The 56109-nt window shown below is 56.2% G+C and overlaps 3 protein-coding genes across 3 annotated transcripts in view; 2 read left to right on the top strand and 1 right to left on the bottom strand.

The window, feature by feature from the left end:
- Positions 1-2081: 2081 nt before the first annotated feature.
- On the top strand, positions 2082-26397 carry LOC131567725 (adenosine receptor A1). The gene is made up of 3 exons (XM_058819446.1): positions 2082-2310; positions 2800-3182; positions 25435-26397. The coding sequence occupies exons 2-3, from the start codon at positions 2842-2844 to the stop codon at positions 26069-26071; spliced, it is 978 nt and encodes a 325-aa protein (XP_058675429.1). The 5' UTR covers positions 2082-2310; positions 2800-2841; the 3' UTR covers positions 26072-26397.
- A 3347-nt stretch (positions 26398-29744) lies between these two features.
- On the bottom strand, positions 29745-40670 carry MYBPH (myosin binding protein H). Its single transcript, XM_058819485.1, has 11 exons — positions 40147-40670; positions 39794-39928; positions 37833-38000; positions 35273-35361; positions 34173-34368; positions 33702-33841; positions 33399-33558; positions 32518-32654; positions 31921-32107; positions 30256-30297; positions 29745-29982 (listed from the first exon to the last, which is right to left on the bottom strand). Exons 1-10 carry the CDS (start codon positions 40493-40495, stop codon positions 30287-30289), a joined length of 1572 nt encoding a protein of 523 aa, XP_058675468.1. The 5' UTR covers positions 40496-40670; the 3' UTR covers positions 29745-29982; positions 30256-30286.
- A 13987-nt stretch (positions 40671-54657) lies between these two features.
- DENND2D (DENN domain containing 2D) overlaps positions 54658-56109 on the top strand; it is a 12136-nt gene continuing 10684 nt past the window's right edge. The window contains exon 1 of the mRNA XM_058819414.1: positions 54658-54768. Coding sequence (XP_058675397.1) covers positions 54711-54768 — 58 coding nt within the window. The 5' untranslated portion in view covers positions 54658-54710. The remainder of the gene's footprint in view (positions 54769-56109) is intronic.

Below are 56109 nucleotides of genomic sequence, written 5' to 3'. Positions count from 1 at the left end.
TCCTGCCACAGCCACAGACTGCTCCTGTCCCCAGCTCACAGCAGCTGCTGCAGGAAGTCACACCATGGCCCTTGTTTGTCTCACTTCATCCCATCTCTCCCTGTGTGCCAAAGGTATTTATCCATGGCAGCATCATCCAGCACTGGGATCTTCACAACCCACTGCAGCTCTCAGGACATTTTTCTCCTTAAAACCCCCAGAAAGAGTCTGGAAGACCTGAATAACTTTCCCAGTGTTTGATGCTCACCAGATTTTTTTTTTTGTCATGGGTTTTTCAGGAATCCCTGACACTCTTTGGACACATCCCCAGCTTGGTGTCAGGAGAACGAGCTGATGATCCCTCTCTGTCAGGAATGGGCTCTGTATCCATTTGGTCATCCCATCCCTGCAGCCTTTGCCCATGCCCTGGGCTGGTGAGAGAACTCAGACCCCTCTGGCAGGTTCACAGCCAAAATATGGGGGGTTTTAGGGGTGCTGCTAAAATTGTGCATTCAGGGAAACGAATCCAGGGAGGGAGAACAAACTGCAAATCCACAAAGGAAAAGGAATGGTTTTAATCTCTGTTTGGGCAATTTGCATACAATTAGGCCGGGCCCTGCCTGTGTTTGCTTCCGCATTGCACTCCCGTGAGGAACCTGCTGCCTTTCCTGCCCTGCTCCCAGCCAGAGGTTGATTGCAAAGACACTCCTCCTGGGAAGGTGGTGGGCGAGGGGCTTTGGGCTCTCTGGGAATGCCCTTTCCACTCTCAAAGCCCATACTGAGCACCCCCATGCCTCTGGATTTATGCTCAGCCATAGGGGGCATCACTTTCCCCTGTAGTGGAGGATGTGTGAGGAGATGCTGCAGGATGCCAATGCTCCATAAATAGTGCTGTGTTTACAGGAGCCCACGAGCCTCCGTTGATTTTTCTCTCTGCACAACAAACACATCATCCGGACCAATCTGAGCTCACCTCGCCCTGCTGCTGGCACAGCACAATGCCCAGAGGTGGCACAATGCCACAGTCCCCAGGCAGCCCTGGGAGGCTGGGACCCCCAGCTCTTTGCCGGCCACTTGCCCAAGGGGGAGAGCAGCCATGGGACAGCAGCTGATGGAAAATCAGCCCTGGATTGGGATGGTCCCACAGCTGATCCCATCCCTGCTGTGGGGGGGCAAACTCCGGTGAAGAGAGGGATGAGGGGTAGCCACAAGGGGCAGATCCAAGGGTTGGGACATCTCTCACGAGGCAGAGCACAGCAGGGGACAACTCCAGCCCGAGTCTCACTAGAGGAGGGAGAAAGGACTGGGAGAGGTGCAGGTGGGGGTCGGAAGAGTCCCCTTGTCCCACGTCTGAGGTGCCGTTCCTTGCAGCATTTGGATAAGCCAGACGCACTCCTGGAAAATGATTTATGTACGATGAGCTTTGCAGCTGCCTGGTGCACATCTGGAGCTCCCTGGCGGGATTGGGGGGTTCAACTCCATCAGTGAGATCGACCCCCAGACCCATTTTCTCTGTTCTGCCTGGCCCGGAGAGGGGAACTGGGGGGTGACCACATTCCAGCAGCATTTCGGGGCCACCGTTCCTCCAGACGCCGTGTGTGGACAGAGCCTTGCCCTGTCCCGGGCACGCAGCCCCTCCGCAGCCCCGCGGCGCAGTTCGGAGGATGAAGAGCGCTCTCGGGGTCCCACCCCCGCCCACCCCAGCCGTGATTTTAGATGAGGCAGTGCCAGCCACAGCCCAGGTGAGCACCAGAGCTCCTTGGGGCCGTTCGGGTGTGACTTGGGGCCCCGATGCCGTCCCGGGGCACAGTCCCGAACAGCGCTGCCCGTGCCGGGGACAGGCCGGGTCCTCGCCCACCCCAGCTCAGGCTCTGCCTCCCCTCCCCATCCCGATCCTCTGCGCACACCCGACCTCAAAACCCGGTTTTAGCGTCAAATCCGGAGCCCGACTGGTGGCGGCAGCGTTGGGGCTGGGGCTGGCTCGGCTGCTCCCCCCGCTGCCGCCTCTCCCCGCTCCGCCCGGTCCCGCCGCCCCCGCCCGGCCCCCGCCCGGTCCTGCTCGGTGCCGCGGCGAGCCCCGAATCGGGTCAGTCGCTCTTTAAAGGCTGGAAGGCGGCACCATGTGATGCCTCTGCTCCGGCGGGGAGGCGGCAGCGCCTGCGGGAGCCGAGCGGTGTCGGGCACCGGGGACCGAGCGCAGCCCCGGCCAGCCCGGCCCCCGGCGGCCGCACGGTCCCCCCGGCATGAGCCCCGCCTTGCCCTGCGGGGGGACAGCGCCGGCTCTCCGCGGGTGAGAGCACCCCGAAACAAGCCCTGGATTTGCAGGACAAGGTGAGAGGGGTCGGCTGCCGGGGCTCGGGACTCGGGTGGCTGCAGGAAGCGGCGCAGAGCAGGGAGGGGATCCAGCGGGGGAGCAGAGGGAGCCCCGAAAGGCTCCGACAGCGGCCCCGGGGCGGCCCCAGGGGCGGGGGGCTCTGCCGCTCCCCCGGGACTGACCGGCGGCTCCCGGTGCCTCTTCACCGCCGGGAGCGGTCGCGCTGCGGGATGGAGGTGGCTGCGGGACGGAAAGGGGTGCGGGACAGAGAAGGGTGCGGGATGGAGGTGGCGGAGAGGGGTGCGGGATGGAGAGGGGTGCGGGAATGAGGTGGGTGCGGCATGGAGGTGGGTGCAGGATGAGCTCGGTGGGGGCGGGGGGGCCCGGAGCCCCGGGGGACGGCACAGACAGGAGAGGAGTTTTTCCCACCCCCTCGCCCAGGCTCCATCCCGCTCGCAGCTCTGGCAGCGATGCCACTCTCTCACCGTCTCCCTGTGCGTTTGCAGGTGGCCCAGGACCCCCACGGGAGCGGGGCGGACCGGAGCATCATGGCACACCCCATCTCAGCCTTCCAGGCTGCCTACATCTCCATCGAAGTGCTCATCGCTTTGGTGTCCGTGCCGGGCAATATCCTGGTCATCTGGGCTGTGAAGATGAACCAGGCGCTGCGGGATGCCACCTTCTGCTTCATCGTCTCGCTGGCGGTGGCCGACGTGGCCGTGGGGGCTCTGGTCATCCCCCTGGCCATCATCATCGACATCGGACTCCAGACGGAGTTTTACACCTGCCTCATGGTGGCCTGTCCCGTCCTCATCCTCACGGAGAGCTCCATCCTGGCGCTTCTGGCCATTGCCGTGGATCGGTACCTGCGGGTGAAGATCCCTGTCAGGTAGGAAAAGGCGTCGGAACCAGCTCTGCTGTGGAGGTTAAAAGGAATTGAGGAAACTCCAAAATCTTGGAGAAACACTGGGAGAAAAGACTTTCCTCCACGCTGCCATCCCAGACACATCTGGCTGCAGCAGCAACCGGGGCAGGCTGGGCAGGGGGGTGTGGGGGGTATCCTGGAGCCTCCGGCAGCTTCTTTTGGGGACTCAGGGGGTGCTGGGTGTGCAGGCACAGATCACACTGTGGCAGCTAGCAGGCAGTGAGGGACAGCCACGGGATGCCCATGGCCAGGACAAGGTGTGACCCCACACATGGGACAGCCCCAGCGGGTGCTCCGGGAGGAAAGCAGGTGACAGCTTTGCCTTTCACCCCAGCTTTTACCTTGCCATGGGGAGCAGCGGGGTGGCTTGCTGTGGGACACAGCTTTGACAGTTTGAGGAACCAGAGGTGACAGCCTGACACGTTTCATGGGGCAGCCTCACCCAGGAGAGACCCTGGCTATGGGGGTGCCCCACAAATAACTCCTTTCCCCGTTTTGTCCCTTCTGTGTATATGTTGCCATTCCAAGCCCAGAGCCAGTGCCTCGTGACAAAGGAGGGGAACACTTTATTTGAGCACTTTATTCAAACTCTGCCGCTCCAGGAGGGCAGAGTTAACCCTTTATGCTCCACTCCCTCCCCATGCTGGGGCCATGCTGGTTTGGGGAAGCATTTCTGGGGTGCCACGGTGGGACCGGTGACTGTGAGCGGAGCTAGAAGGAGACAGGACACCCAAGCTCGGTGCTCCTGAGCAGAGCCAGGCCCAGCCCCTCACTGTGAGTCCCCCTCACTCTGTGGGGATGCCTTTGCCAGCCTCATCTGCCCTGCAAGGCTCTGGATGTGGAAGCATTGCTGGAAAACAGCCCAGGCCAGCTGAGCACTCATGTTCCCCCATTACCCCTCAGCAGTTGAGGCAGTTGGCTGAAGGGGTCCCAGACCCTCCATCAGCACAAACACCCCACAAAGGCACCCCTTGTGTTGGTGCTGCCCAGACCCCAGCGGGTGTAGGACCCTTCCTGGGGCAGGGAGACAGGGACAGGAGGCACCCCAGGTGTTGGGGATTCCCTGGCTACTCTAGAGTGCTCGGTGTTCCCAGATCCATGGGGTCAGGCCAGAGATGGGCTCCTTTGGGCTTTTGCTGCAGCCACCACCAGCAGAGTTGGAGAGGAGAAGGAGTGTAAGAGAGGGGAGGGGGCCAAGGATAAATGCACAATCCCAGCCCACCCCTCCCTGCCACACACGATTTTCACAGACTGTTCCTGACTTCCTCCCTAGGTGTGATTTTCCCAGTCACTGTCTCCCAGCCTGCCGGTGGCACCAGAGTGATTCCCACCCTGTCACTGCTCTTGGAGCTTTTTTGGGCTTCGCACATCCCCTGCCCGTGGGGAAGGCTCTGCTGTGGGAGTTCTGCGGCTCCACAGGAGCAGCACAGCCTGTCAGGCATTTTCCTAACAAACCAGTCCATTTTTAACTCCTTGTCTGCCTCTGAGCATCAGATGGGCCTTTCAGGGGAGATTCCTGCCCTGATCCCAGGAGCTTTCCTGGGAGTAATATTAGTATTAATATTAATATTATGCTGTACACAGTTTGAATGGGTTTTTCTTATGAAATTTCCACCCTGAATTTTGTGATCCCATTGTGTGCCCAAGCACTCAGCAGCAAGACATTTTCCTCTGTCTTTTCAGAGCCTATTTTAATATTGAAAAGCTTTGTAACCTCATCAACTTAATAGATGCACTCAAGTATCTCAGAGGTCTTTCCCAACCTTAAAGATCCTACAACTTCATTAATTCCTGGTAGTTGGTACATGTGGAGATTTTAGGAGATGTAGTGCCCTGAATGGAGTACACAGCACAGGAAACACCACTAAGGAATATTTTCTGAATCTGAAATACCTCAAGTTTCTCCCAGTCTGTTGGAGGATGCTAAGGATGACAGGGATGGCATTTCTGCAGTGCTCATGGCTCTTGTGGTGTCATTCCTGACTGTGACACTGAAGCCAGCAATGGCAAAGTGAGAGCCCAAAGCACCTGGCAGGACTCAGGGCCCTGGGGAAACACGTGTGGCCACTGTGCTGGGAGAGCTCTGGGAGAGCTCCAAGCATCCCTGGAGGGCTGCAGGCAATGATGGCAGCCAGACCTGAGCAGAGATTTGCAGGCAGGGGTGGGGAATATCTGCCTCAGGCTCATCCCTAGGGCAGCCCCTCCAGCCCAGGCATGGACAGTGTGCTCACTGCAGCCCATTCCTGTGCCAGGATTCCTCAGACAAGCCTGGCACAGGCTGGATCCTCACCAGTGTGACCTGCACGAGGCTGAGGGGGGCATCCCCTAAGTTCCAGCCTTGCCCCCCACCCACAGGCAGCCCTGCTGCTGCCGAGGCTCAGGGAGAGGGAAATGCATTTCACAGAGCCACAGAATCCCTGGAAGGTTTGTTTGTGAAGGGACCCTACCCTGCCAGGGGCTGGGACACCTTCTACTACCCCAGGATGCTCCAAGCCCCTTCCAGCCTGGCCTCGGGCTCTTTCAGGGGTGGGGCAGCCACGGCTGCTCTGGGCACCCTGTGCCTTCCTCACAGGGAAGAATGGCAGGGAATGGGAACATGGCAGCTGGTTCCAGCTCCAGGCTCCCCATGGACACCCTGGCCCTTGGGCTGTGAGTTTGGGAACTTGGTGTCCCCAGGGGTGGATATCTCCTGGAAGAAATTGTGCCCTGAGACATTTGGGGTGTCTCTACATGGCAGTGGGAGATGCCAAAGCAGCATCCAATGCTGCATTGCTCCAGTGGCCACTTCCCATGGACACAGAAGCACAGAGGGATGTGGGCCACCCCTGCAAGGCAGATTGTATCAGATGGAGAGGGGTCTTGCTTGGATTTGAGTTGGCACCTCTTGTTCTTCCTTCTTCACCCAGCATGGGCAAGGGACTGGGATATCCCACCAAACCCTCTCCATTTGCTCCTGGGGATCCCTCCTGGCTGCTGGGCCCTGAGGGATGCTGCCTTCACCCCTGCCTTGACTTTGGAGGGATGCAGGAGCATCACATGGGCTGAGCAGGCTAGAGCAGAGGGTCCCCCACTTCCCAGCCCCCACAGGAACAGCTGGAAACAACCTAAAATAGATTTGCTGGTGGAAAACTCCCCCTCCCCTGTCACATCCTTCCTCTCTGCCCGGCACCAGGCAGGACCCCCAGTCTGTGATCCCCCCGTCCAGGCTCAGCAGGGTCCCTGAGCCCAGCCCAAACTTCCCTCTCACAGCCGTGCCTTGGAGAATGAAAGGAGTTCAAAGGGAGGGGAAGCAGCAGCTGGGGGTGTCTGGCCGGAACCGGCCCCTCAGCATCCCGGGGCAGGCAGGATGCTGGAGGAGACGGGGCTGGGGGGATGTTTGGGGAGGATGGTGCTGAAGGAGTGTTTGAGGGGATGGTGCTGAAGGAGTGTTTGAGGGGATGGGTGCTGCAGGATTGTTTGGGGAGGATGGTGCTAAAGGGATGTTTAGGGGGATGCAGCTCCTTCAGCACCAGCCTCTGCTGCCCTGGGGGCCTTGTCTCTGCTCTGTGTTTTGGGCCTTTTGGAAAGGGCCATAGCAAAAGGAGCTGCTGTCCTTGGGATGTGCCAAACCAGCCCTTGGCTGGGGATGCTGAATGTGTGGATGCAGCCCAAGCCTATCTTGGAATGTCCCTGGGGGTCCTCACCTCGTGACCTCACCCTAAACACTTTGAAACGTGCCAGGAAGGGAAAACCTGCAGGAATCTGATGTTTGCAGGAGCCCTCGTGTTGGAGTCTCTCTGTCCACAGCCAGGACCTCCCCGCTCAGCACTGGGGTCTCCTCCCAGCCCTGCCCTTCCCAGCCTGCAGCATCCCAAGGGACATCCCACCAGGGAGAGCTGCCTTTGGTGCTGCTGAAGGTTTGGAATGCACCCCTGGGAGGCTGCAGAGCCATGGAAGTTAGATCAGAATGGTTGGAACTCTCTAGGAAATGGGGACCAGGAGGCTGGAGCACAGCAGGGGAAGAGCCCAGGGTAAAATCAGTGTCAGGGGTGGCTCTGTGAACATTGTCTGGTGGTTCAAGAGTGCCTGTCTGGAATGAGATTAAACAGCTCAGGGATGGCAGGAACAATCCTCAGCCTTGGAGTGCAGTGCCTGCAAGGCAGGAAGTGAGGGAGATGTGCAGGGGACTTGTGAGCTCCTGGATGGACATGGAGGGGGAAACTTCCCCCTGGACTCCCTGTTTTCCAGGCTCCTGCCTGAGCTCAGGCTCTTCCTGGGACTGTAGCGCTCTTTGCCCTTCTCTCCAGTCCTGCCAAGGGCCACAGGCATGGGGCCAGCTAGGACTGGGTCATGGTAAGCCTGGGAAGTCTTTTTGCCCTCAGCCAGCTGGGTGCTGGAGCAGGACACATCTGAAGGGCTTTTCCCCATTCTAGGTTGTCCAGAGAAGCTGTGGAGTGGCTGCACCACCCCTGGCAGTGTCCAAGGCCAGGTTGGACAGGGCTTGGAGCAACCGGGATAGTGAAAGGTGTCCCTGCCCATGAGTGGAATGAGATGGGCTTTAAGGTCTCCTCCAACCAAACCATTCCATGATTCCTCCACCAAGGGCTCATGGAGGGGAGTGATGGGCACCTGCTGCCATGGGATGGGTGAGGAGGAGAACACTGGAATGCAAATTCCCAGCTCCCAAAACATCAAAGGGCCCATGGGACATCTTTCCAGCACTCTCAACACTTAGTGCCAGGAAACCTTCGTGTCCAGCCAGGCCAGTGAACAAGCCAAACCACAGCTCTTCCAAGGCCTGTTTTACATTCAGAGGAATTTCAAAGCATCCAGGTGACTCAGAGCTCTCACCCTGGAGCTCATCTATTTTCTTTCACCCTTCACTAGTCAGTGAAAAGATGCCATCCATCCATACAGGCCCAGCCCCCAAGAAAGCACATTTCATTTCCAAGGAGAATACTTCCATTTTCCCTAACCTGGAGGAATTTTGGGGACTGGTAGGTCTTTGCAGCCTCTTTTGTTGCCTCTCTTGCTGCCCTCCTCCAGGTATATTTTTAGCAAGTGAGAGTGATCTGTAGATACCTTCATTCCATGGAACAGGCAGCTCTGAACAAGGATGGAGATTAAAATGCAAGAATTACAGTCCAGGGAGGTTTCTGCAGACTGGAGGCTGTTTCCAAGCCACAGTTTCCAGCACACTGCACCAGCTCAGCATGTGGGTGCTACATCAGAGCCAGCATTTCCCACCGAGCTCTGCTCCAGCCAGATCCGGCTGCAGGGACGAGCTGTGCCAGGGCAGCACCAGGAGATCAATTCCAGCATCACCAAAATCCCAGAGCCCTTGAGGTGGGCAGGGATTTACCAGCAGGTTATGTTGGTTTGAGATCCTGGTAAAGACCTGTAAATACCCAGGTGAGCTGGTTTTCAGCCCTACTCTGTGATGCACAGAATGATTTTCAGCCATGAACAGGCTAAGTCAGGGATCAAAGCCATGAGGGCTCTTCCCTCAGTGAGGGGATGCCTGGATTAGGCTCACTGGGAGCTCACACAGCTGCTGCAGCAGCGCCACGAGATCTTGGCTGGCAGACGCAAAATCAGGTCACTCCCCAAAGCTCCAGACACTGCCGTGAGTCTGCAGGGAGGCAAGTGGGGCTGTCTGCAGCATTCCCAGCTCCTGGAATGGCAGGAAAAATTCTGGGGCTTGGAGGTGTCAGCTGGGGATGCAGTGAGGGGCTGAGTGTGGGATGCTCCATGGCCAGGAGAGCAGAGGGAAGGGGAGGAGAGCCCTGAATCCTGTGCAGGGATGCTCAGAGCCTGATATTCGGAGTTATTCACAAATTCTCTGAATTAAAAGGCAAGGGGAAGTGAATGGCCTCAAGAGACCCTGAGTGGGCTCCCTGAGCAGCAGGACCCTGTCCCCTCCTGGTCCTTGTGTCTCCCAGGAGGGTGAGGTGTGGTCCCTGTGCCGGGTAATCACTCTGACCCCAATAGCAGTGTCACATCTGTCCCTTCACAGAGCTCACATCTGCCAGGGCTGTGTTGCAGGGCCATGAATCAAAACCTGCTCCTTCCTGGCGCTGCACCCCAAACCCCTGCTCTGGGAATGTTTTTATTGGGTTTTTTACTGATTTCTATTGATTTTCAGTGTAAGGAATTGACCCTTGGCAATGTCTCACCAGTAAATCTGAGGGCGTGTTCCCACCAAGGGCACATCTGTAGATGGGGAAATTGAGGCACTGAGCTGCACCATGGCTGGCTCAGGGTGGTCTCACGGGTGAGGGATGGAGGCTGGAACAGGGAAGCTGTGGAAGCTGAGATTTCTGGGACAGTGTGGCCTCTCTGTTCCTGCACTGGAGTGCTGCCATGACTGTGCCCAGGGCTCTGGAGCCAGGATCCAGTCCCAGCCTTGCTGATCACTGCAGTAGTAACCCCATGAAATTAAATTGTTTCTCTTTCACAGCCCAGGGAGCACTACAAGGGTTTGTAGCCTTTTGTGGTAATAAAACAGACTGAATGTGTCTTCAATGGGCCAGGTTGGCTCAACCCTAGGACAGGACAAGGAGCAATGGGGTCAAACTGAAAAACCAGAAATTTAGGTTCAATACTGGAAAGGAATTCTTCCCTGTCAGGGTGGGCAGGCCCTGGCACAGGGTGCCCAGAGCAGCTGTGGCTGCCCCATCCCTGGAAGTGTCCAAGGCCAGGCTGGACAGAGCTTGGGGCACCTTGGGCTAGTGGAAGGTGTCCCTGCCCAAGGCAGGCATGGGGCTGGATGAGCTTTAAGGTCTCTTCCCACCCAAACCACTCTGGGATTCTGGGATTCTGTGGCTCCCCATGAACTCATCCTACAGGGAGCAGACACCAGACCAGGTGGGGATGTGTGGATGGAACCCAGCAAGGCTCTGGTGCCTCCATGGCCATGGTTCAGGTGTGATTCATGGTTCATCAATCCAAGAGGATCTACTCTGCCAAGCCAGTGGGACACAGCCAGACTGTGTTCCCTCATCCCGTGGCAGCAGAGAGGGTCCATGAGCAGAAAGTGAGGAGCAACCACAGCCAGCACCACCCAGGCCCTCACTGGAGCTGAGAGACGCTCCTGTGTCCAGGGCACAGGCCTGTGGATGAGCTGCAGGGCCCAGAACTGCCTGTAACACCCAGCCATGCTGTCACACTTCCAGGAGATGGGTGACATCTGACATTTCCCTTTCCTGGAGTGGCTGGGCTGTGTCCCAGGGCGCTGGGCTGGCGGAGGTAGCAGCGCTGTCCCTCGGGGCTGCGTGTCTGAGGGCCCAGTGCAGCTGCTGGCACACAGGCAGGGCACACACCCGCCAAGGAGGCTCTGCCACAGCCAGAGCTGCTGACTCAGCTGCCCTGGGCCTGCGGGCTGGGTGTGGGGCTGAGTCAGGCCCAGCTCACCCGGCTCTGTGCTGAGCTGCCTCAGGCAATCAGGAGCCCTTTGATGGGCTCCCGGGTCTTCCCCCACCCCTGTGGGAAGGTGACTCCATCCAGAGGAGGGGCCATTATCGTCTGACCTTCACCAGGCCAGTCTCACCTCTGGTGTCACCTTCGCTCCACGTCAGCCAGAGCAGGTGACAGGGCAGGAATGGATGACTCACAGGGGGTGCAGAGAAGCTCAGACACACTCTGGGATGCAGGCTGGGGGTGCACAGGGGCTCAGATGCTCCTCTTGATCTGGAGCCTTTCCCACTGAGTGGCTACAGCCTCTGGGCTGGTCTCCGTGCCCTTGGCTCAGGTGTGTGGCCTCTGTCTTGTTCTTGTTGGACATCTCCCATGTGGTCACCAACAGCCAAAGCACCCTCAGCTCCTCTTACACCTCCAAGTCAGTCACACCAGGGTTTTTTAGTCTATTTGTGGTTTCAGAATAAGCTTAACTGTGTCGTAAAAGGGCCAGACTGGCTCTGTTTACCAGGAAGGGGATTTTGGCCATGAGCTCAGGTGCGAGACATCTGGGACAAAGCCCACCAGCCTCCAGTTCCAAACTCGGATCTGGAGGGACCCCTGTGAGGCCAGACCCAGTGAAATCTCCTGTCTGGCACACCTCAGAGCAACTCGTACCCAACACCAGCCACTGCTGGCCGTGGGGATCTGCCTGAGGGGACCTGTCTGGGGGGCCTGGGACGTGCAGGCCCATGGGTGTCCAAGGCAGAACAGGCAGGGCTGGACAGAGGATCAGGGATGGGCACAATGGAGCTCCTGCTTCCCAATGACTGTACTTGAAATCAGCCTGACAGCAGGAATGGCTCATGCAAGGGGTCACAGTGCTGCACTGGCAGGTCTGTGTCCTGGGGTGGAGGCAGGGGGGAGAAAAAGGTCATAGCCACACAAAGAAGGAAGGAAAAAAGAGGAAAATGTGTGGGAGGTACCACAGTGAAAGAACCTGGGAGGTGAGTTTCATTGTGACACACACCAGAGTCATTTCAGACTGGACAGGAACTGATGGGCTGGAAGAAAATCTCTGTCTAGAAGGACAGGGAAAAGCCCTGAAGGATCTTGCCCACAGGGGTGTGAGGAGAGCCCACACACAGCTTGGGGAGGGTTGTGGTCCTGAAGACAGCAGGACATGGAGCATGGAGGGGATCACAGGAGCAAGAGATTTCTGGGAGGGATGGGGACAGCTTGAGAGGCTCATCCCCTTTGGGACAACTGTAGTGCTCACCCTGGGGAAATGACAGCCAGCACAGCTGAGCTGACAGGAACAGCATTAGATTGTCCTGGAGACAAATGAATGATTTTTCACAGTGATCCTGCCAAAGCAGCAGGGATGGGCACAGCAGCAGAGCCCACCTCTGGGGCTGCCAGGGGGCTGGAGGAGTGTCCCAAGGGGCTGGTCCTTGTCATGGGCATGGAATAGGAAAGGTGCTGTCCCAGAGGCTGCCTGGGCTCTAGCAGGGAGTTCTGCTCTGGAAGTGCAGCCACCCAGCTGCTGGGGCTGGCTGCTGCATTGGGTGCCCAGTGGCAAGAAAGAACAATTGATGCTCTCTCAGGCAGCCACAAAAAACCCAAAGAGGCAGCAGGGTGGCTTGCAGCATAGCAATGAGCTGAGCACACAGGCACCCCCACTGCCCCTCTGGCATGGAGATGCTGTTCCCAAGGGTGGCTGGATGGGCAGGGCAGGGGAAGGGGAGACAGCACTGGTGATGCCACCAGTGAGAGAGGATGAAATAACCCTGAAAGACTGAGATCCTCCTCCTCACAGAGTCCTGTGGGCTTAGGGCTGGTGGGCAGTGGGGACAGATAGGGGAGGAAGGGCTGCATTTGGTGATGTAGGGAGGAGCAGAGCAGGATCAGACACTGGAAAGATTTGGAGCATCTGGCTTTGCCCTTCTCTGTGCTGTGGGACCCAACACCTCCCCTGTGCACCCTTACCCTCCCTCTCAGTGCATTTTCCATTGTTCTCTCATCCCTTCCTTGCTTGGGCTTTGCCCCCCAGAACTGAGCAGGCAACTCTGACCAGCAGCTGTCCCAGTCTTGGGTGGTTTGGTTGGGTTTTTGTCAGGTACCAAAGCCTCTGATCACAAAAAAGAGCTGGAGGAGGACAAGAGATTTCTTCCCCAGCCTCTTTCCTGTGTGTCCCTTGCCAGCCTCCCTCTGTGCTGTCCCTGGTCCTCTTGCACACAGATCCCAGGTACCAGCCAAGCCGAGCAGGACTGTGGGGACACAGAAGTGACATCCTCCTATCCCACCCCCTGCCTGGGGTGGCAATATCACCTCTCCATCATTCCTCCAAGGAAAGCACAGAAGGCTGGGATGTTGCTGCCACGACAGTTTATCCACCTTCTACAGGCCATTTCTCTCCCTGCAGCCAGGGATGGGGATGATTTTCTTTGGCCTCCTTAAAGGAAGGGAAGTGCCAGCTCCTGGCACCAGGGATGTTTTCTCATTCAGATTGGTCCATCTTGGCAGATCACAGCTCCCCTCTGCGACTCAGTCTCCCCATCTGTTCACAGAGGGAGTGATGCTCTCTCTCTGACAGCAGCGAGGGGCCGATGCTGAGAAATGCTGTCTCAGACATGCCAGAATTAGCACAGTCCTACAGATTAAATTATTCCTCTTTTTTTTTTTTTTCTGCTCTGGTAACAACACTCAGTGCCTTTACCCATGGAATACACAAATGAAACACTCATCTCTGTCAGTGTGAAGGCTCTATTCTCCACTGAGTGCTCCTGACTGGGAGAGCCAAGGGCTCAGCCTGGGTCCAGATGGACCTGGCAAAGCCTGAGCAGAGCCAGCATGGGAGCAGCTCAGATGGGTCTAATCTCAGGGAGCTCATTCCCCACATTCAGCACTGCTGGGACACAGGCTCCTTATGGGCTCAATGAGGTTTGTCTGCTCTGAGGAGCTGAAAGTGCTCCAATAGCAGAAAACCTGGAATCCCAGAATCCAAGAGATGCTGCAGTTAAATTTTCTTGGGTTGAGGATGGAGCAGTCACTGATACCCCTTTTCTCCAGGGGACCATGTAATCCTAGAATGGTTTGGATTGGAAGGGTCCTTAAAGATCATTCCCCCCTCTGCGTGACCCATACATGAGGGGGTCTTGTGGGGATCCCCCACATTCCAGCCCTGCTCCCCACCCCACAGGCAGCCCTGGCTCTGCTGAGGCTCAGGGAGAGGGAAATGCATTTCCTAGAGTGCCAGAACCCCCAGACAGGTTTGGGTGGGAAGGGACCTCAAAGCTCACCCAGTCCTACCCTGTGCCATGACACCTTCCACTATCCCAGGTTGCTCCAAGTCCCATCCAAGCTCTGTCTTGGACACTCAGAGGCATGGGGCAGCCACAGCTTCTCTGGGCAACCTGTGCCAGGGCCTGCCCACCCTCACAGGGAACAATTCTTTCCCAGTATCCCATCTATCCCTGCCCTCTGGCTGGGAGAAGCCATTCTGCCTTGTCCTGTCCCTCCATTCCTTGTCCCAAGTCCCTCTTCAGTTCTCTTGGGGCCCCTTTAGGCATTGGAAGGGGCTCTAAATTCTCCCCAGAGCTTTTTCCTCTCCAGGTGAGCACCCCCAGCCCTCCCAGTCCCTCCAGAGCAGAGGACTCCAGCCCTTGGGGCACATCCATGACCTCCAACCCTGCCTGGTCCATGTGTCCCTCATCTCCATGAGCCAGCCGGGCTGCCTTGGCAGCCTCTGGCTGTGTCTGCCCATTGTTCCTTGCTGGAATTAAGACCAGAGTCATTAGGAACATGCAGAGGCTGTAATTTAGGCCCAGCTGAGATATTTTACTGCAATACCTGATCTTGGGTCTCAGATCTCTCCATCGTCCTGATGGAAATTCTGAGCTGCTTCCTCCCAGGGAACAAGGCCCCTCGGTTTTCTTCCAAGTGAATAAATAATCTTTTAATCTAAATGAGAAAACAGAGTGAAAATAAACTTCAGGTTTGATTTGCATTTGCACTTTTTATTTGTTTTCCTGTTTTCTCAGAGGTGAGGGAACATTTAATTGTGGTGTTAACTGGAGTCTTCACTTCCAAATTGGTATTTCATTTGACTGACTGAGATATGGATTTGCTGTTCAGACTCATTCCAGGATAAACAACTCAATGGCTTTACACTCATGTCCTCTGCTCGTTACTTCTTCCATCTTTATGGTGTGTGGAGGGGGTAATTACACAGGTTTTACTTAAACTTTGTGGGGAGTTGTATTTGAACAGAGGTTGGAAGCCAAATTGGTACCTCCAAAATTATTTCCCCCTGTTGAACTACATATAACCAACTCATTAAAAAAACCTTAAATGAATCCAGCTGCTTTTGCATTTGAAATTGATCTTTTAATCAGGGGAAATATGCATTGGACAGAAGGTGTTGGACTGGTTGTTTTGGGTTACTGTGTCCTCTGAGGTTTAGAAACAGTAGATCTCATCAGCACTGCTAATTGTCCTCTAGGCATTGGGTGGAGAAAACAACCTCCCTCGCTTTGGGAACCTCCAGCCAATTTTTCAGTCTTGAATGTCCTAATCTTTGAACTGGGTTAAGTGCAAGAAAGGAAATGTTCCCTTTGCAGTGACAAATTCTGCTATGAGGATCCTGATCCAGTGACAAGTTGCAGCATTAGGAAATCAGGAATTTAGATGTTGACTTCAAAATCAGGAGTCAGGTTAGCAAGAGAAGTGTAAAACTCAAGAAATTAAAAGGCAGCCAATACCAATCTCTTGTTCCAACTGTAATTTAGGATATCTCTTTTTTTCTGATGAGTCCTTCTGCACGGGAGAGATAAAGACCCACCTAAGCCTTGCTCTGAGGCTTTCTTGGTGCCTTTCTTAATCGAGATTCTATCTCCAGTTTCCTGCCTCCCATTTATCTGGGGAGCAGATCTCAATGTCCTGTTGAATGCAAATACAACCACAACAACGGCTCTCAAGATCCCCTCATTTCCCTTCTCCTTGGGGTCCCTGATCTGCTCCTGCCTTTTCATGGCTTTTGATGCTTTCCAGCCCCCCTGGCTGGGGCCCTCCCCTGGAGACCCAGCTCCTTTGTGTGGCAGTGGTGGTGACAGGCAGGGAAGAGTGGTGGCACCTCCCTCCCAGCACAGCCTTTTCCCTCTGCAGCTCAGTGGTTTGTGGATGGACTCTGACCCACAGAACCTTTGGGAGCCTAGGCATATCGGATACTTTATATCTGCTGTCCCATTTCCATTTCCCAGAGCCACATTGGTTGCATTTGGCATTTAAAGTGGGTTTTAGAGCTACTTTCTTTCTTCGTCTTCTCCTCTTCCCCCTCCCTTCTAAATTTTGAGGGCTGACTTTCAGAGGCGTCGTTTCAAAGAGGTTCTTTTGCATAAAAATCAAAATATGCAATGCATAGAAAAATCAAGAGCAATACAAGCAATAATTAAAAACCCACTGCTTTTTTCCAGCCAAGCCCTGGATTTGCACTGAAGATTGGCAAAAACTGCCTTTTATCCATTTTCCTTTGTACTCAGGGAATGCCTCACCCTCACTTATCCAATCACACAGAGACTCTGCTGAGCTGGGTCTGGACAATCAGCTCCTGGCTGGTTGCTGGGGCAGGGGCAGGGCTGTTGTGTGGCAGCCCTGGGCACAGGGAGATGGCCCAGCACAGCAAGGGAAGATGACCTGAGACTCCTGGCCAAGTTGATATCCTGCCACAGCCCTGGGTGAGAAACAGCTCCAGCACTGTCACAGAATCATGGAATGGTTTAGGTGGGAAGGGGCCCAAAAGCTCCATCCTGCTCCATCCCCTACAATGGGCAGGGACAGCTTCCCCAGACCAGGATGCTCCAAGCCCTGTCCAGCCTGGCCAGAGAGAGATCACATGGGGATGAGTGGCTGCACCTGAAATTGTCTTCTACTGGAGGTGGGGCTGCTCCCACAGCACAGGGGGCTCATCCCTGTGATGATACAGTTGTGTGGGAGCCACCCTCCAAGGCAATGCTCACACAACAAATCCCTATTTTTGACAACAAAACTGTTTAGACACTAAAAATGTCCAGGAAATATGTTGCACAGGGGCAGCACCAGAGACAAACCCATGGTGCTCATCACACCATCCTGCAGCTTTCACAACCTTCCCCCATCTCTTGGGGACCAAACTGTCCTTCTCTGTGTGTCCTCATTCCTAAATTCTTGGGTCTATAAAAGAATCTCAGCTTCTGCTTCTTCTTTTTTTTTTAAGCACCATTTCTCACACTTTGCTTTGCTCAAAATCTTGTTGCCTGAAAGCAGCAGCCAAAAGACAAGAACATCACATTTTTTCAGAGAACATCACCAGTTCTGAGATTCTGCAGGTCGTTTCATGATTTTGCAGCCATTGCCAAGAGTGTTAAATCACTTCCCTCCCTTCCCTCCCTATCTCACTCGGGGTCCTGGAGGAAGAAGCCAGAGGTTCAGAGAATTCAGGGGTCCTGGAGGGCCCTGACCACACATGGTAGAGCTGGGAGGGAGCCCCAGAGCTGCCTGGGTGCAAAACTCTGGCTCAGTGGGACTCGTGCCCCTCTGACCAGGGTGCACCCTCACACTGTCACACGGCAGCAGGAGGGTGATACATCCAGAGCAGGGCCATCCCTCAGCACCCTTGGTGCTGCCCATGGCACCACGGGTCTCACGGCTCCTGTTTTGGGCATGAAGGGTCTCCCTGGGGTTGGAGGGTGGTGCTCACTCATAGACACAAAATAAATTGTCATTTCTCTCAGGCATTGGATGGGCTGGGCATCCCAGCTCCCTGCTTAACCTCCACAAGCACATGTGGGATGAGGGACTGAGCATGGGGTGAGTGGTCCTTGCTGAGAATCTGCTTGTGCAGTGACAGAGTCCACATCAGGCTGCAGCCTCAGGCTGAAAACCAAGCTCAGTTTGGAAGCAATATTAGTTCTTTGAGCAGAAAGGATTGATACTGGCTGCTGGGATGAGGGGTGCTGCTGGAGGATGTAGGAAACCCTCTCTGAGCAGAGGGGGTGACCAGCCCTCCTTCACCTTCCTTGGACAGTGGCTGCATCTCCTCCACACCAGGGCAGAACCTGAAGGAAGGATGCTTCAGTGTGAGATCTCTGTGCTTTCCATCCTCCCTCCCAGAGATCTCCTGCCCTCCCGTGCTCCCCCTTCCCCTGCAGGACCTGGTCACGATGGGAGCCCAGGGGATACCCCAGGGGAGCTGTGGGTGCTGCTGTGCTCTGGGTGGAACACTGTGGTTGCTCACCCCACTGCTCTGAGCTGAGCGCGGCTGGGCAAGGGATCTGAGAGCAGCTCTGCAGTTCCTGGAAGCCTGAGCTTTGTTCCCAAGGCTGTGACTCATTGCCAGAGCCGGGGCAGTGCAGCAGCACAGACACCCAGGGGAGGCTGGATCCAGTCCTGGAGGGGCTGTGGAGGCCCAGCCAGCCTGCTGGGATGTTGTGGCTGCCCCCAGGGACCAGAGGCATGACAGGATAAATCTCCTTGGCTCTGCAGGAAAAGATGTGGTCCTGTCACTGGAACCTGAAATAGGGCAGGTTTAGCTCAGAACCAGCTGGGCCCTGTGGGGTGTGTGGGGATATGGGGGAGGAGGGAAACCTCCTGAGGCTCTGGGTGATGCCCACACAGGAGGTGCCAAGCTCAGGCTGGGCTGATCTCTGGGTGTGCTGTGCTTTGAGGTTTGGTCCTACTGACACTGGTGGCATTGGGGGAGTGGCAGAGTTGGGGGGACGTGGCTCTGTGCTGATACAGGATGGAGCTGGGGGTCACCTTTTCCCACACCCCAGCCACCATCTGGGTGGGCACCCCCGATGGACCCTCATGTTGGTACTGCCAGTCTGGGCTGAAAATAACCTGGCATGATTCCCACTTCCTACCATTTCAGCACAGAAAGCTCTTTTCTACCTTATCTACTCAGCTTCTTGTGGGGATGTTTGTGTCCCTGGGGCTGCTTTTGGATGTGCTCACATCCCTCTGCAGTCCTCAAGGATTCCAGGGTGCCTCCAAGGTCCTGAGAGCTGTGTCAGGGCAGGCTGAGCCCACATCAAGGCTGGACCCACACCAAGGCAGCAGCATTTCCCCAATCCCTGTTTGGAGCCCAGGACATCTGCAACTGTTCCAGGTCTCTCCACAACCTTCTCTGATGAAGCTCAAAGCATGAAATCCCCTTTTTGTGTTGTTCTCTTGCCATTTGCTGGAACTGTGACAAGTTCCAGCTTCTTCCACCACTGAATGAAGCCCTCACCAAAGCCCTGGGGGCTCCATGTTTCTGTGTGTGGGGACCAATCAATTTTGGCAGCAGGAATTTGTTCCCCTCACCCACATCCATTAGAGAATTACTGTCTATTAGAGGTGATTGCAAACATCCAGAGGTCTTGCCAGACGCTTGCCCAGCTGGAGTTGTTTGTGCTTTGCAGGCACTCGTTGCAGAATGATTCCTACACAGAATCAACTTTTAGGGATGGTAAAACCAAACCTTGAACACGGATGGGCCAGGATGGTCAGCAGTGGGATGCCCATATCCACCCTCTCCCATGCCTTTCTCCTGGTGGCTTTGGGGGAGGTTTGCCTCAAGAAGCCTCCTGGTGTGGAACCATCTCCTCATGCTGCAGTGGAGGAGACCCAAAGTGTTTTGGGAGCAGAGATCCTCAAAGAAGACACTTCTCATGCCCAGGTGTACTCTGGAGAGGCAGGAGTGGCTGCAGCTCCAGGTCACCACGTGTGGGCTGAGCTGCCAGTCTAGGAAGGTGCCAGCTGCTCCCAGAGCTGGGCCAAGCAGAAAAGACACCATACAGTGCTAAAATCCTTCCCTGTCTCTCAGTGGGGTGGTCCTAGCTGGGTTTGGGTGCCCTGCAGGGCCAAGTAACAGCCAGGAGTGCTCCAGTGACAGCCACGACCTCTGGAATCACAGCTCAGAGCACACAGGGACAGAGGTGTGGGTGGGAGGACCCAGCAACCATGGGGAACATCCATCCCTGGACTCCTTCTCATCTTTGGGCTTCCTATGCCCCGCTCTCCTTGCAGCATGTGGCGCAGGGAGCACCAGGCACCCTGGGCTGTGCCAGTTCCAGACCCAGACTGGGAGCAGGGCAGCCCCGACCTGGGCTCAGTGGTTGCCAGGGAGGTTCCAGGTACAGGTTTGGGATGCAGTCCCACCCATATGAGTGGTGGGTAAAAGGTGTCTGTTCCCATTGCTGCCTCTCCTGCCCCGAGAACCTCCAAAAGTGACACCTGTAGGAAAGTGGTCATTGTCCTCATCCAACTGTCCCTCAGCCCGAGCACACAGACATGGGTGAGGCACCAGGGAGAGATTTTCCTCCTCAGCTCCTTTTAAATCAGGTCCCCAGGGCAGAGTCTGAGGCCAGGATTCCATGTCCTGACCCCCTGGCCGTGCCCTCCCACCGTGTTTCCCACTCCCTCTTGTCCCAGGGAGCTGCTGGCACTTCTCAGATTTCTCCCACAGCTCACATCTCTTGCAGACCAACCAGCCAGCTGGGAAGGGACACACACAGGGTGCTCCAGGTCCCTTTGGAGCCCTGGGAAGGGGCTCTGTGGTAGGATGAAGGTGTCAGGCTGGAAATACTGTGCTGATGGAGACTGCTGGGCTACTTCGGTGCAGGACAGGGGCTCCAGCACCAACAAACACCAATGTCCTTGCTGCATGTGCTCTTCTAGCTTGCCTGAAAGGCCAGACCATTTTTTTTATGCCTTTACTTGCCACCTGGGTTTAGACAATAAATCAGTCTGGGATTTGGGGATCAGGACAGTCCCCCATGTATCCTAAGGCAGTGCTGACAGGAGCAGCCACTCCATTCCAAGTGTCTGTACGAGCAAGCTGTAATGTCCATCCAAATACCAGCTTTGACTGATATTGGTTGGCCTCCATCCCTCCCAAGGCCACCATTCACATGGTGAGACACCCACCTGTGGCCACAAACCCACATTTGCTACCATTCTGTGGTTCTATGAAGAAGGAACCGACCTTTCACTTCCAGGATCATAGTGACAAAGGCTCTACAATCAGAGTTCTTTCTGCAGCACTTCCCAATTTGTGTGAGTACCCAGGGACCCCTTGTCCCAGCCCTGAGCTGTGGCTGACCTCACCCTTGCAGAGCCCAGACACCACTTTGCATTTCTCAGGCTCTCATTCCGGAGCAATGCTTCGAAAATGCAAAAGCAAAGCTTTGAACACCAACAATCTGAGTTTTCCCACCCAGCAGCCTCCAAGACACTGAAAGATCTGAAGGGAAGATACAGCCAGGAGAAAGAAGTAGGAATCCAAATCCTCTGAGATCAAAGCACTTTTGTCTAGAGACCTTCAATTAGATCAGGACATGGTCTGGCTGCTTTTTCTTGCTGTGTTCATCGTGCAGATGAGCTTCATGTCAGCTTGGCCTCCTTTCTCCCTGCCACGTTGGCTCCAGATTCTTTTCATTAGTAATGGTCTGTCTTCATTAGTGAATTAATTTCCCAGGAATTGCACTGCAATAAACTCTCCAGAGCAAAGACCAGCAAAGCCACATCTTGGCACTGGCTGGACAACAGCAAGTGTTTTGTGGACAAAAAAACTAATCACAGAACTGCTAAAAACCTTCACATTTTATTAAAACCAGGCCTAGAGCCTTTGAAACTTTTTCAAACAAAACAAGAGATGTTTGGTGAGCGTTGGGTTTGGATTGACCTCTGGGTTGGGATGTTGGAAATGAGCCCTCATTTCTCTCTTGGGGAAAGACCCCAAGGCAAAGGTGAAATCCATGGCAGCAAAGAATGCTCTGTTCTCCAGGTGAATGCTCTGCTCTCCAGGTGAATGCTCTGCTCTCCAGGTGCTTTCAGACATGCCCTAATATCTGAAATGGTCACAGGGCCTTTGCCTACCCAGGGCTGGGCACCTCCAGAGCAGGGCCTGGGCTGTGCTTGGCTCCTGGGCTGCAGCAGAGAGGATTGCAGAGGTCTGGACACATCAAGATGTGGCAGAAGAAGTTGAATTTAGTCTGGGAATGAGGACCAAAGGGAAAGGAGGGTGGATGGTGTTTTCAGAATGATGGCCAGGGGGTCATTACAAAGGTCTGGAGGGACAGGAGAAGGGGGAATGGCTTCCCACTGCTGGAAGGCAGGGTTAGATGGGATATTGGAAAGGAATTGTTCCCTCTGAGGGTGGTGAGGCCCTGGCACAGGTTGTTCAGAGAAGCTGTGGCTGCTCCATGGCTGGAAGTGTCCAAGGCCAGGCTGGACACTGGGGCTTGGAGCAACCTGGGCTAGTGGAAGGTGTCCCAGCCCGTGGCAGGGGTGGAAGGAGATGGGAATTAAATCCCTTCCCCACCAAACCATTCTAGGATTCTATGATCTTCATGAGGAAAAGGGTCTCAGTGTCTGCTCCATCCTCAGCATCTCCTGGAGACAGCATCCTGCCCTGGAGAGCTGCTCCCTGTCTCCCTGCCAGCTCTGTGCAGCCCCTGGGGACAATTTGTCAGCCTCTGCCTCCACCCATCACCTATTCCCTTCTCCTGGGGAGCAAACAGCTCTATCAATAATTGCCTTTTTGCCTCTTGGCATTATCTTCCAAACCCTCAAAGGCAATTTTGTTCCACACCACAGTTCCTGCCCATCCCATCTCATGATGAGTCTGGATGGTCATGGGTCCTTTTTCCTCGCCTTTCCATCCAAGAGGGTTTGGGTCAATGCCCATCCCTGTGGGGAAGGGATGGTGCAAAAACCACCACTCAGGGAAGGCAAGGGGAATATCTACCAATTATAGTCAGGCTCAAACCCCCAGGGGAAAAGGAAACCAACCCAAAGTGGATGAAGATGGGGGTGATGATTACCATGGATGTTTTAGTCACAGCTGTTAATAAAAATAACAGCAGTAATAAAATTGCAATGATGCTGGTAATTGCTCTGGTGCTGATGAGAATAATAAGATTATTTATTAACTATGAGCCATTATCAGCATTTTCAGGGCTTCTGCCTCCCATACCATCCCAAACTCCAGCCCTATCATATTAATGCAAAATGAGACAAATAAGAAAATACTTTCTTCATGGCATAACCAAGAATAATGCTGGGAACAGCAAGGTCTATCCCTTGGAATTGTTGTGACCCCTGTCCCTCTGCTAACTGTCCTCTCACCATGTGGCAGGGGTTGAGAATTAGGTAGGATCTTGCATTTCCACCCTTTACAGAATCACAGAATCAATTAGGTTGGAAAAGGCCTCTGAGACCATCAACTGCAACCTGTAACCTATCCCCACCTTGTCATCCAACCCAGAGCACTGAGGGCCACATCCAGGCATTCCTTGGACACCTCCAAGGAAAATAAAGTGTAAAAGGAATTGAAATTGGATTTGCGGCCTTTGGAGCAGCTGAGCCCCGTGAGAGCTCCGGTGGATGGGTAGGCCTGGTGAGATGGAGGGAGGAGGAACCTGGAGCAATTTCACAGCTTTTGTCATTCTCCATGTGGGGCTGATGGAGACAGTGGACACAGGTTCCTGGAAGCACATTTCCTGCAGCTGCCTCTGCCCTTGGTTTGTTGCTTGAAGAAGAAAATGTGGCTGTTTTCTCTGGGTTTTGGTTCACCCACTTTTCTGTGACCACGTCGCACACAGGCTAGAGGAGGATCTCCTGGTTTTCCCTGGCTGCTTCTGCAGGTGCACCCTCAAACCTTGTGGGGCAAAGGGAAGAGAGGAGCAGGGAGAGCCAGGTCCTGCTCCCAGGCAGTGCCAGAGCAGTCACTGCAGCATGGGGTGAAGATGCATATGGACCATGGCAGAGAGATGGACATGCAGGAAGGAGGGATGGATATGAACCATGGAGAGAGAGGGGTGCGCAGTGAGGAAAGATTGACCCCATGTCTGGGTGGTGGCTGCCAGCCCTGGCGTCATGTTTGGGGTCCGTGGTGACACTGCTGCTGCTCAGCAGCTTTGTCTGTTGGGCAATGGCTGCCACAAGCTCTGCAGGTCAGAGCACCCAGAGTGGGAACACTTCAGTAGAAGACCCCAGAAACCCCCAGGAGTGAGAAATGGGGCACAGCTTGCAGGGGTTGCAAAGAGGGAAGGAGCTGGGGCAGGGAATGCTGCTGCTGTTTCTGGTGTCACTCCCCAAGCTGTTCAAGCCTGGCGAGGTGGCAGTGGGGTGTCAGAGCTGGAGGGCACATCAGCCCCCTGTCAAGGACCTGCAACCAGACATGGGGTGCAGGGGCCAGCACACAGCCCCACATGGGTGCAGGGGCCAGCACACAGCCCCACATGGGGTGCAGGGGCCAGCACACAGCCCCACAGGGGGTGCAGGGGCCAGCACACAGCCCCACATGGGGTGCAGGGGCCAGCACACAGCCCCACATGGGGTGCAGGGGCCAGCACACAGCCCCACGGGAGTCTCTGGCATCCCTCTGCCACCCCCTGCTCCCTTGGACCCTCCTCACCATTGCCTGCACTTGACCCTCAGTGCTGGTTCTTTCCCACCACCCCTTGCCCTCTCTGTTCTCCCTGCCCTGAGCCTTTCTCAGGGTCTCCTGGCCTCTCTCCTCCCCACAAGGAATAAATCACCCTCCAAAGCCAGCCTTGGCTCAGCGGAAACATCTGCCCACACTGTCACCTCTTTCCCACGGGACCTGGCTGCCACCAGGATGTTGTGAAGCTTTTCCCAGAGCACAGGAGGTTCCTTCAGGAAAGCTGTTGGGAACCAATGTGTCTGGACCCTCTGGACTCACAGGAACTGAAGTCCTCTCCTCCAGCCTCTGCCACTCCAAGCACCCACCTTGATGCCTTGCCCATGAGAGGGGTCTTGAGAAGGGAGAGTGGGTTTGGGTCATTTGCTATATAAAAAAAGCCCAAAATGAACAATTTCCATCACAGGTAAAGGCTGCAGACCTGCTGTAGGGAGCTCTGAGCAGCAGGATTGGGAAACCAGGTTTGTCAGCCACCTCCACATGGTCCCCATGGTTGGGTTAACACCAGCAGCACCGAGAGACCCAGCAAACAGTCAGGAAAACATTCTTTATTCAATCCCCTTTGGTGGAAAGCAATAGCTCTTGGGCCGAGAATCTTCTCAGCCTCCAAAGAAAAGCTTTCTGGAGAGCCAGGGAAAAAATCAATCCAGCAGACTGCACTTCCCGCTTGCAGAGCTATGGAGAGATGAGCCCAGCCCTGGTGGCTCCCCAGGGGCATCAGGGAGGGAGCAGAGCCCAGCCAGAACACAGCTCTCCTCTGCCTCCTCCTCCTGCCCCTGGCATCAGCCCATCAAGAGGGTTTCGTCAATTTGAGCGCATTAGGAGAGGAACAGGCTGTGCCCAAAGCTTCCCCAGGGCTCCATTAGCACCTGCAGATCCTTCCTCCACCCCAGCACATCCCAGGGGATGCTTTCACTGGCCATTGCCTCCCCAGGCACAGGGCAATTGTCTGGGACAGTGAGCTGGTGGGGTTGGTGTGTGGCAGGAGGAGAGGGCGACCTCCTGCTCTGGGTGCAGGTGCTTGGGTGGAGCTGGGCTCCAGAGCATATGAACTCCCTCCAAACCATGAGGGTTGGACACTCAGGCCCATTCCAGGTGCTAATGCATTCCCTGGCCTGACATCATCCCCCTCATGGATTGTGTTGTGCCTGGGGTCTCTGCCATCCCAGGACACAGGCAGGGAAACCAATCTGTGAACACAATTTTCAGAACAGGCTGTTAGCCACTTGCAGGGGAGGGAAGGAGGAACATCCTCCTACCTCAGCACGAGCACTGCCACCCCACCACTGCCACTCCACCGGGAGCTACGCAACCCCCAGGCAGAGCATCCCAGCCATGTCTAACTCCTTCCTGTGGCTGTTGTCTCTCCCACAGGTACAAGAGCATGGTGACACCACGGCGGGCAGCCGTGGCCATCGCCTGCTGTTGGATAGTCTCTTTTCTGGTGGGACTTACCCCCATGTTTGGGTGGAACAACCTCAACAAGATGCAAAGGACTCAGGAGCTGAACAGCAGCCGCACGGAGTTTGTCATCACGTGCCAGTTTGAGACAGTCATCAGCATGGAGTACATGGTGTACTTCAACTTCTTTGTCTGGGTCCTGCCTCCCCTGCTGCTGATGCTGCTCATCTACCTGGAGGTCTTCAACCTCATCCGCAAGCAGCTCAACAAGAAGGTGTCCTCCAGCTCCAACGACCCCCAGAAGTACTACGGCAAGGAGCTGAAGATCGCCAAGTCCTTGGCGCTGGTGCTGTTCCTGTTTGTGCTCAGCTGGCTGCCTCTGCACGTCCTCAACTGCATCACCCTGTTCTGCCCGTCCTGCCAGACCCCACACATCCTCACCTACATCGCCATCTTCCTCACCCACGGCAACTCGGCCATGAACCCCATCGTCTACGCCTTCCGCATCAAGAAGTTCCGGACAGCCTTCCTGCAGATCTGGAACCAGTACTTCTGCTGCAAAACCAACAAAAACGCCACCAGCACCACCACAGCCGAGACAGGCAACTAGGAACTGGGAGAGGGCAGGGAGAGGCGTCTGTGCCCATCCAGTCCCACCTGGACGCTGTTCCTGCTGTCTCAGGAAGGGGTAGCAAGGACCCGATGGGTTCTGAGTTCAGCAGGCCCCTGCAGTCCCTACAGCCACCCCAGGGGGTTATTTATTCACAAGCATTGTACTGTTTGGATATTGTAGCCTGCACTGTTCCTTTCTGGTTTAGGATTTTTTCTCCCTGATTGTTTTTGTTTTTCATTTTTTAAGCATTGCCAAGTATTTAAGGAGAAATTGTACAGACATGCGCAATTTATCTTCATGCAAATAAAGTCCAGTGATCCAAACCACCCAGGAGGTGCCCTGCCATTGATGGAGACCCTCAGCTCCATGGTGTTGGTGGTGCTGGTGGCACCTCACGCTCTGGCCCCATGTCCATGGAGCCATGGGGGAACCTGGGCACTGGGACAAAGGGGTGCCCTGTGGGAGTGAAGGTGCTGAGAACCAGGAGAATCCAGGGCACTGGGATTTCAGAAGAAATTAAATTTGAAAGCCCTTTCTTTCCCCTCTGCTACCAGGAAGAGGTGAGCTGGGCTGAGACATGGGAAGAAATAAGAAAAGTCTTCCCATGGCATTGCCAGCACCCATAGGGTAGTGAACCCACTGCCCCACAGAGCAAAGGGTCAGTCTCCAGCTCTCAGTACTACCAGAGAGGTAGGCAGAGGAGGCTGTTGGTGAAACACTTAAGCATAATCCCAGAGAACTCTGCAGAAACTGCTTTTGCTTCCCTGATGGCTTCCGTGGGTCCCAGCAGCATCCACCACCCCTGCGAGCTGTACCCAAGGCAGTGTGTCCTCTCCACTTGTCTTCTCTCTCCCTTTACTCTTTTTTGAGTTTTGAGTCATTTTCCCTCCTTTCTCCTGGATGTTTTCTGTGAAAAGCAGTAGCAAATCTCTGCCAGGCTGTTCATCTCACACCTCCCATATTGTTCCCTCCCACCCTTTCTGTGCAGCCAAACTCTTTTGACTCAAACATTGTGGGTTAATGCAGACACCTCCACAGCCCAGGAGGCAGGGGGAACATGGACCCCTCTGGGAGCAAGGAGGGGACAGCTACAGGCCACCATGTGGGTGCTGATGCTGCCACAGGGCACTTTGCCACCACTGAAGTTCAGCTGTGGATAGACCTGAGGAGGGGTTGGCTCAATGGACTATCCCTCATCCAGTTCTGGTCCTTCTGGAAATGCCAGTCCCTCCTCCAGGACTGAAGCCGTGGTGGAAAAATTTGAGTAGATTTGGATTCTTTTCTTATCAGCGTCCCTTGTTCACCAGACTCCCGCTGGAAGCAGATCCTGTGGCCCTGCCCTGCCCCAGCAGGGTCGTGCTCCTCAGAGGGGACGTCAGCAGTGAGCAAAGTGACTGCAGCCAGTTCCCAGAGACACTGGGGGTGCAGAGGGGAGAAGGACCTTGGGTGGGTGAGATTTATGGGTGACTTTTAGCAATGTTGGGAGTGTGCAGCACAGGGATTGGGGCAGCCAGGAGTCCCTTCTCCCACTGCTGCAGCCAGCTCTGTTTAGCTCAGAGGGATGAGGAGGGCAGCAAGGAAGAGAGGAGATGAAAGGCTCAGCCACCCACATTTTGTGGGGGTCTTGATATATTTCCAGGCTCCTGGCTCAGACAGCACTGGGAACAACCAGAGCAGAGCAGAAAAACAATGGCAAGGACAGGAGAAAATCCTCCCCTTAGTCCTCATCACAGTAGAGGGGTCCTGAACACCCTCCCAACCTTCCCATGGCGTAGATGGTGCTGTGCTGCTGCTGAGCCCTTGGGAACAGCAATTCCCCACAGATTTCAGCCCACACCCCCCCTCCCAGGCATCACCAGGTGCCCTGGGGCCAGCACTGAGCCTCTCACATGAGGGTGAGGCTTTGGCTCACCCCAAATCTGCCCAGTGCAGGGACTCCTGTGCTCCCACTCTGCCGTGTCCTGTGCCTGCTCTGGCCAGAGCCAGCATCTCCTGGACAGGGCACAGAGAAGAGCCTCAGGTCTCACAGAGCACCAGTATCAGTGGTACCTGAGGATGCTGCAAGCCCAGGTTGGTGAGGACGAGAGAAGACCCCAGGCCGAGGCCGTGCAGCACTTTGCCTTCAGATCAGTGCTGCTGTTTGCCCAGCTCTCACTCCCCCTTGCATCTTATTTCTGCTGCTTTTCTGGAACTGAGCCTTTGGCCTGATCCTTGCTAAGGTAACCAGGAACCTGGCAACTGGGATGCTCATAAATTAAAGGGCATGTGAATGATTGCTTCATTAAAAATAGCATGAAGTGTATTTTTCCACTCTGTGCTCTCCAGACCTGTCCCTGAGGGGGAGCCCTCACTAAAAGTGGATGTTGTCACCCACCTCCATCCCCTGTGGGGTCACAAACACAGTCCGTGCTCTGTAGGACTGAAATAAGGGCCTGGAAAGGGCACAGCATGCAGCATGACAGAGTCCTGGAGATCAGCTCACAGCCTGCTTCCAGACCCTGTCCCTGACAGAATCCCAGTGGCAAGGTCAGTGCCCAGGTACAGGGACAGCCCCAGCAGTGCCTGGGCTGGGTATGAGCATGCAGGGGAAAGCAAGCTCTGCCCTTGCCATCTGGGACTGCAGCCTCTGCTCTGGGGCATTGCCTCCAGCACCAACCACCTCGAAAATACAGCCTGAGCAGCAGTGGGACAAAATTAATCCGACAATGCCCTCTGATGGTGGAAACAAACAACCCTGGTGTGAGCGGTGCACCTGGCATTACTGAGCCTCATGGGACCAGTAACACTCCCTGGGCTTCATCTTGGGCTGTAGGTGCCTGGGGACAGATGGGGACAAAGCAGAGGGGCTGCAGGAGAGATGCAGAGACAGGCTTGGTTAACCACAGGCACTGCCCAGCTTTGCTCTCCACGGCACCAAGGGTGGGATGGGTTCCCATCTGTGGGTGCCAGGCTGGATTTGCATCTACACTGGCAATTCCAGGGCCAGCCAGGACACAGGCAGGACAGGAGCCTGGCCCCATGACAGAGCTGCCACGCAGCTGGGAGAGCTCCTACCCTCATGCCCAGGCTGAGGGGGAGGCAGTGCTGGTGGAGAGATCACCCCACGCGTCTGGCCCCAGGTAACCTTGTGTTCCATGGGTCCCTCTGGGCTCTGGTGACACCCACAGTGTCTCCCTTGTGTTCCATGGGTCCCTCTGGGCTCTGGTGACACCCAGGGTCTGCCCCGAGCTGGCCCAGAGTTCAAGTGATATCTCACCCTGCACATGAACCACCAGCTCACAGGGGTGATTCCCCTCCTCTGGGTAAAACACCAACATGTCCTGTCACCCTGGGGAGGTGACAGCTCCTGGCTGGATCATTGCCTCACTGGTGTGGATAAAAAAATCTGTGCTTCAATAAAGAAGCATTAAGATGCTGCAACACTGATGTGGCATTTCTTTTTCCCCAGCCAGAGTCATTCCCCTGCTCCAGAAGGAAATCTTTCTGAATTCTTTTTCTCTTTGTTGGGTTCCTTCTGGTTCAGGAATCTCTCTATGTGCTGGTCCTTCCTTTCCAAGCTCAAAACCCTTTTCCTCTGCCATTGGTTGGGTGGGATCCTACATGGCTCCAACAGCAGCCCTGGCACCTCTCCATATCTCCCCACCCAAGTAACCCCACAATGAGCAGGACAGAGGCGTTTGGTGGCTTTTATTAGGAGCAAAGCCCCTCAGCTGGGTTTGTTTTACTGTCACAGCTAATGGCAGGTTCAGAGAGGGCCATGCCATGGCAGGCTGAGGTGCAGCCCCCAGAGCACTGCCAGGAAGGGGCAGTGCAGCAGGCAGCAGAGACCATGGCCAGGGGCATAGCACCAGCCCCACCACGCCTGGCACCTGCAGGATCCACCTGGGAAAAGGAACGAGATCCGAGTCCTGCAAGGGCACCAAGAGAGCCCTGGTCAGGGATGGGTGGGAAACATGTCCCTGCCACAGCTCTTATGCAAGACAAACCCAGCCACATTTACAGCCCCCCCTCCACCTCACCAAGGTACAGGTTCATCACCCCACCCATGCATCTCCAGCCATGGGACAAGGAAGACCTGAGCTGGGACTCCATCATCAGGGCTAATCCAGGACACTCAGCCCACTCCATCCCCCTGAAGGGATCCATCTTCCCTCCATCCTGGTGCCCCAACCCAGACCTACCTTGCTCTTTGTCTTGTCCTCCAATCTGTCCTCACTTGGGTACTGTAGGAGAGCACAGGAGACAAAAACCCCTTGAACTCCCCTTGTCTTACTCCCCTTTTGACTCCCAAAAGTGCTGTATGCTCTATGCTCACCCCAATGTGCACCAGCACATCTCAACCCTGCACACCCCATCCCTGCACACATCTGCTCCAAGCAATCCCACACCCCACCCTCACCGCCTGCTCCTGCCAGTGTCCCCAAGGTCCCAGCCTGGGTCACTCCCAGGTGTTTGTGTCCCCAGCACAGTGCCCAGCTCCTCCTCCTTGGCCAGCTGGGCTGATCCCCCAGGGGGCAGCAGGGCAGGGGGGGATTCTGCCCCTGTGCCCTGCTCAGGTGAGGCCCCACCTGCAGAGCTGCCCCAGCCCTGGGGCCCAGCACAGGAAGGAGCTGGAGCTGCTGGAGAGAGCCCAGAGGAGGCCACGGAGCTGCTCTGAGGGCTGGAGCCCCTCTGGGAGAGCTGGGGGTGCTCACCTGGAGAAGGGAAGGCTCTGGGGAGAGCTCAGAGCCCCTTCCAGTGCCTAAAGGGGCTCCAGGAGAGCTGGAGAGGGACTGTGGACAAAAGCCTGGAGGGACAGGACAAGGCGGAATGCCTTTTCACTGCCAGAGGCCAGGGATGGATGGCATACTGGGAAGGAATTGCTCCCTGTCAGGGTGGGGAGGGCCTTGCCCAAGTTACCCAGAGAAGCTGTAGCTGCCTCTGGATCCCTGGAAACGTTCAGGGCCAGGTTGGACAGGGCTTGGAGCAATCTGGTAGGGTAGAAGGTGTCCCTGCCCATGGCAGGGGGTGGGACTGGGTGAGCTTTAGGTCCCTTCCCAGCCAGAGCATTGCTCTGTTGAGGGTCCCTGCCCAGCTGCACTCAGGATGTGCCTGTGGGGCCACGCACCAGGGCCAGCTGGGTCAGTGCTCCTGGAGGATGCAGAGCAGCTCCCACAGAGCTGAGCACTGACCCTGTGCCACACACCCTGTGCCAGACCAACAGCTCTGCAGCTTCCACAGGGCCTGGGGTGCTGGGGCTGCCAGATTGGAGCTCTGCCTGTGTGGGAAGTGGGGCAGAGTGTGTCTGGGGGCAAGAGTGTGCTTGGAAGCCACAGGAGAGGAAATGTAAGTGTTCAAGGACACCTGGCCAGCACAGGAACACACAGAGGGTGTGTGGGCAGTGATCCTCCCATGGGCCAAACAGGGGAGCAACATGGGGCAGGTCTGCTCTGGATGCTCTGCTGAGGTAGGGAAATGTGAGTGGGAAATGTGGACAGGATGCCAAGACATAAATCAGAGCAGCCCAGATGCAGGGGAGGAGGGTCACACACACCCCCCGTACCACTCCTGGGACAAGAGCAGGGGCAGCCAGTGCTGGGCTTGGCCTCCAGCAGCTCCTCTGGCTCTGCCATTTCTGATTTCCTCCCCATTTTTTTCCCCACAAATAAGGAAAGGTGATTTCAAGATGCTTCAAGACCATAAACCCAAGCAGCCCAAAGGTGCAGCTCCCCAGGGCTGCCCAAAGTCCTTAGACTCCCTCACAACCAGGATCAACCCAAAACAGGGACAAACCACAGCCCTGGGAAAGTGAGACCTGGAAAAGGCAGGCAAGGGCTCCTGCTCCTCCTTCCCTAAGGAACTCTCACCTTTCACATCCAGTCTGCAGTCTACTGAGGCTTCCCCCAGGGGGTTCACAGCCTTGCAGGTGTAGACACCCCCATCGAAAGGGCCAGGCTTGCGGATCTCCAGGGAGCACACGCCCTGATCAATCAGTGCTATGTATTTGGGATCTTCCCGGATCTCCATCTGATTTTTCAACCAGATGATTTTGGGCTGAAAGTTTAAAGCAGGGAGAGAAATGAGAAATCTAAATGTCCCCAAAGTACAGCCACCTCTCTCTGCCTTTGCCTTGGCCCTGCCTGAAGCTTGTGGCCATGGTGGGATTCACAGTCAGAAGTATTTTGAAGATCCAAATCTCCCACTTGTGAGCCCTAACCACTGCTCCACCCTTCCTCCCCCAGCACAGAGGAAACAGGGCATGGCTTGATTTAAGACCAGTCTCCCATTTCCTTGCAGAAACACCCCAGTTTGACTCAGAGGGCAACTTCAGCTCCTTAACCTCACCCAACCCTAATCCAACAGCACCAACCATCCCCTAGGTGGTCTCCCACCTCCAGCCACCTTGCAGAAATCCCCCAGGTGTCCCCAGGAAGGGTTACAGTGTCCCTGGAGGAGGCACCGACCTGGGGGAAGCCCCGCACGGAGCAGAAGAGGTGGGTGCTGTAGCCCCGCGTGGTCGTTCGGTCTGTCAGGGGCTGCGTGAACTTTGGGGGCTCCATCATGTCCCGCTGGGGGATCTTCTCTGGCTGGTAAGTGGTTTCTAAGGAAGGAATTAATTCTAGCTGAGACCTCAGGCTCCCAGGCTGACCAGCACAGGAATTCAGCACAAGGTGCCCAAACCCATTTCTGTTCCCTCTTATAGGGAGCAAGATGTCAGCTGGCCTGACCCAAGGACCTGGCCCTCAGCTCAGAGCAGCCCTGTTTCCTCATCCAATCATGAGATGGCAGTGCCCAGGCCCTGCAAGGAACAGGGGGGATGCCAACCCCACTGTGACACATCCTGTGCACAGCAGTGAGACCCAGGCCGGGCACACTCTGAATCTCCCACTCCATCCCCAAATCTCAACCACAGAAATAAGAGCTGGAGGGAAGCTCTGCAGCTGGCAGAGACCCTAGGTCACTGTGTGCTACCAGGGAGCAGGATGGAAACAGATGGAAGGAGAGCAGGGCTGGTTGGAGATTTGGCCCTGAGCTGTGGAAAAAAGCCAGGGCTGCTCTGACTCTTCCCAGCTCCTGTTTCCATCTCATCCCAGGGATGTCCATGCCTTGGTTCTTCCAGGGGGCTGAGCATGGCATAAGCTCTCCCCAGAGGAGAAATGAGGTGCAGAGAGGGGGCAGGGTACCTCTGGACCTTGGGGGTGCTCAGCCTCACCCCTGCTGGTCTTGTCCTGGGGACCAGCCCAGCAACATCAACACAACTCCAAGGAAACCCCACGGGCCCATTGGTCAGGACCACTCTTGGACAGCCCCCTCCCCAGCCCCTCAGCCAGGGACATGTCCCCACTTGTCTTCTCGATGTGGGCCACTCCAGAGGCCACCGCAGCGCTGTCGCTGAGCCCGCAGATGTTCTCGGAGAACACTCGAAAGGAGTAGGTGTTGCCAATGATGAGGTCGGAGATGGTGCAGCTGGTGCGGGTGCAGCGCTCCAGCACTGTGAACCATTTCTGGAAGGAAAAAAGGAGGGAAAAAGAGAGCAGTGAGGAAAGACAGGCTGTGACAAGGATGGAGAAGGTGTGGGGTGGGGCAGGGAGTGCCGCAGTCCCTCTCCCATCAGGGCATCACCACCAACAGGAGTGCCCAGGCTCACCCCACTCTTCTTGTCTGACTTCTGCACCCTGTAGCCCTTGATCTCAGCATTCCCGTTGTCCGCAGGAGGGGTCCACTCCAGGGCCACATTAAAGCCCCACACATCCACCAGCTTCAGGTTCTGGGGAGGGCCGGGTGGCTCTGCAAACACAAACACCCTCAGGGTGACATCCCAGTTTGCTCCCCCCACATTCTGTACCTTGGCCGTCCCTTGACCTTGTTTTTAATCTCTTCTCACCTTGGTGCAGCACACAAGGGATGAGAAGCTGAGGGGCAAGGCTGGCAGAAACTCTGCATTCCCACCCAGAGAAGTTCACATACATGATCCTGTTGAGGATCCCACTGGAACAGGGACTCCAGAGTCCTTTGCCTTGTTGCCATCGCATCACATCCCACCCAGAACAAGACCTACCCAACCAAGGAGGAGAAAAGAGCTCCAGGGTGATCCTGCAGGGTGCCACCCTCAGCTTACCAACCACCTGGATGTCCAGGGTAGCCTTGTCCTCGGCGCCGTTGATGCGCACCGTGAGCTCGTACTTGCCCGAGTCGGCGCGCTGGGCCTGGCGGATGTAGAAGATGGTGTCCCGGGCCGTGGTGCGGATGTTGATGCGGCTGCTGTCCAGGGGCTGCCCTCCCTTGCTCCAGCTCACCTCGGGCTGCGGCTTTCCCTGCAGACACAGGCGGGTCAGCAGCCCCTCGGGCATGGGTCCTGCTGGAAGGATGGGCAGCAGAGCCACCGCGCTGTGTCCGGGCAGCAGCAGCCCGAGGGCCACCTCTCCCATCCAGCAGGAAAGAAGCTGCAGCTGATTCCTGTCAGACTCACTAAGGGGAAGCCATCAGGCTCCAGGGATGAGGTGGGAGCATGCTGGCTCCCCAAGGTCCTCACGGAGCCAGCCCAGCTGTACTTGCCAGGGCACAGCTCTGCTGAGCCCAGGCTCCAGCTTAGCACCATTCAGGGCTTGAACTCAGCATACATGGAAAATTCATATCTGGAGCATGGCCAGCAGAGTCCAAACTGTCTGTGAGACATGGCATGGACAAGCCCCTCAGTTCAGGGGCCTCTCACTCCCTCCGCTTGCCCAAAATGTTTCAGAGCCAGCTGCCATGCTGGAGGTGCTCTGGTGATGTCCCAGACATGATGAGAGAGATAGCTGAGGAGACAACCTCCAACCTAACCCACCAGTGTCAGCATTGCTCCACCTGGGCCTGCCCTCCTCCAAAGGCAGCTGGTCTCCTCCAGGGACCCCAGTGCTGTGCTATGGGGTCCCAAGGCATGTGGCCAGGAGCACGAGCTGAACTGGACTTATTGGCTGAGACAGCAGAAACAGCCAGTCCATGTCCAGATGTGTTTGGGGATGTCCCACTGCAACATCATCAACAAAGACGTAGCGGGGGAAAAATGGAACCTGGACAGGAAGAGGAGAGAGATTCCCAGCCCATCACCCACCCTTGGCCCATAAGACACAATGACCAGGCCAAGCCAGAGCACAGTTGGACCCATAAGCTAACCTGCAGGAGCTAATCTGGAGTGCAATGCCCAGCAGATTAAAGCCCAAATCGCCCCCCCGGTACCTGAAAGGGGATCATGATGTTCACAGCATCCCCCACACGCCTGATGTAAGTCTCCCGCAGGTGCCGAGGCATGCGGATCTTCGGGAGCTCTGGGGACAGAATTCCCATTGTGAGACCAGGAACCCCCATTCCTCAGCTGGCTGGCCCTCTCCACACACAGCCCTGCTTGGCCGCCAAGAAAATCCACCCCAACACGGCCACCTTCTCCCTCTCCTCTCCTGGACAGCTCTGCTTCCCTGCAGGCTGTGCTGGCCTGTCCCATTCCTGTACCCCGGAGTGACAGCCGTCCCTGGGATCCTCGGTCACCAAGCCAAGGGCAGCATTCTGATGGACCATTCACCCCTCTTCATGACTTCCTGGCCATGGACACAGCCTGGCCTCAACCTGAAGAGCCACAACATGACTTATATTGTAACAAGGCAGGGAACAGCATCTCCCAGTTGGGAAATATTTCTCCCCCTGACTTTCCAGAGGCATACAGCCCAACTTTCAGCAAGGACAAGGCTCAACCTCCACCTTCCCGTGCAGTCCAGGCCTCTGAAACACCAAGGAGGTGCCTGGTCATACCAGAGTTGTGAAAGGCAAACATCTCCAGGGAAACACAACACAGACAAGCAAAATGCCCACTGGAGAATGCTCATGGAGCGTGTCCCCTTCCCAGAGTGGAACAGGAGCCGAACAACTCTGCTGGCTCAGTGATAGCCAGGGATCCCTCTGGAGCCCCTCAGAAGGAGCTGGGAGTCTCTGCCCGGGTTAAATGTGCACAAGCTTCACCCTGGGGAGGGGGCCCAGGCAGAATAAACCAGAGCCAAACAGCTGTGAGGGCTGGGGAGCAGGGACAGGCCCTCGCTGACAGCTGAGACTGTCCCTGCTCTGCTCTGCTGCCATTCCTGCAGGGATCCATCCCCCTGCTGCCACTTGGGCTCATCAGTCTCAGCCGGGGAGGGAAACCCGACCTCGGGCAGGAATGTTAATTCATGGATGTTTTCCCCAGATCCCCAGTGCTTCTCTCAGAGGGACTGGGCTGGCCAAGGTCAGTGGCCACAGTGACAAAATGTCATGGTGGGAAGGCCTTTTTTCCTGCCCTTGTTCCCGGGAAAATGTGACTCCCATACTGATCCTTCATCTGGTTTCTCCTTGTCTCTCTCCACCTCCCAAGCCCACTCATCCCACCTGTTGTTAAGCTCCGTGCTGTCCCATTGCTGCTATTTAAAATCCCCTTGGGTGCTATAAATGAACTGGTGAGATGCATAAAATGCAGGCTGAGAGAAAATGTGAGGGTCAGGAGACAACAGATGGGAAGGGAAGGGAAGGGAAGGGAAGGGAAGGGAAGGGAAGGGAAGGGAAGGGAAGGGAAGGGAAGGGAAGGGAAGGGAAGGGAAGGGAAGGGAAGGGAAGGGAAGGGAAGGGAAGGGAAGGGAAGGGAAGGGAAGGGAAGGGAAGGGAAGGGAAGGGAAGGGAAGGGAAGGGAAGGGAAGGGAAGGGAAGGGAAGGGAAGGGAAGGGAAGGGAAGGGAAGGGAAGGGAAGGGAAGGGAAGGGAAGGGAAGGGAAGGGAAGGGAAGGGAAGGGAAGGGAAGGGAAGGGAAGGGAAGGGAAGGGAAGGGAAGGGAAGGGAAGGGAAGGGAAGGGAAGGGAAGGGAAGGACCCAGTAGATCAAGTTGTGTGGGGGTCTCTCAGCTTTTTGGGTTTTACACCTGTACATGTGCCTGGAACAAAGCTCAGGCAACAGGTACAGGGTGTGGAAAGCATGAGCTGTACATTGACCATCTCATGCCAGTCCCTCACACCCCATTTTTCCCAGTCCTATGAGGTCTGGTGGGATGGTTTTGAGATCAGAGGGGAGCAGGCACAGCCACCACCCTGAAGCCAAATTCACCTCCTCCAAGCACACTGAGAAGATGGACCCCGCAGGACCCTTTCCATGGGTTGATAGTCTTCTCCAAGCCTTTTCTTATGAAAAGCTGGTGGTTCCAGGAATAACTTTTCTTAGTATTTCTATTTTTAAGCAGCTGAAAAATCTGATGTGCTGAATAACAAGAAAACTTGAGCATTAATAATTCCTTCTAGAGGGAAAATGATTCTGTATTTGCTGTTTGCTGAGTGCAAACAGGCCCTGCCCTCCTGCATCAGCCTCTGCACATTGGCAGCACCCTGAGAGGAATGTGAGTCTTGCTAAGCATGGGAGCAACTCATTCATTAGCGAGTTCAGCATGATTAAAGTTCCCATGCTCCAGACAACCAGCTCTTGACTTCCCTGAGCTAAATAAACAAAGCTGTCCAATGTGTGCCGTGGCATATTTGGGATGTGACACTGCCAAGGGGAGGAGACATGCTCAGGGGAGGTGGATTCTGAGCTCTTGCCATTAAATGGGAAAATGTGGCTCTGCCTTTTGAGTCCTTCACTCCCAAAATTTCAACATCAGCAAGATTGGAGAGGTCAGGAGTCTCTGAGAATAACATCTGTCAGAGGCTGGATGGGACCCCTGAGCGGCTGCTCATGCTCAGATGGGCTGGGCAGAGCTTTGGCACAGAAATGGTGCCCTCAGGGGCAGTACTCACGGAGGATCTCCCTGATGAGCACGGGCTGCTCCAGCGTGGCCGGGGCGCTGCTCCCGCTGGCGCTGACGGCCACCACCCGCACGTGGATCTTGTCCCCAGAGCTGAGCTCTGGCACCGTGCAGCGGGTGGAAAGGAAAGGCTCCTGGTTCACAGCTTTCCAGTCTGAACCTGCAACAGAGCCAGCACAGTGCCTTGGATGTGCTGTGGACGGACAGACACACCCTGAGCAGCAGGATCGAGGCCCAGAAGGTGAGACCCAGAGGCAAAGAATCCTTTCCTTGGAAATGGGGAAGGATTTGGGGCACCAGCAGAAAAAGGAGCTTTGGCAGGGAGGTTGGCCACCTCTGCCAAGGAGTGTGGGGTATGAAGTGCTGGCAGGAGCTCAGCACTGGAGCACGAGGACATTTGCAAGCAAGAAAAGGCATCGGGCCAGCGAACACGTCCCTGCTGACCAGGTGCATTTCTGAAACGAAAGATCCTTGGGGCTCCCTGCCAGCCACTCTGCTCCCCTCACTGCCCCAGGACAGCACTGGGGCTCACCATGGCCTCCACAAACCCCTCCACACTGAGCAGGGTCTGCTCAGGACCTGCCCCTGGCCAGATGGACTGTCCAAGTGTTCTTCCCGCTGGTAAGGGATGTCTCAAACTCAACCCAGAGTCCAGCCCCAGCTAACCTGGCTTTGCGTCTCAAGATGTTTCTCACTTGGCAAACAAACTGCCCCAGTATCCCAGGGAGTGGGTGTCCCTGGTGAGAAATGAGAGTGACCCACAAATGCCAGGGTGTGCCAAGCCCCCATGTGCACCTTCAGAACAGGAAAGTTTTCTTGTCAATGCCACTGGAGCAGCCAAATCCCATCAGATCCTCTTTCCCTTCACCACTGGCATTGCCCAAATCAGCCCTCACTCAAATTTCACCATATTTTAGCCAACCAGAGTCTTGTACCCATCCAAATACAGCAGTCCTGTGGTTCCTGGGTGATGACAGAGGGACTGGAGTTCTCCTGTCCTGCAGCAGACCCAAAGCAAGCCAGGAGAACATCCAGACTGAGCCCTTAGGGTGGCTGTCAGACAGATCCCTCCAGGAATGTCTGCATCTGTCCTTGTCCCATGCAAGGACCTCCTCATGCATCCCACCCAGTCGTGGCAACCTCTCCACCTGCAGCCCAACAGTGGGAGCCTCCCACAGCCAAGAATGTGTCCGTCATGTGTGCCACAAGCTAAACAGCTGAGGATCAAGTTCCCTGAGGGCCATGGGCCACCTGGGCCTCCCAAACCACTCCAGCCCAGCCTCCCCTTGTGGATCCTCCCATCCACACAGACCCTTCACTCTTACCCCAAAGCCCAGCAGGGCTTCAAGAGAGTGCCCAAAACACAAATCTTATCCACTCACCTTGTTCCACCTCCCAGCAGTACAACTGGAGAGCCATGGACAATTGCTGGACAACTGCTGCCACCTCCCAGCCCACCTCCATCCACCACAGCCACTTTCCTTCCAGACATTATCAAGTCTGCTGATACATGCCCAGGACCCTTCCCTTCCTCATCCTCCCATTTTATCCCCATTCCTTCCATGCTTCATTTTTGGGCAAACATGGGAGTGTTGAACTTTTTCCTCCTGTTTTCTTGAAATGCCATCCCAGCCCTGGGTCTCTGCAGCTCTGGAGTTCATCAGAGACCATCTCCAGAGGGTGTGCTGGTCTCTGCTCCCCGCTAGAGCTGGACACAGCAGTGACTCTAAACCTGCTCCAAGCCCCTGCTAAAGCCATCACTTCTGTCTGACAGGCAATGGGATTCCCTGTTCCTTCATGGAAAAGAAATAGCCATTCAAAATTGATCCATTTGGGCAAAGAAAGGGAATTGTTGCTGGGGGAAATACTCTGCTGGGATCCACCCAGCTCCATCCCATCCCACAACCATGCACCACTTCTCCATGCTCATGAGGCAGGAAGGACCAAACCTACTTCCATCTTTGCAGATCTCCACCACATATCCATCCAGGCCTGCCCGGCCCGTCTGCTCCGGGGCCTTCCAGGTCAGCGTGAATGAGTTTTCACTCACTTCTTCCACAGCCAAGGACAAGGGGCAGCTGGGTGGCTCTGTAACAAACCCACAGTGGTGATGGCAGGGCTCGAGTACGGGGCTCTTGGAGGGCAATCACTCAGCCTCCAGGTCTGTCTTCAGTCCACCTTATCCCCAGCCCTCTCCCACTGCAAAAATATCCTTGATGACTTCATCCCCCCATCCCTTCTCCACGGCACATGCCCCCTCCCAGCCTTGCTTACGTCCCCTCCCCACTCCAGTGTTCCCCACTCACCTTCCTTTGGTTTCTCCACTTTAGGTTCAGGGGCGGGGGGTTCAGCTGGGGGAGCTGGGGAACCTTCTGCAGGCGCTGGAGCTGCTTCTGCTCCAGCTTCTGTGGGGACGGGAGCAGATTCGTCTGTGGGAGCTGGGGGCTGCTCGGGGGGCTGCTCGGGGGCTGGGGGCTCTGCAGCAGCTGCTGCTGGGGCTTCTTGCTTTGGGGCTGCTTCTTCCTTTGGAGGTGCTTCTTCCTTGGGGGCTGCTCCTTCCTTGGGGTCTGCTCCTTCCTTGGGGGCTGGCGCTGCCTTTTTCTTGGCCGCGGCTGGAGCCGGCTTTTTGGCTGCCGGTGCAGTTTTGCCGGTCATGGCTGCAGAGCGTAGGGGCTGGGCAAGGGGATGCTCTGGGGTCTCTGCTCCGGGGTGTCTGCTCTGTTTCCGGGTTCCTGCTCCAGATGAAAGTTCTCTCCCCCGGATCTGGGGTCTGGACTCTGAGGTTGGGGTCCCGGCTCAGGACCAGGTGTCTCCGCTCTGGGCCAATGGTCTCTGCTCCGGCTGTGCTGGGAGGGGAACCAGGTCACTGAGCCAGAACAGGGGCTGGGTGACTTTTATAGGCTTTGGCTGGCACTTGTCACCTCTCTGCAAACCAATCTGCCCGCGCAGGCGGGGCTGCCAGGAATAGCTGCCCGGGACCTGCACATTCAGCAGCCCCAGCTGCCCCCTCCTATTGGGATGGCAGCACATGGGCCCGGCCCCCCCAGCGGCCCCCTTGGGCTCACTGGGACTGGGCAGGCCAGGGCCAGGTCACCTTTCTTTGGGGACATGGCTCCTGTCCCCAGCATCAGCACCCCTCTGGCTAAGGGCTTCCCTTACCCCTGCCACCTCCTCAGTCACCGACTGACTCCCAGTCCCCGCAGCCTCTCCCTGGACCCCCTCATCCCCCTTGCCTTCTTTAGCCCCTGCATGAACACCAGAACCACCCCCAAGCCCTCCCTGTTAATCCTGCATTCCTCCTTCAGATCCTCCCAGTCCCTGTAGCCCCAGACCCCTCTGGTTCCTCTGCCCTTCTTCAGCCTCATCCCCAATCCCACTGCCCTGAAAGAGGTTGGAAGACAACCTTTGAGTCACCTGGACCAACCCACACCCCTAACCCACATTTCTGGGGAAGATAAATCACTCACCAGCCCCATACCATGTTCTCCAGCCTTTGTTCTGCTCAATCAGCCATCCTTGTCCACGGAGCATGGAGACAAAGGGCGTTATGTCACCCCAGAACTCATGACCAGACACCCTACCAATACCCCCAAACTCAGAGTCACCCCAAATCCCCCCAGTGACCCACGAAAGCCCCATTGATTCTATGGGTCATAAACCACTCACCCTCTCCTTGTTCCTGTTCCTGTATTTGCCCTCATGCTGTGCATGACACTACTGGTCATGCACAGTAGGGACTAGAAGTGTCTCTGTATCCATAACCTTCTTGCAGTTAGGGTTGAGAGAGTGTTTTTCCCATTTTCCAGCTAATTCCCATCTCCAGGGATGCTGCTCTGAAGTGGCCAAGCAAGCCTGGCTCTCCTGGGTGCTGGTCCATGCGCTCACAGTTCTGTGGTCCCCAGGAAACATCTTCAGACGTGGACATGAGGGTCAAGAGGAATCTCCAAGACAGCCAAAGTGTGAGGCACATTCTCTGCCAGGGCCAGACAACGCCAGCTTTGCTAACAAGGGGCTGGTTTTCCAACTGGGGGGAGCTGTGGTCACTCAGGAATGGGAGGGAGAGAAATAAGAGCAAAGCCCCATTGGCCAGGCTGGTTTTTAAATGCATGGTGACCCAAAGATGAGCCTGAGGGGTGCACCCCAGCTGGAGCATCATGACCCTCCTGCTTCAGAAGGGATATTGGTTTTGTCTCCTGGTTATTTGGAGCAGGACAAAGCCAGGATACCATGAGATAAGGTTGGTGCCTCAGGGAGGGTCTGTTTGCCCCAAACTGTGTGATAACCCAGATGTTCCTTGATTATTTCCCCAGTGAGGAGGAATATGAGTAATAAAAGTTCTGCATTACCCAAAGTTCCCTTGGAATGCCTGAGGGATGAGATCCTTGAGGCAGGAGAGAGTGGTTTGGGGCTCCCAAGCACTTCTGGTGCCTGCATGAATGGATCCTGGCAGTTCCTTTTCTGCCCAGAGCCCCTTGGAGTGGTTCAGAATTGCCAAGAGGGTCATGAACCAGAAAATTCCCTGCAGCTGCTCCAGCCAGAGAGAGGACAAGTCCTGGTGCCCAGCAGGGCAAGGGAGGGCTGGAGAGGATCATCCATCCATCCTGCTCCAGCTGTCTTGGGCTCCCAGGAGCCAAGTGGAGAAGCTCTGGTTTCTCCACACCTTGGCCCACCAGGATTCCATCGTGCCTTGGATGACCTTGGCCCCCCCCTTGGCTCCTCTGCTTGACCCCTCCACATGGGCCATGCCTTGATGACTCTTTCCATCAGCTCACAGGTGGCCAATTCCAGACTCCCCCAAACATCTGCTCAGGCACCTTCCCTGTGTCTTTCTCAATCATGATTTCTAATTTGAACCAAAAAAACCCACTTCATCGCAAAACAAAAGGGCTTGTTTTGATGATATGTTAAGAGAAGCAATTTTAAGAGCTCAGAAAGAAAAATAAATCAATACCAAAACTCCAGTTCATAAGGAAATGAGCACTCAGATTTCTCTCTGATTTCAGTTTGGGGGATTGCAGCTGAAAATTACATAGTTTCCCCAGGAAAAATAAAGAGCATCAATGCAATAATTTCACTTGAAGTTCTTGATTTGAAAGAAACTTGGGTCTGTCAACCTGCTCCATGATGTTTGGATGCTTCTGCTCTGTTGACTCAGCGGGTGACTAATAGGTTATGAGCAGATGAATCAACATGGTTTATCACCCACTCTTATCTGGGCCACGTTACTGGAGTTTATTGGCATCTTGTTTATTCACATGTTGGGCAAGTGCTGGGTGCTGGGCAAACCCAGCAGGGAAACATTGAGGAGCTGCTGCTGTTGATGGCAAAGGTCCCAATTCCAAGTCAAAGGGTTTCCCACAGGCTCCAGAAGTGGGATTGACCTTTCCTTGCCCACCACGACGGCTTCACTTGGGGATTCACAACGGGGATGGAGAAACTGCTGCCAGGAGGTGATTTCACCTCAGGACAGAGGGGGCTGTCCCAGGCCCCTGTATTCAGTGAGGAAGCTCAAATTAATCTGGTGATGGAAATGAAAATCCCATGGAGGGGGCTGTTCCTGCAGGCAAATGGGAGGGTTGAATATTAAAAATTTAGTGATAATTTAAGTATCAGCACATTTTTGCCTGAAACTCGAAGTATTTCAGGATTTAGCTGAAATACAGGTTATCCATGTTTTCCAGTGAGAAAAAAAATCTCTTCCTATGAAAACTGGTACTTTTATAACTTGGCTTTGACCCACATTTCCAGCCCACCAAGTCACTGATACATTTCCTTACTTATTTTCTGAGTGAGTATAGGTCTAAATATAGGAAATAACATTTATGCCAGAAAGGATCAGATCCTCCTCATGCCACTGTTACTCCAAATCCCCCTGATGATGCAGCACAGAGGTTGATCATTTTCCAGCAGGAAAATGTTTGTTTGACAGGATCCCATTGCAAAGAGGTGAATTTGTTCCCGCAAAGCATCAGATGGGCCCATCCAGCCACAGTCCCAGTTCAGGAGAGCAGAATTCCATTGCAGATGGGATGGGGGAGGTCCCCACCACGACAGCTGATGTGCTGCTGCAGGGAGAGAGAAGATGCCTCTGATAGCTGGGGCAAACCATGGAGGCTCCCAGAGATTAGGACATCCCCTGAAGAGGGCTCCAGGATTAGGCAGGAGGTTGTGAGACCTTCCCATTGCACATCGTAAAGCAAAGGGAAGATCCCAAGGGCCTGGAATAAACAAGGAGCTCCCTGAAGCTGTCACAACTCTGTGCTCATCCTCTCCTGTCCCTGTCCCCATGAACATCTCTGGAGATTCTGGTGGGCTCTTTGCACCCCAGCAAGACTGTGAAAGCAGCAGTGGATGTCACACCTGAGCCACCACAGGCTCTGGGCACAGCATCATCTGGTCCCTGGCACAGCCATGGGTTTGGCCAGGACAGAGGACAGAGCACCAGGGCATCAGTGTGGGTGTCAGCAAGGAGAGCCACCCACAGCCTGGATCAGGGGAAACCTGGGACTGACAGGGCCCCCACTGCCAACCCCAGTGAGATAAATTCAGAGTCACCCGACAGGACAGAGGAGAACCATGCCCACCTCCCTTTGGCCACATCCAACCCTGCACACATTGTGTGGACTGTGAGTCTATGGGAGACATCACAGAAGGCCAGAAAAATGCCCAAATCTCCTGAATTTCAGCAGAAAGGAGGTGTCCAAGCCCCGTCAGGGAGGCTGCTGCTGGTGGTTACTGGAGCTGATTCCTGTGTGGGTCTGTGCCCTCCCTTCAACTGCTGTACCTGCCTTTGCCTGTCCCCTTCCAGGGTTAATTCAGATCTCCAGAAAACTAGAGAGCTCATCTGGAAAGGACACAGTGGCCAACCACAAATGCCAGCAGGTTGTTTAGGTAGGCAGGCTCAGTGCCCTACCCACCACCTCCCAAATCCCACATCCCTGCTCAGCATTTCCAGCCTGCTGTCACTGCGATATTCACAGAGCGCTGAGTCAAGCAGTCGGGGCAGGCAGCAGGTGGGCTGGGACCAGGCTGGATTTCCATTTGTCTGTCACACACAAGTGGACACTTACTTCATCCCAAAGCAATGACTGCAGGCAGGGGCTCCAGCCCTGAGCTGGGACACGGCCCCAGTTCCCCTCCCAAAGCCCCCCAGGACAGGGCCTGTCTCGGTGTCACCCTGGGAAAATAATTCTAAGCAAGTATTGCTTTGAAATATCCTTGTCTGGTCCAGAAAAGTCAACCAGGTAACAAAGAGACATCAGCAGGAGCATCTCTGGGGTGCTGAAGGGCGTTTCTTGCCTGGTGGACATCCCTTGGTGGGCACAGGCCTCTGACAGCCACTGGCTCCAGAGCTGTCCCTGTCACTGGGTGCAGCCCAGCCCACCCCAGCAGCACTCAGCAGCACCAGTTTGATTCACTGACTCTCCAGTAACCCTTTCTTCAGGGAAAACATTGTTCAGCCCTGACACAAGCTGCCCAGGGCAGTGGTGGAGTCCCCAGCCCTGAAAGAGTCCAAAAGCCATGTGGATGCGGCAGCTGAGGACTGGGGTTAGCGGTGGCCTTGGCAGTGCTGGGTTCAGGGTTGGACTCGATGACCTTAAGGGTCTTTCCCAGCCTAACTGATTGCCTAATTCCATGATCAGTCAGGGTGCACTCATCTCCTGGTGCCCAACATCAGCTCATGGAGCAGCAGGGTGGGTGCCCAGACCTGCGCTGTCCCTGCTGGGATGAGGAGCTGCCAGATGCAGGCAGGGGATGCAAACACCCAGAACCAGCTTTTGGGCTGCTATTTTGGGGCTGTAATGGGATCATTCTCTTCCAAGATGGATGAGGTAGAAAAATAAGAAAACTCATTCAGAGATGTCCTGATTTTGCCCCGTGACTTGCTGGGAGCTGAGCCAGGGAGCTCCGTGTTCCCTCCAGCCTGAGACAGCACTGCAGTGGAAAAACCATCACAGAGAGGCATCAGCTGCTGCCCACAACCAAAATGGTTCCCCAGGGCCACCTGTGGGGCCACCACAATTACAGTCACTGCAGGAGGGGACAGCAGAGCCGAGCAGGAGCTGCAGGGCAGGAGCTGCACCCAGGGCCAGCTGGAGCTGAGTGTGCCGGACCAGCAGGAGCCCTCACGCACCTTGGCACCACAGCTGTCACCTGCAGTGCCAGCCCTGGGGCAGTGCCAGCCCTGGGGCAGGGCCAGCCCTGGGGCAGGGCCAGCCCTGGGGCACTGCTCTGCCTGGGGTGGGTTTTTTCCAGCCCTGCTTTACCTCTGGAGCTGCCAGCAGGAGCTCACCTCGGACAGAGCCTGCAGGGACAGGGCTGTGTCAGCCCCTGTCTCTTCAGCCTGTGCAGAGTCACCTCTACCAAGGCTTGGGGACGGCAGCTGGAGATGCCAATAAGGCTCTGTCACCACCTGTCCGGGCTGGCCCTGCCCTGTGTCACGGAGAAACTGCAATTAGCAGCTCAGGTTTTCCTTCTTCATTAAAACTAGGAGCTCAGGAAGGCCTGAATTGTTTCAAAGCCCCTTTCCTGGTTTATTCTGAGCATTTGCACCCAGGGACCAGAGCCACAGCAGCTGCTTCTCTCCCCTGAGCGAGGAGCTGGGAGGCTCTGCAGGAGAAGGGGGTGGGAACAGCTCAGCCCCAGGCTCCCCCAGCACCAAGGGTGAATTTCAATATGGATTGGGACCAGCAGGGAACTCAGTGTTTGCTCTGCACAGGACAGGCACCACTCCTCAGAGCCTGCTCTGCTCCTCTCCTCGCTGCAGCCCCAGGCAGGAGCAGGCACTGCTGCTCCCCAGGAGGGTGCCCAGCCCTCCCGCAAGGACTGCGAGAGCCTGAAACCCCTGCCAGGGTGCACGGTGACATTGGCCACAAACAGCCCAGAGTCAGACACTCATTTGACCTTCAGCATCCCCTTCATCAGGTCCCTGCTCCTCCATCAAGAACTTAAGGGCACCTTGAGTGTCTTCAAGGCCACTGCTCCTACCTAGTCCCTCCTGTAGGACCAACACTGGTGTTTCCACTCCCCTCCCAGCTCTTCCCACATTTCCTCACATCCAACACCTCCTTTCCTTGCCTTACATGGTTTCACTGGCACCCTCACCTTCCCTGTGCTCTCCCCATCCCCTCCTCCCCCCTGCTCCCTTCCACCCACTCCTGGTCCCTGCAGGACTCTGCCAAGCTCCATCCTGAGCACCCCTGTTCAGCTGAGAGCAGCAGGACCAGCAGGATGTGCTGCAGCCAGACCTGCCCCAGCCCTGGGGACACTGGAGCTACTGGGACCAGCCAAGTTTCAGATGGGGCAGTCCTTGAGGCCAGTGTGGTGGTGCCACAAGGGCTGCCTGCACCTTGCTGTGCCCAGGGTGTTTGGGAAGGGTTGTCCCTTCCCAGGGTTCTTGGAAGCAAATGGGATCTGTTCCCTTGTTGGGACAGCATGTCCTGGCCCAAACCACAACCCTCCCTAACCCAATGACCTTTATTTAAGAACTTCCTTTCCCCCTCCTGGGAAGGTTTGCTGGGTTGGAGGGACTATGAGAGGGTTTGGAGCATCCCCAAATCCCAGTGACTTCCGGCAGGTCCTAATGAACTGGGAATGCACACCAGTTTGGGTTGTCCAACAGGGCTCAGCTGCATCCTTTCCCTGCTGCCACCAGGGAGCATCGTGGGGACGTTCAATCCTGCTGTCCCTGGGCTGGGTGCCGCCAAAATCCTGCAGACAGTGAAATCCCCCCAGCCAAGCTTTGGAAATGCCCGGTCCTTGGAGCCCCTGGTGCACCCAGAGCCAGCTGTGGCCCAGCCCTGTTTGAGATGCAGGGGCTTGCACCCAAAGCTGCTCCCTGCCCTGTTCAGCACAGTGTGACAGCCCCGTACCATCCCTGGGGAAAGCATTCCCCCAAAACATCTCCAGAGCAGCTGGGCCAAGAGATGGTGCTCAGAGAACAATGAGGGGTTGATCTATTGATCCAATAACCTGCAAAGAAACAGCCATGGAAGATGCTCCAATCTCATCCTCCTTGTCCATGAGCAAGTCAATGCCAAAAGGACACTTGGACAATTGCATGGAAAGGCCAAAACCTCCAGCTGGACGTGACCAAGGACAGTGAGAGCCAGGGATGAGGCTAGAGGTGGCTTTGGCTCTTACCCATCTCCTGGCAGAGATCTCAGGGCATTCAGAGACAAGAGGAAGAGGCGGGGGATCTTCAGCCTCCCAAGTGCTGACTCTTAAGAAGGAGGAGAAATTCTCAGTCACACAAAATCTGAGAGCAGCCTGGGAGAAGGGCTTGGGGTGTTGGTGCTCACTGTGCCCCAGCCGTGTGTGCTGGGTCTGACAAACCCCCCAAGCCCTGGGCTGATCCCCCAGGGGGCAGCAGGGCAGGGGGGATTCTGCCCCTGTGCCCTGCTCAGGTGAGGCCCCACCTGCAGAGCTGCCCCAGCCCTGGGGCCCAGCACAGGAAGGAGCTGGAGCTGCTGGAGAGAGCCCAGAGGAGGCCACGGAGCCGCTCTGAGGGCTGGAGCCCCTCTGGGAGAGCTGGGGGTGCTCACCTGGAGAAGAGAAGGCTCTGGGGAGAGCTCAGAGCCCCTTCCAGAGCCCAAAGGGGCTCCCAGAGAGCTGCAGAGGGACTGGGGACAAGGCACGGAGGGACAGGACAAGGGGGAATGGCTTCCCACTGCCAGAGTGCAGGGATGGATGGGCTGTTGGGAAGGAACGGGGATTCCACCTGTGAGGGTGGTGAGGCCCTTGCCCAGGTTTTCCAGAGAACCTCTTGCTGTTCCATCCCTGGCAGTGTCCTAGGCCAGGCTGGACAGGGCTTGGAGCACCCTGGGATGGTGGAAGGTGTCCCTGCCATGGCAGGGGTGGGAATGGGATGAGCTTTGAGGTCCCTTCCAATGCAAACCAGTCTGGGATTCTGTGGCACAGGGAGCTGGGTGCAGGGCCCAGCCCCTGCTCTGTGACACAGCAGATGTGCCCAGGGAGCCATCCTGGGGCATTTCCATCCTTTCTGCAGGCTGGAAAAGCCCCAGGATCCCCCTGGGCAGTGGTGGCTGGAGGCACCGTTCCTGCCCAGCACCTGTAAAGCCCTTGGGATCTCTTGGGGTGCTCTAACGTGGCAGGAATGCCAAACGATGTGCAGGGCTGTCACCCGCCCCCGCTGGCACTGAAGGTGAGAAGCTGATTTATTTTCACAACCTGCAAAGCCCTGGGGAGGTGGACATGGCCAGGCTCAGCACCAAGGTTGGCTCTTTTCTGTCCCTGGCACTGTGACTTCAAAGTAAAGCGCTGGGACTCTCCAAAAGTTCACATCTTCCTGCAAGCCAGGACACGACCCAGTCCCATCCCACCAGCTGCACAAGGAAAAACATCATTCTGGTCCCTTTTTTAATGCTGCTTGTGACCATGGTTGGCTCTTCTTTGGGGTGCAGGAGAAGCTGTGCTGTCCTTTGCACCCCAGCACAGCAGCCAGGAGGGGGGACAGGAGGGAGCTGCCAGGAGCAGTTATCTGATCCCAGCAGCTCCAGTGTAAACTTAGCATGGCCTTTTGGAAAATACTTGCTGTGGCAAAACACGCAGTAAATCACTGCTCCGAGTGCCAACAATATCTTGAGATTAGCAAATCTTAAAGCTCGCTTTAGGGTCGTGGGTTGGAGCCCTGCCAGTGTAACTGGGGGGGTCTCCCTCACCTCACACCCTCCAGCGCCCAGGGATTGCACCAAGCTGCAAATCCTTGCTTTTGGAAGAAGATGGGATAAAGTCCCGGGTCAGCAGTGAATGTGGGGTCCTGCAACCCCCTCCTGTGGATTCTCACCCTTGGCTCCCAAGGAGCAGGACTGACCCTCTGATTTCTTTGCCTTTTCCTTTCCAGACTACCTTGGAACATCCCCAGTTTCCTCTCTTATTTTATCAAACAAACTCAGCTCCCACCAGTTGCCCTGACCCTTTCCAGCATCATCCTGTGTTCCCTGGGACAAATCACTGTGACCTCCAGCCCCATCACCCTCCTCCTCCTCCCTCCCCAGAGCCCCCAGCACCCCAGCACTGGGCTTCCCACTGTGCTTCAGGGTAAGAATGCCCAGGATTTAAAAACACCCAGGAGGTGGGACCCTGGTGCTTCCAGAGAGGCCACAGATTGTCCAAGTTCAGCTGAGGGCTCATTCAGCCTGTGAGACAAAAAGAAGGTAGAAGCCCTTGGAACTGAGTAGGAAAAGGGGCGTCAAGTACCTGGGAGCCCCAACCAGGTGCATTCCAATGGAAAATCACTACAGGCTCTGCATCCTGTAGGAGATTGATCCCTGAAACACTTCCCAAGGACAAAATATCCTGGAGATGGCATTTTAACCGAGGACAAATCACTGGGTCACCACAGGAGGTCCTAGGGAAATCCCAGGCCACACCTGAGAGTTGTGTGGCTCAACCCTTTCCAGGCCATTTTGTAGTCTGGATGCAGCTGTCTGTGTTGAGAATGCCAGGGAGGAAACCAACCCAGAGCAGCATTCCATCAAAGTTCAGGAGGAATGTGGGACTGAAACCCCAACTGCTGCAGTTCTTCCATCCATGCTGTTTGAGTGAACACCCTGATTTATTTCAGGTTTAGAGCTGCTGTCACTGAGTTCTCAAAAAGATTTGTGTTGGCCACAGGTCATTCCTGTTTGTATCAGGGAGAGCAGAAAAAGTTGCTTGTCAGAAGGACATTGTCAGTGTAGCTGAGCTCCCATTCCTTGTGGAAATATTATAGAATAAAAAGCTACCAAGGTCAAGTGCAACAGGAACACAGGCTGATATTAAAAATAACATTCCTGCTTATTGGCATTGTGGGACACCTGTGATGCTGTATGGAACTGTCCTCACAGTGCAGGGAAAATAATTCAGCAACAGCAGCTCAGAGCTGTGCCAGGGCAGGGTCAGGCTGGATTTCAGGAAAGGTTCTTCCCCCAGAGGGTGCTGGCACTGCCCAGGCTCCCCAGGGAATGGGCACAGCCCCGAGGCTGCCAGAGCTCCAGGAGTGTTTGGGCAGCGCTGCCAGGGATGCCCAGGGTGGGATGGTTGGGGGGTCTGTGCAGAGCAGGGGCTGGACTGGATGGTCCCTGAGGGTGCTCCCAACTCAGGGGTTCCTGTGATTCTGTGATCTGTGGTTGCCCCTGTGCCAACAGCAATGCCAGCCCAGCTGCAAGCCTGTAAGCTGAGATGTCCCCTGGCCAGAAAACAGCCTTGGAGCATTTGCCCTGTGCTGTATTTGCAGAGGGGCTGCAGCCCAGCATGAACCTTCCCTGCCCACCCATCACTGCACAAGCCTGTCTGCCCATCACCACGTCCATGAAATCCCAAAGGTGGGTTGAAATATTTGGGGTTAAAGCCATGAGGTGCAAGGAAAAGTGGCCAGACTGTCTTTGTTTTCCGGTGCCTGGGAGCTTTGGAGCCTCCCATGCAACCACCATGGAAAAATTGGGCCCAAATCTTTTTCCATGCCAAAATGGGCCATTTTTGGGGTATGTGACTTTCACATGGGGGTCTCTGCACCCCAGCAATTGGAACATGGAGGGCTTTGGGCAGATAAAGGATGTGCCCTACTAAGAGATTGTGATTTTGGTGTTACCATGAGGGCTGACATCTCTTTTCCTTGCCCAGTCTGGGTCTGATGTGCTCCTGGTTGTGGCTCAAAGTGCCCCAGCTGAGCCCCCAGCAGGCCCCTCTGCACCCTCAGGGAAGAGGAGCTGGCAGAGGATGCTCCATGGTTTCCTGTTTTGGGGTTCTGGAAGGGACCATGGAGCATGGAACAGGGCAGAGAGCTAAGCATCAATGGTAGGAACAGTGCAAACAAGAGTGTGCTGAACCCACCCACCCTCAGCCCGAGAACCAACGTCCCGGGAGCCGGAAAACCAGGGGGGAAAGTCCCTCCAGTGAAGGTCACCTCTCCCAGGGAGATTTCTTTGCTCTAATGCCGCCATCCAGTGGGAGAAATTCCCTGGCATGGGAAAGGCTGGAAAAGAGGGCGTTGGGTTCCCCACCACCCTCGGGCTGCCCTCCCTGCCGGGGATGCTGCGGCTGCGATTCCACCCGGCGGTTCCGAGCCCCGACCCCAGCCTGGGGGCGAAGCGGGAACCGGAGCTGCCCCGGCCCCCAGCGAGGGATGGGGAAGGAGGGAGGGAGGATGCCCTGGGCTGGGGAAGGAGGGAGGGAGGATGCCCTGGGCTGGGGAAGGAGGGAGGGAGGATGCCCTGGGCGGGGGCTGGCAGCCAGAGGAGGAGGAGGGAGCCGAGCTGAAGCAGGGTCCGTGCAGCGATGAGGAGCCCCAGGGCGGAGCGGGCACTCCCAGCGCTCCCGTCCCGTCCCGTCCCGCGGGTATTTGCAGGCTGAGCGCACCGTGCCTGCAGAAAGCCGAATTCCAGCGCCTGTTCAGCAGCACCGGCACTTCGAGGAGGGAAAAGAAGCCACACACAAAACTCCCTGGGGCTGATCAGGGGAGCGAAATGACTTTGGCAGCGCGACGGGAGCGGGGGAAGCGGGGCGGCCCCGGGGCTCCACAATGCGCCCGTTTGTTGTCCCAGGGGCGGCCGGATTCCCGCAGAAAGGAGCTTTCAGTGGCAATATTCAAAAGTTCAACCTCTCTCAGCAACGCAAGGTTGGCTGGATTGTGCAATGGCACAAAGGGACAGTGTTTCCCCAGGAGCGGGAGGTCCTGCGGCTGGAACGCGGCTTTTGCTCCCGCCTGAGCGGAATCGCGGCGTTATCGAGGCGGGATCGCAGTCAGAGACTTGCCTTAAAGGGAGAAAGCAGGGGAAAAAATTCTGTTTATGAATTGAAAGCATTGCGGGGGTTTTCTTCTGGCTGAAAGCAGCAGCTGTTTTCCTAAGGTGGCGCCAGTTTCCAGGAAGCAGGCGTACTTCTCCAAAATCCAGGGGAAACCCCCTAATTTTTTCTTTTCCCTTTGTGCCAAGAGGAAATTTGTCCTGGGAACCAGCCCTGTGCACAAACAAACACACTGTCCTCTCCTCCGAGAAGCACAAATGCTTTCCCACCCACTCAAAATTAGCCAGTAAAATGACTCCTGCACCAGCAATTCCCTGATAAGCCCAATGAGGAGGCAGCATCCTGGTTGAATCAGAGGCACGTGTCCCGGTGGGGATGAATTTTGGAAGCATCCACCACCTCTGCAAGCTGGCGAAGGCCATTCCTGGCGGCTGCAAACCCATCCTCGGGCTCCAGCCCACACTCGGCAGAGGAAGGGGAGATGTTGCAAAATAAAAGAGATGAGGACATTTGGTGTAGGGAATCAGCTCTACAGCTGCAAACGGCCTCATGCCGGCACTGGGGCTGAGAACTGTGCACAGCTCATCACATCTGCAGTCTGATAACCCATAGCTGTGCCCGAGGTCCCTCTGCATGTTTAATTAAGATCACAGAAGATACTCATTACTTCAATTTTTGGATCAGATAATTGTTTGGTTTGAAATGGATCTTAGTTACTGCATAAGCACTACCCAAAAACAGCAGAGGAAATGCTGATGGATAGGCTGAGAATGGGAAACTGGGATTTTTCTTTTAAAGATATCATTGTTTTTTAAGGGACTTTCCCTGTTGGCGTGTGCAGAGCAGTGAAACCACCCAGCAAAGCCGAGCAGCTCCACAGTGTCCTGGCATGCCCAGGACAGGGAAACCCCCGGATGGCAGCACCGGGACGCTGCTCCTCCTTCCTTCAATGGAGGCAGAGGGCAAGGAAAGGGCAAGGACACAGCACCTCTCAGTACCTCTGGGAGGGAGGATGAATCTCTGAGCGGTGAGGAAACGCCAGCCCGAGGGAAAGCACAGCCCAGCTGCCATGCCTGAGGGGTCAGGACGAGCTCGCAGCCCACGGCAGGGGATTGAAGCACAGTGGAGTCACCGGAGGGGGTGATGGGCTGGCTGCAGAGCGAGAGACACCAAACATCTGTACCCTGGAGACACATCTGGGACACATCTGTACCCTGGAGGGGACGAGTCAGTGCCATCTCCGACCCCACAGAGGCTGTGCTGGGCATTGGTCCTGGCACTGGTGGGGTCCCAGGGAAAAAAGGGCTTGGAGGAGGCCGGGAGGCTGGGGCAGGATTTGGGCAATGCTGTAGCACTGGGGAATGAGTGTTCTGTCCCCTGCAATGGCAAGGCAAACCTTGTTCCAGATGTCCATGCCCTGATGCCCACCTTGTGCCCCAGCCTAGGCCGGCTCCCCACTGGGATGGCCAGCCCCGTTTGAGGGGATGCTCAGCTCCCTCTGTGTCCGGTGCTCGGGGTGTCCCCATGCCCGATTCTCCTGGATGTCCCACGTCTGGCTCCTCCTGGCATCCTTACAACTGGGGTGCTCCCAGTTCCCCCATTCCCGCTGCCTCCACGACCACCGTGCCCTCTCAGACCCAGATCCCAGAGCTCCCTGTAGCCCCGTGCCCGCTGCTCCTGCTCCTCTGCACCCAGGGCTTCCCGCCTGCCCCATTCCCGAAGCTCCCAGGACCCCCATCCAGGTTCCTTCCAGGACCTCCGTGCCCGGCGCTCCCGACTCCTCCTCCCCACGGACTCTCATTCTCAGTCCTTCCCTTACCCACATGTCCTGTACTCCCGGATCCCCCATCCCGAGTTCCTCCTGGCATCCTCGGCTCCCTGCTCCCCTCATTCCCGATGCTCCCGGACCCCCCATGCCCGTTTCTCCCGGTTTCCCGGATTACCCCGTCCCCAGCGCCCGCTCTCCCCGGACGCGTGTCCCGTGCCCGGCCGGTGCCAGGTGTTGCCCGGTCCCCGCTCCTCCTCCTCCTCTCCGCCCCGTGCCGTCCCTCCTCCCCCGGGAAAGCGAAAGCGCGGCGGGCGGAAGCCGAGCCCTCAGCCGGGCCGGGGCCGAACCGAGACCACCATGGCTTCTTCCCTCGGCAACTTCTTGCGACGGAGCCTGCGGCGCGCCGGCCGCAGAGGTGAGGGGCGGGAGGGGCTCCGGGAGGTGCCGGTGCCGGTGTCAGGACAGGTCCATCCCCGGTGCCGGCGTCGGTGCCGGTGTCAGGACAGGTCCATCCCCGGTGCGGCGGCTGCGGGAGCCCGCGGCTGCCGGCGGAGCGAAGACGGTCCCGGGGAAGCGGCGGCGGCGGCGGCTCGGTCCCCCAGCCCTGCCCGTCCACTCCCCACCGCACGGAGCCCAGCTCGGGCCGGCTGCCCCGGGACTCGCCGCATCTCTTGCACCATTCTCGGGGGTTCAGCCCATCCCGAGCGTACCACATCTCCCCGAAACCCAGCCCTTCCAGCTGAGCCCACCGCAGCCAGCCGCAGGGATTCCCCGGCGCCACAGACCCCCTGTCTCCCCACAGCCCCGCGGAACGGGGATCGCAGGGCGTGCCGTGGCATCTGCGACAGCCGGGAGTGGGTCCGTGGGGGCACCCACGAGGGAGACGGCGCCGCTCAGGACAGCTGGGTGTTGCAGAGCCTTCAGAAGGCGCTGCAGAAACTGGTCCTTTGGGATTTGCGATCTTTTCCGAGATACCGAAAGGATCATCGGAGTTTTCTGGCTGCCGTATCTCAAGGCAGAGCAGAGCAGGTTGGAGCAATCCATGGATTGGGGGGCTTACAGCGCTCCCCTCCCCGTCTGTTTTGTGCTGGGTCTGGCTCCGCAAGAGCTCGGCGTTTCCCCATGTTCGATAAAGCCGAAGCCGGGGCAGGTGGGCACCGGGCGGCACGGGAGACAGAGCTCCCCTGCAAACCAGGTCGGGAGACCTTGGCACACCAGAGGTCGGGAGTTTTCCGGGAGGAAAGAAACCGGTTGTGCCACAGGCAGAGCGGGGCTGAGCGCAGCCCTGGGCGATAAGGAGAGCTCCAGCAGCCTTTGCCCTCTCCGTGCCCGGGGGATGGAAGGTGAGGATCCACGTCACCGGAGCCACTTTCCATCCAGGAGCGGCCACAGCACCCCTGGCCACCCTCCTCCTTCCCTTCCTCGCAGGGCATGCTCTCACCCGCTGCTGGGGGGCTGGGGGGGCACCCCGAATCTTCCTGGCACTATGGGCTATGGGAGAGTCATCGGCTCTTGTGAGCCCTGCCGGGCTGGGACAGCGCTGGCATCTCTGGTGCCACATCAGCCCGCCTGGCAGTTCACTCCTCACATCCCTGGAGCTCATCTGCCAGCCCAGGGATGGAGTTGTGGTCTTGGAGGGATTCAGGCTCTGCCAGTGAGGGCTTTGCAGCCAGACCTGGTGCTGCTGGGGGATCCACACTTCCACAGGGGAGAGGCAGAGCTGTAGCCTGGCAAGGCCAGGCTCTCCAGAGCAGCA

Source organism: Ammospiza caudacuta, chromosome 24 (assembly GCF_027887145.1).
Source record: "Ammospiza caudacuta isolate bAmmCau1 chromosome 24, bAmmCau1.pri, whole genome shotgun sequence".
Lineage (NCBI taxonomy): Eukaryota > Metazoa > Chordata > Aves > Passeriformes > Passerellidae > Ammospiza > Ammospiza caudacuta.
The sequence above is the reverse complement of the archived record's forward strand: the minus strand, read 5'-3'. Positions and strand labels throughout refer to the sequence as shown.

Coding starts and splice junctions, on each gene's coding strand:
- MYBPH (XM_058819485.1), bottom strand. CDS start 40,495: ATGACCGGCAAAACTGCACCGGCAGCCAAAAAGCCGGCTCCAGCCGCG. Junction 39,929..40,146: donor AGTGGAGAAACCAAAGGAAG/GTGAGTGGGGAA, acceptor GGTTTGTTACAG/AGCCACCCAGCTGCCCCTTG. Junction 32,108..32,517: donor CCGTGCGGGGCTTCCCCCAG/GTCGGTGCCTCC, acceptor TTAAACTTTCAG/CCCAAAATCATCTGGTTGAA.
- LOC131567725 (XM_058819446.1), top strand. CDS start 2,842: ATGGCACACCCCATCTCAGCCTTCCAGGCTGCCTACATCTCCATCGAA. Junction 3,183..25,434: donor CGGGTGAAGATCCCTGTCAG/GTAGGAAAAGGC, acceptor TCTCTCCCACAG/GTACAAGAGCATGGTGACAC.